Source organism: Drosophila pseudoobscura, chromosome X (genome assembly GCF_009870125.1).
Source record: "Drosophila pseudoobscura strain MV-25-SWS-2005 chromosome X, UCI_Dpse_MV25, whole genome shotgun sequence".
NCBI classification, from domain to species: domain Eukaryota; kingdom Metazoa; phylum Arthropoda; class Insecta; order Diptera; family Drosophilidae; genus Drosophila; species Drosophila pseudoobscura.
In genome coordinates, this window is record NC_046683.1 from 34,375,658 (window position 1) to 34,447,746 (window position 72,089).

Here is a 72,089-nt window from a genome sequence, read left to right on the forward strand (position 1 = left end):
AGTGGGATCAATAAGACGCTATAACGAGTTCGACGCTTCTATTATTGGCCAAATTTAGTGGGCGATGTAAAAGCTTTTATAAATAACGAAGGAAAGGAAAGAGGAGGAAAGGAGGAGAATGGGCAAAGCAAGGAGGAAGACCTGTTTCATTGCTTTGGAGTCCCGGAAGTGATAGTGTCAGATAACGGTGTTCAATTCAAGTCACACAAGTTCAATGATCTGTTAGCTAAATACCCAATTCGACATTCGTACACCGCCGCCTACGCTCCCCAAACCAATGCCTCAGAGCGGGTAAATCGCTCTGTACTCGCTGCTATCAAAGCGTATATTAAGCCCGATCAATCCAATTAGGATGAGCAGATTAGCTTCATTACTTGGGCGTTACGGTCCAGTGTGCATGCAGCCGTCAAAAGTAGCCCATATCGTGCTGCTTTTGGCCAAAACATGATTACCGGCGGTTCCACTAATCAACTCCTACGAAACCTCAGTATGTTGGAGGACCGAACTGTAGTCTTTGATCGCGACGATTCCTCCGAGCTAATTCGCAAGACCGCTGCAGAAGCAATGAAACAGCAGCATGTTCGAAACGAAAATATTGGAAGCAAGACGGGAAGTTGAGGAAAAGGAAGTTGAGGTTGAGGGTGGCACACTGGAAAAATTTGTAAGGGATATGGGGGGCCTATTCTTCTTCTTAGCCTTAAACTCCTTCCCCACCAAATGCTGCGGCCAAAATTTGGTGGAGCAAATGGTGTCAAATTGAGTTGGGGAAATGGTTATCTTAAACGAGGCTATCTCCCTGGCGTAAGAGAAGTTGAATTTCTCCACCTTTAAACCCTTTTAAATAAACGGCTTTTATTTTGCTTTGAATAAAAGCAATTACATCATTAGATGTGAGGTCAGGAGCCAGCCGTGAAACAAAAACTTGTCGTTTTGGTGGGACTCCCACCAGTGGTTTAGTCACCAGAGGCTTAGTACCTGTGGTGGCAATATCCGGAGGTCCGGAACGTCTATTTACTGGTGGGATAGGGATAGACGGGACAACTAGCGAACTTGCGGACACCACGGACGCTGCAGACGTACTTCTCCGAGGCAATGAATTCGGCTACCGAATCTGCATCGCCAGCAGCTGTCGTTGCCCTTGGAGTGGCAAACGAGATCCACTGCTGCACACTTGGAGTGGTCGGAGTCAGTTTTTCGGCGGCGCACGGCTGAGTGACGGTTTGCACTTGCAGATCCCGCGGAGTGACCTTTTTACGCCTCGGAGACTCCTTCAGCAGTTGCAGACTGCCAAATTGAGACTCCATGGCTAGGAGACGATCGTATTGCTTTTTAAAACCAACGGTCATTTTAGTTGCGGTGGTTCAATATACATGGAAGTGCTAAATAGGGAAGGGTTCTATATAAGTGCGGGTGCCATTTATTTTCCGTTCGAAAAGAAACAGCACATTCTCAGTTCTTATATTCACCAGCCCGACGCCTTCCATAGCTAGTAGGTCCGCCGCCTCGTTTCCCTCAATGCCATGGTGACTGGGAACCCAATAAATCCGCACTGACTTTGTCGTGCTTAGTGTGTCTACTGACTCACTGCTTACCAAGACACTTCTGGAACTGACTGCGCACGCCTGTATGGATATAATTGCCGCTTGGCTGTCCACGAATACATTGACCGCATCGTGTGTTCACTCTACAATCTGCGCGGCCTCTGCTGCTTTCTTGATGGCGAAAGCTTCCGCCTCGAATATGCTGCATCGGTCCGGTAGCTTATACGACAGCCATATCTCAGGTCTGTGCAGTATTAGCCCGCTCCTACTCTTCGGTCCATCTTGGAATCGTCCGTATATATGTTGAGATGCTCAACTTGGTCCCTTCCCTTTTTCCAGTCTTCGGGTCCAAGAGGTGAGATAGTTTTGGATGTCAAGGCAAGTTTGGGGGGTCATATAATCAGTAGATCCGGTCATGTCTGTGCCGATTCTTGTGGCGACATGTTTCCTGATCATTCTGATTTTACCCTTTCCACTACATTGGGTTTCCATGCCAGCTCTCTGTCCAGCACTGTGCGTAGGTATTCGACCTGTGCTTTTGGGGTCAGTCTAGTTTGGTAAATTTTCGGGGGGTCCATACCGGTACCTTGTACCTCTAGGTAAAGAGGATGAGATCCGTCTTGTCCACGTTGATACTGAGTCCTACCTCTTCCGCCCACTCACATATCTCCCTGAGTGTACGTTCCATTAAGGAGCTGAGGGTCGATGGATATACACCTGTAATAAGTTTGCTTATGTCATCTGCATAAGCTGTTATTTTTGGGGCCTTCCTTTCAAATCTCTTGATGAGGTCTTCGACCACCAGATTCACCAGACCACCAGACAGGATTCCACCCTGAGGTGTGCCTCCGTGTGCCCCTTTTACCATGGAAGCGGTGCCCCACTCCGATTGCACCCGTCTACAACTTAGAAGGTTCTTGATCCAAAGGTTGATTGCTGGGTGTATGTTATTCGCTTCTAGGCGACTTGTTATTGCGGTTGTAGACACGTTATTGAATGCTCCGGAGATGTCAGCAAATGCTCTCAGTGCATACTTTTATACATACCATCGCTCTCGATGGTGGCTACTAATAAGTATAGTGCCGTCTCCACTGATTTCCCTTTGGTGTAGTCATGCTGTGGAGGGGGCAGTGGTTAGCCCAAAAGGCATACGAGTGAATTCGTAATGACCATGCTTCGTGGAGAAAGCTGTTTTTGGGATCGAGCTAGGTTCCATGGGAATTTGATGGAATCCCTTAGCTAAATCGATTGTTGTAAAATATTGGCACCTACCTAGTTTATCTAGTATTTCGTCCATTCTGGGTGTAGGAAATTTGTCCTTGATTGTCACCTTGTTTAGACTTCTATAATCTACTACCATACGATATTTCTGCTTTCCTGAAGCATCTATGTTCTTTGGTATCATAGCAATGGGTGCACAATAGGGAGAATTCGACTTACGAATGATTCCCTGTCTATTCATATCTTTATTTGTTGGGTCACTTCCTGATCGTGTATTTGAGCATACTTATATGGTCGACGATATACAGGATCTTCGTGGTGGGTTTTAATTTCGTGCTTTATAGTACTAGTGAAGGTCAAAATGTCACCTTCTTCTACTGCACGTCCTTAAATTCATAGAGAACTTTCTTTAGTTTCTCCTTTTCTTCGTCATTTAGATTTTCCAACCTTAACTGGTTACATTCCCTTAATTCATTCTCTAATGCGGAAGCGAAGTATAGCTCTCCTTCAGGAGATGGGTCAAGGCACTTGGGTGTTACGGTCCAGTGTGCATGCAGCCGTCAAAAGTAGCCCATATCGTGCTGCTTTTGGCCAAAACATGATTACCGGCGGTTCCACTAATCAACTCCTACGAAACCTCAGTATGTTGGAGGACCGAACTGTAGTCTTTGATCGCGACGATTCCTCCGAGCTAATTCGCAAGACCGCAGCAGAAGCAATGAAACAGCAGCATGTTCGAAACGAAAATATTGGAAGCAAGACGGGAAGTTGAGGAAAAGGAAGTTGAGGTTGAGGGTGGCACACTGGAAAAATTTGTAAGGGATATGGGGGGCCTATTCTTCTTCTTAGCCTTAAACTCCTTCCCCACCAAATGCTGCGGCCAAAATTTGGTGGAGCAAATGGTGTCAAATTGAGTTGGGGAAATGGTTATCTTAAACGAGGCTATCTCCCTGGCGTAAGAGAAGTTGAATTTCTCCACCTTTAAACCCTTTTAAATAAACGGCTTTTATTTTGCTTTGAATAAAAGCAATTACATCATTAGATGTGAGGTCAGGAGCCAGCCGTGAAACAAAAACTTGTCGTTTTGGTGGGACTCCCACCAGTGGTTTAGTCACCAGAGGCTTAGTACCTGTGGTGGCAATATCCGGAGGTCCGGAACGTCTATTTACTGGTGGGATAGGGATAGACGGGACAACTAGCGAACTTGCGGACACCACGGACGCTGCAGACGTACTTCTCCGAGGCAATGAATTCGGCTACCGAATCTGCATCGCCAGCAGCTGTCGTTGCCCTTGGAGTGGCAAACGAGATCCACTGCTGCACACTTGGAGTGGTCGGAGTCAGTTTTTCGGCGGCGCACGGCTGAGTGACGGTTTGCACTTGCAGATCCCGCGGAGTGACCTTTTTACGCCTCGGAGACTCCTTCAGCAGTTGCAGACTGCCAAATTGAGACTCCATGGCTAGGAGACGATCGTATTGCTTTTTAAAACCAACGGTCAATTTAGTTGCGGTGGTTCAATATACATGGAAGTGCTAAATAGGGAAGGGTTCTATATAAGTGCGGGTGCCATTTATTTTCCGTTCGAAAAGAAACAGCACATTCTCAGTTCTTATATTCACCAGCCCGACGCCTTCCATAGCTAGTAGGTCCGCCGCCTCGTTTCCCTCAATGCCATGGTGACTGGGAACCCAATAGATCCGCACTGACTTTGTCGTGCTTAGTGTGTCTAGTGACTCACTGCTTACAAAGACACTTCTGGAACTGTCTGCGGACGCCTGTATGGATATAATTGCCGCTTGGCTGTCCACGAATAGATTGACCGCATCGTGTGTTCACTCTACAATCTGCGCGACCTCTGCTGCTTTCTTGATGGCGAAAGCTTCCGCCTCGAATATGCTGCATCGGTCCGGTAGCTTATACGACAGCCATATCTCAGGTCTGTGCAGTATTAGCCCGCTCCTACTCTTCGGTCCATCTTGGAATCGTCCGTATATATGTTGAGATGCTCAACTTGGTCCCTTCCCTTTTTCCAGTCTTCGGGTCCAAGAGGTGAGATAGTTTTGGATGTCAAGGCAAGTTTGGGGGGTCATATAATCAGTAGATCGGGTCATGTCTGTGCCAATTCTTGTGGCGACATGTTTCCTGATCATTCTGATTTTACCCTTTCCACTACATTGGGTTTCCATGCCAGCTCTCTGTCCAGCACTGTGCGTAGGTATTCGACCTGTGCTTTTGGGGTCAGTCTAGTTTGGTCAATTTTCGGGGGGTCCATACCGGCACCTTGTACCTCTAGGTAAAGAGGATGAGATCCGTCTTGTCCACGTTGATACTGAGTCCTACCTCTTCCGCCCACTCACGTATCTCCCTGAGTGTACGTTCCATTAAGGAGCTGAGGGTCGATGGATATACACCTGTAATAAGTTTGCTTATGTCATCTGCATAAGCTGTTATTTTTGGGGCCTTCCTTTCAAATCTCTTGATGAGGTCTTCGACCACCAGATTCACCAGACCACCAGACAGGATTCCACCCTGAGGTGTGCCTCCGTGTGCCCCTTTTACCATGGAAGCGGTGCCCCACTCCGATTGCACCCGTCTACAACTTAGAAGGTTCTTGATCCAAAGGTTGATTTCTGGGTGTATGTTATTCGCTTCTAGGCGACTTGTTATTGCGGTTGTGGCCACGTTATTGAATGCTCCGGAGATGTCAGCAAATGCTTGTGTGTGTTCTTGCAAATTCGTCAAGTTTTGTCCCTTTCCCACTCCATGATGTGGGAAGTGAAGAAGAGAATCAAAGAGGAACGAGAGCTCTCGTTCCAAGTGAAGTTCATGATAGGGTGAGGCATTCCCAAAACTGTTGATCTGACTCTCTCTTGCTTATCTGTTTACACGAACTTCCGACCTCTAGTGCCTCACCTTAAATTAATATGCCTTAAATTTTTGCACTTATTGGAAATCATTTTGTGCATCTCGTTTGCGGTTTCAGTTCGGTTTTGTCGTATGTCTCTCTCTCTCTCTCTTTATGGGAATCGTATGCGACGGCACAACATGGCACTTTCCAAGTGGAAAGAAAAACGACGAGACGACTCATTCGGAAAGTCTTGGTCTGGATCAGTATCGTCGCTATGACCCCAAGTCTGTTGGCGAACAACTGAACCTTCATTTGGAGAAGAACAGCATCTTCTATAAGCTGGGTTCCTATGGTCTCATCACCTTCTCCGACTACATTTTCCTGCTGACAGTGCTCTCAATTTCCCGACGCCACTTTGAGATTGCCTTCCGCATGTATGACCTGAATGGCGACGGTGATGTAGACTGTGAGGAATTCGAGATGGTGGCCACTCTGGTGAGATCGCAGGCGAGCATGCGTACCCGACATCGTGATCATGCCAATACGGGCAATACCTTTAAGGGCGTGAATTCCGCTTTGATCACGTACTTCTTTGGCCCTAATATGGATGAGAAGTTGACGATTGAAAAGTTCTTGGACTTCCAAGAGCAGCTACAGCGTGAGATCCTCTCTCTGGAGTTCGAGAGAAAAGAACCCAATGATGATGGCAACATCACGGAAGCTGATTTCGCTGAGCTCCTTTTGGCCTATGCGGATTATCCCTTGAAGAAGAAACAAAAGAAATTGAAGCGTCGCTTCCGTGATCATGGCACGGGCATATCCAAGCAGGATTATCTGGACTTCTTCCACTTTTTGAACAACATCAATGACGTGGACACTGCCCTGACCTTCTACCACATTGCGGGCAACTCCATTGATCAGCAAACGCTGCAGCATGTAGCCAAGACAGTGGCTTTGGTCAATCTATCGGATCACGTGGTGGATGTTGTCTTCATCATCTTCGATGAGAACAACGACAACCAGCTGAGCAACAAGGAATTCATTTCGGTGATGAAGAATCGCGTTCAACGCGGCCTGGAGAAGCCCAAGGATACGGGTTTCCTCAAAATGATGCGTTCGGTGTTCAAGTGTGCCAAGGAGACCAAGCCCGTTCTCTTGGACATATAGTAATGGGTTCGCGGGGGTCCTTTGTGGACTCTTCTTCTACTTGTGCCCCAATCTTAGTCATTTCTCCTACGCTTATGGGTCTCTGCCTAATTTATGTTTTTTGTTTTTAATTATTCTCTACTGAAATCGATTTTAGCTTTATCCCTATCCTTGGGGGTTCTTTGACGATGATGATTATATCTCTTGTACAGTTCAAAAAAAATGCTCTCAGTGCATACTTTTATACATACCATCGCTCTCGATGGTGGCTACTAACAAGTGTAGTGCCGTCTCCACTGATTTCTCTTTGGTTTAGTCATGCTGGTTTGTTGACATCAGTCCCCCTACCTCATTCCTGATGTGCAAATCCAACAGCTTTTCTAATGCTTTTAGTTTGAAAGAGGTAAGGCTTATCGGTCTGTAATCTTTGGAGCTCACGAGGTTCTCCATTGGATATAGCCCATACTTAGGCATGCTGAGTATATTGCAGAGAGCCATGGATTGATAAACTCTTTGGTCACCTGAATCATGTCTTTGGCATCAGCGACTTTGGTGCAGCCAGAGAAATCCCCCTCCATTAGTGCTTCATTACTGCGCTCCGTCCACTGTCCGTTAACTAGTTCTAATTGACTCTGTACTGTGGGCTGCTTTGAGAGCAGATTCCGGAGCCTAGCGGTTTCCGGCACTGTCTGGATGTTGGAGAAGATGTTCCTCCAAGAGTTCCTTTGTGCCTTACGTATTTCCTTCTTATAGCTCCTAAGTGGGATTTTGTATTCCTCATTGACGATCCCTTCGATCGCTGGCTTGGTGATCTTAAACAATTCCTTTGGAGAGAAAGATCTCAGTTTCACCAGAGTGGCTTGACCACTTTCTTTGTTCTTGAGGGGTTGCACGTTACGTGGTAGGCGTCCAGTAATTCCTTGAATAGGGTTTCTAGGGACTTCTCTATATCCTCCGAGTTTTTCACTGAGCCCGGATTCGCGAGCTTCGAAGTTGTCTTTTTAAACTTTACCCAGCTTCTATTCCGGAGGTTTCTATAGACTGTAACCTTCGAAGAATGTTTGAATTCGCACTTGAACTGAATGTACTTATGGTCTGAGAAGGATGGTCTATCGAGGACCCTCCAGGTAGATACCGTAGTACTGTTTCCCGTTGCAAGTGTTAGGTCTAGCACGTTGGATGAGGTCGGACCTACGAAGGTGTGCTCCTCCCCAACGTTTGCTATATATAGATTAGTTGCTAGTATAATGTCTAAGAGTGACTCACCTCTGTCATTGATGTCGGTGCTTCCCCACACATTGTGGTGGGCATTGGCGTCCGTTCCGATGACGAGTTGCTAGTTTTTGGTGCCGGCTTCTGTCACCAGGCTCCTGAGTTCGTCGGGTGGTGCGGGTCTGTCGTGAGCCATGTAGCAGGAAGCCACCAGAAGGCGCTTTTCCTCACTATCCAGCATCACAACCGTCAGGTCATCCGTGCTGTAATGAGGCATAAGATAAGCTTAGATTCCTTTCCGTACGAGTACGGCGGCTCTGTTCCTTTTTACCGATGTTGAATACAACAGATTGTGATTTGAGGACTTTAGTCTGGACACTGAGTTGCCTGTCCACGACCTCCAGCTTGGCCCCCTCACTTCCAGTTGGCAGACCGTACGCGTCAGCCAACTTAGGGTTGGATCGTTGTTTCAACTCATTCATCTGCGCAAACAAGACGCGCATGCACCAGCTTCCACTGTGCTGCTGTCATCCTGCCGTTCTCATCGCTACTGTCAATTAGTGCCACGATCTTTGAGCTTGGCTTCTTGGTCGAATTCGGTGGATGGGTTGCACTCTTGTGCCCGCGTTGCCGCTTGCTCACCGGAGTGTCCTTGATGCCACTCTCAGTCGAGCGTTGTCTTTTGGTAACCATCATCTAATCCACCTTATTGGCGAATTCGGCGTTCGACGCCCTCATTTGTGGCATTTGGGCTTAGTGTAGCCGGCCCTCCTCTACTCGCTGCTCGGCCCAGGCTAGATGGAATTCCTCCTCCTGGCAGATGTCTGTCTTACCTTGAAGCCGAAGTTTAATCTTGAGGGCCGCTTTGCATTCATCCCCTCTTTGGAACTCTTCGGCCCATCCCTACGCAGGGAGCTGGTGCCTGGTTCCGGCGAGCGGGGAAGGCTCTCTTCCTCCGTTCTGCTTAATGATGCCCCTGCAAAGCCCGAGATGTGACCGTTGGCGACACGCAGAGAGGATTGCTCTTCCCCATGCCCGTCGGTGGTAGCAGTCACGCTTTCTACCGACGTTTTTTGGCCCGAAAGGAAATACCGGTTGATATTTTACGGGGGGACTGCAAATTTTTGTTTTTGTACCCAATTTAGTTATTCTGATGGAGATTTGGATCGCCAATGGCTTGCTTTCTTGCAGAATGTGCAAAAAATGCTCGTTCTCTCCCTGTGTTTTCTAATGCACATGTCATGGCTTTTGGCTCTCTTCTTGATGCTGGTGGCTTCTTTGCTCTAAGAACTGAAGCATCGTGTTTAGTCAAAATGTCCTTTGAGCTTCCCAATGATTGCTCGTACAAGACGTTATTTGTAACATCCAGTTTGTTTCTGATAATGGCATGTAGATATATTGATTCTATATCCCATTAGTGATGCGAGGGATTCTATGGTTTTAATCTCTTTTAACTCTTTTAAAGAGTTGTGATTGTCATTAATTGTTTGATGATTGAGGAAGCGGTTCATTACCGTATTTGAAAAATCTCTGGGTTTTTTGTATGCGTCAACTAGTACTTCCCAAGCGGCTTCATAATTTTCTTCCTTTAGATCGTTATGTCGGATCAATCTTTCGCTTCGCCGATAACGCCGGTTCTAAGATACCACATCATTTTCACCGTGATGTGTGTCCCTCCGCCTCTTAAAGTTGTTTCAGATTGCGTTTTATGGACTTTATTAAGGTATTTTGTCGGCGACAATTGAAAGCAATTCAGTCTTCGGGGACTGCTGGCACATATCGCTTTCCTTAGGAACTACTGGATTTTCGTCATGATTATACCCGATACTCAAAATGAGTATTATTTAAGTATAAATATTCTTGATCAGCATCAATAGCCGAGTCAAAGACTATAAGAGCTAGAGCAACGACATTTTATATCCGGACTTCTGTGATATGTCACTGGTACAAAAATACTTCAAAACTTCGCCCCGCCCACTTCCGCCCCCACAAAGTACGAAAATCTGTGGCATCTACAATATGAAACATACAAGAAAACTGAAAAGGCAGAATAGTAGAGGATTTCTATATGTTATAGAGTGTAAAGTCTGAATCAGATCGTACAATTTGTATAGCTAGAATCAAGAAAACAATTTCATTCTTTCTCGCTCTTTCTCTTTCTAACACACAGGTTTCATGGTCGGTTTTGCCAATTGGAAAATTTGACTTTTCCTATAAGCTATAAGAGCCAGAGTAACCAAATTTGGTATCCACGATTCTGTTAGATCTCACTGTAAAACGTATATCTCAAAATTTGGCCCCACCCCCTTCCGCTCATACAAAAGACGAAAATCTGTTGCATCCACAATATTGCAGAATCATAGACAATGACCGTATCTATCAGATTGCTGAATCTGGATCAGATCGGATAATTTTTATAGCCAAAAGGAACAAATCAATTTGCACTGGCTACGCAGCGCCCGACGTCACGCGCAGACTGATTTTCTGTCTCTCTCGCTCGCACTCTTTGTCGTGTCGTTTAATATGACCGGCGTCTGCCGGAGGAGAGCCATACTGACTAAGTATCGGGTATAAATGTTGAGTTGCGGTGTCCGCAGCAACTCACATCGTTCCCCTTCGTTTTGTTTTACAATTAAAAATTTTTTTTATTTGCAATTTTCATTATACAAATTAAAAATAAAGTCTTTTTATTTATTCAAAGAAATGTTGTGATAGAAAAACGTTTATAATGTTCCAGGATAACTCTGGAAAAAAGATAAGCTGTATTTTTTGCATACACCCACGTCACATTTTTCGTATTTGATTGTCTTAAACTCATAACTATTATTTGTGATCTCCTTACCGTTACAGCTATCTAGTTGATAGGGAGCAAGAAATCGACCACGTATCAAAGATGATCCAGCAGACGGATAATACTGATGAGAAAATCCCTGATATTTTAGAAGTGGAAAATAGATCCGATGTGACCATTGAGTTTCGAAACGTATGGAAAAATGTATCTGATAAATTTGTGGTGAAGAGCTTCTCACTTAAAGTCTATCAAGGCGAAGTTGTAGCGCTTCTGGGTCGTAATGCGTCCGGAAAATCCACAATTATGAAGATGGCGTCCGGAATGTTATCGCCGTCTTTTGGCAAAATCTTTATGTCCGGCTTAGATGTAGCAAATATTTCAACCCAACCCCTTAAAAAGGTTGGCTTGGCTTTCCACCGCATTGAAATGTATTCAGGGCTCAACGTGTTCGAGCATCTTATGTTTTTCTGTAAGCTGCGGGGTCTGAAGCACAATGAAGCGAAAGATGAAGTATTATTATATCTGCATTCCATGAAAATGGAGGATATAGAAAAAACACCAGTCACGCAACTGAGCAGCGGCCAAAAACGCATTTTGAAAACTTTGTGTTCATTTGTCGGAAGAACTCAAGTTGTTCTGCTCGACGAACCACTTGATGGAGTGGATGAACATAAGACAAAGTTGTTCTTCAATTTTGTTCAGAAGCAGAAGAAGAATCGGACCATTTTTCTGACAACCAATCACCCAACAGTGGCTAGCAATCTTGCCGATCGTATAGCAATTTTATCTAATGGTAGACTGCATTACTGCGGAATAGAAAAAATGTTTTTCAAGAATTTCAATGACTCTTATCGCTTGGTAAATATCCTATCATATTGTCTTTGAAAACTCCTTAAAACAATCCCAAGCATAAAAAAATCGTTCGTTCTCTTTCGTAGTGATCAGACGCGTTTTTGTTTTAAATAAACAGCCGGTGTTTTTCTAAAAAAACTTTAATTAACTTCCTAACCAGCCTACAATCTGGAAACCTATTCTATTCCGCGAGTGCATGCCTTTTGATTTGTGTTAAAACTTTATTTATTTAACTTTTATTTAACTTTTTATTTTTCGGCGTCGGCTTGTCGTGTTTGTGTTGTGCAGTGAGTGAGTACACATTACATTGCATCACAGTCCGCTCTCGTCTTGTAGCTTTTGTTGTATTATCACTCTCTCCCTATCACCTAAACTTAAATAGCTGTTCTTTCTCTCTCGCTCTCTTAACTTTCTGTTCAGTAGCTCTCTCTCTCTCTCATTAGCTTCTGCTGGAACTGTTCTCCTCTCCTCCCATTAGCTTTTGTCTGGCACACTGGTTTGATAGCCATTTGTTTTGAAATATTATTTGATCTTAATTTTGTTCAAATTTTGTATTATGGAGTTTTTTGTTGTGTGTGCCAAAAAATCATGCAATAAGCAGGTCACCCACGATCAGCCGACTATCCCCTGCTGGCTCTGCGACAGCGTAGTGCACGCAAAATGCGCTGGATTTTCTGGCCTTGCGAGTGATGTCATTTCAAAGCGTAATGGTTTGCACTACAGTTGCGAGGCATTCCGTGCGGTGGAGAAGGACATGGTAGCTTTTATGAGGCAGACGCGGAGTGGCTTTAAGGAGCTGACCGTTGGTTTTAAAAACCAATACGATCGGCTCCTAGCCATGGAGGCTCAGCTTAGCGGTTTAAAACTGCTGAATGAGTCTCCGAGGCGCAAAAAGGTCACTCCGCGGGATCTGCAAGTGCAAACCGTCACTCAGCCGTGCGCCGCCGAAAAACTGACTCCGACCACTCCAAGTGTGCAGCAGTTGATCTTGTTTGCCACCCCAAAAGCAACGACAGCTGCTGGCGATGCAGATTCGGTTGCCGAATTCATCGCTTCGGAGAATGTGCAGCCAAGTACGTCTGCAGCGTCCGTGTCCGTGGTGTCCGCAAGCTCACTAGTTTTCCCGTCCATCCCGATCCCACCAGTAAATAGACATTCCGGACCTTCGGATATTGCCACCACAGGTACTATGCCTGTGGTGACTAAACCACTGGTGGAAGTCCCACCACAACAACAACTTTTTGTCTCACGGCTGGCCCCTGATCTCACATCTAATGATGTAATTGCTTTTATTCAAAGCAAAATAAAAGCCGTTTATTTAAAAGGGTTTAAAGGTGGAGAAATTCAACTTCTCTTACGCCAGGGAGATAGCCTCGTTTAAGATAACCATTTCCCCAACTCAATTTGACACCATTTGCTCCACCAAATTTTGGCCGCAGCATTTGGTGGGGAAGGAGTTTAAGGCTAAGAAGAAGAATAGGCCCCCCATATCCCTTACAAATTTTTCCAGTGTGCCACCCTCAACCTCAACTTCCTTTTCCTCAACTTCCCGTCTTGCTTCCAATATTTTCGTTTCGAACATGCTGCTGTTTCATTGCTTCTGCAGCGGTCTTGCGAATTAGCTCGGAGGAATCGTCGCGATCAAAGACTACAGTTCGGTCCTCCAACATACTGAGGTTTCGTAGGAGTTGATTAGTGGAACCGCCGGTAATCATGTTTTGGCCAAAAGCAGCACGATATGGGCTACTTTTGACGGCTGCATGCACACTGGACCGTAACACCCAAGTGCCTTGACCCATCTCCTGAAGGAGAGCTATACTTCGCTTCCGCATTAGAGAATGAATTAAGGGAATGTAACCAGCTAAGGTTGGAAAATCTAAATGACGAAGAAAAGGAGAAACTAAAGAAAGTTCTCTATGAATTTAAGGACGTGCAGTAGAAGAAGGTGACATTTTGACCTTCACTAGTACTATAAAGCACGAAATTAAAACCCACCACGAAGATCCTGTATATCGTCGACCATATAAGTATGCTCAAATACACGATCAGGAAGTGACCCACTAGGTAGGTGCCAATATTTTACAACAATCGATTTAGCTAAGGGATTCCATCAAATTCCCATGGAACCTAGCTCGATCCCAAAAACAGCTTTCTCCACGAAGCATGGTCATTACGAATTCACTCGTATGCCTTTTGGGCTAACCACTGCCCCCTCCACAGCATGACTACACCAAAGGGAAATCAGTGGAGACGGCACTATACTTATTAGTAGCCACCATCGAGAGCGATGGTATGTATAAAAGTATGCACTGAGAGCATTTGCTGACATCTCCGGAGCATTCAATAACGTGTCTACAACCGCAATAACAAGTCGCCTAGAAGCGAATAACATACACCCAGAAATCAACCTTTGGATCAAGAACCTTCTAAGTTGTAGACGGGTGCAATCGGAGTGGGGCACCGCTTCCATGGTAAAAGGGGCACACGGAGGCACACCTCAGGGTGGAATCCTGTCTGGTGGTCTGGTGAATCTGGTGGTCGAAGACCTCATCAAGAGATTTGAAAGGAAGGCCCCAAAAATAACAGCTTATGCAGATGACATAAGCAAACTTATTACAGGTGTATATCCATCGACCCTCAGCTCCTTAATGGAACGTACACTCAGGGAGATACGTGAGTGGGCGGAAGAGGTAGGACTCAGTATCAACGTGGACAAGACGGATCTCATCCTCTTTACCTAGAGGTACAAGGTGCCGGTATGGACCCCCCGAAAATTGACCAAACTAGACTGACCCCAAAAGCACAGGTCGAATACCTACGCACAGTGCTGGACAGAGAGCTGGCATGGAAACCCAATGTAGTGGAAAGGGTAAAATCAGAATGATCAGGAAACATGTCGCCACAAGAATTGGCACAGACATGACCCGATCTACTGATTATATGACCCCCCAAACTTGCCTTGACATCCAAAACTATCTCACCTCTTGGACCCGAAGACTGGAAAAAGGGAAGGGACCAAGTTGAGCATCTCAACATATATACGGACGATTCCAAGATGGACCGAACAGTAGGAGCGGGCTAATACTGCACAGACCTGAGATATGGCTGTCGTATAAGCTACCGGACCGATGCAGCATATTCGAGGCGGAAGCTTTCGCCATCAAGAAAGCAGCAGAGGTCGCGCAGATTGTAGAGTGAACACACGATGCGGTCAATCTATTCGTGGACAGCCAAGCGGCAATTATATCCATACAGGCGTCCGCAGTCAGTTCCAGAAGTGTCTTTGTAAGCAGTGAGTCACTAGACACACTAAGCACGACAAAGTCAGTGCGGATCTATTGGGTTCCCAGTCACCATGGCATTGAGGGAAACGAGGCGGCGGACCTACTAGCTATGGAAGGCGTCGGGCTGGTGAATATAAGAACTGAGAATGTGCTGTTTCTTTTCGAACGGAAAATAAATGGCACCCGCACTTATATAGAACCCTTCCCTATTTAGCACTTCCATGTATATTGAACCACCGCAACTAAATTGACCGTTGGTTTTAAAAAGCAATACGATCGTCTCCTAGCCATGGAGTCTCAATTTGGCAGTCTGCAACTGCTGAAGGAGTCTCCGAGGCGTAAAAAGGTCACTCCGCGGGATCTGCAAGTGCAAACCGTCACTCAGCCGTGCGCCGCCGAAAAACTGACTCCGACCACTCCAAGTGTGCAGCAGTTGATCTTGTTTGCCACCCCAAAAGCAACGACAGCTGCTGGCGATGCAGATTCGGTTGCCGAATTCATCGCTTCGGAGAATGTGCAGCCAAGTACGTCTGCAGCGTCCGTGTCCGTGGTGTCCGCAAGCTCACTAGTTTTCCCGTCCATCCCGATCCCACCAGTAAATAGACATTCCGGACCTCCGGATATTGCCACCACAGGTACTATGCCTGTGGTGACTAAACCACTGGTGGAAGTCCCACCACAACAACAACTTTTTGTCTCACGGCTGGCCCCTGATCTCACATCGCATGATGTAATTGCTTTTATTCAAAGCAGAATAAAAGCCGTGGGTTTAAAGGTGGAGAAATTTAACTTCTCTTATGCCAGGGAGATAGCCTCTTTTAAGATAAGCCTCTCCCCAACTCAGTTTGACACCATTTGCTCTGCGAAATTTTGGTCGGAGCATTTGGTGGTGAAGGAGTCTAAGGCAAAGAAGAAGAATAGTGTTCGCAAATAATATGCTCGACGGATTTGATTTTAGTGGACTGTATTTATTTTGTTCTTGTCTAGTTCGATGTTTTTTTGGTACTGAAAAATACCGTCGCAGCGGCGATAAGAAGATGTGTGTACACAAATTTTCTTCTCTTCCATTCTCTTCTTGTTCTATTTTGGCGATTGCTTCTTCGCTTATCGATGGACTTGTTATGCGTACCCAACATCCCCCTGAAACAAAGTTTCGGAACGGCGTATACAAGCGCCCGATCACTCGTCTAGCGCCGCTCTTTCCGGAAGATGTGGCAATCAAACGAAATTGATGAGCCACCCACACAGCGAACAACAAAATTGTCACCTACACTAACATCAACGTTAGTGGTGCTGTTGCTCATGCTTCCATTAGCATGGTCACAGTCAATAAATGTGACACAATTCGCAAACAAGCCTGGAATATTTTATGAGAAACTTGGAACATCAAGAATAGCAACGTCTGAGTGGACCATGATCGTATACTATGACTAGGACCCATATTGGAAGGATATGCAACTAATGTCTGCCGGAATTTAAGAGTTACGATACATGTGCCCTGAACTAAAAAATGTTCCGGCATGTAACTCCATAGTTCAACACTTTCAACATGTGTATAACGAGCTACAAGCAGGAAGCGTTTTAATGAAAAACTCTCGAAAACGCAGATCGCCGCTGGACATCATAGGAAATATAGCAAGCAGTCTGTTTGGTGTTCTCGACGCAAAATACGCAGAAGAGATGACTCAAGTGATTGAGAAAGTGAAAACCGATGAAGACTTTCTACTACATCTGCTCCAAAACCAAACATCAATTGTCGACGCGACAATAAACGTAGTCAGAAAAGACAAATTAACAACTGATAATCGCCTAAAAACTTTGGAACAGCATTTGGCTACTATCAACCGAGAAAGAGGGTCGTATCACAGCGATCATCTGACTCAAGCGTATTTAGGACTATTAGCACAATTAACGCTGCTCACAACAACTCTCCAACGAATGCAGTCCGACATATCTGATGTCCTAATCGGTATTCAACATCGGAGAATAAGCCCCACTCTGGTGTCTCCCGAGCAACTAATAGACCAACTAGACCAGATACGGGAGCATTTGCCACAAGATCAAATGCTGCCGGTCACAACGAAGGAGGTGATTCAACTATACAGAATCATGCGAGCCGAAGGAACCCCTACTGCAAAGCACGTCATCTTCAAGCTGACGCTACCGCTGGTCTCAACAGCTCAGCTCGAAGTCTTCAGCATCATCCCAATTCCGTTTTGGGATTCAACAAGCTGGAGTCTATTTGACCTCAGGACCACCATAGTAACAGTTAACATCCACCGAGACCAGTTCATGGGCACCACCCAAGAGGAATTCCGACGTTGTCTTAAAGTACACAACGAGGAGTTCATCTGCTTTGACCATCAGACGATCTTCAATGTGGACAATCGCTGTGAGTTTCAACTGTTTAACAATAAAACAGAAACACTGTGTCAGGTAACACACACAAAGGCTGACACGGTGTGGCTAAAAACTCAGCATCCAAACAAATGGATCTTCGCAACGCATTCTACAACTAAACTTCAAGCAGTATGCAACGGAGTTCCGTCAACCATAACACTGGAAGGAACTGGGCTACTCTCCATGGCCCCTGGTTGCACTGCTCGCAATCCTAAATTAAGCATCAATACCTTCAGCACCACAATCAGCGAAGTAAAATCGACGTACACTCGATTTGGTGACGTGAACCCACCGGAGACATCACCCTCGCCACCAATGTGGCAACTGAAGAACCAGACATCAGACTTCCTTCAAGAGCTTGATGATCTACGCCAGCAACTATCAGCCATCAATCAGAACGAGCTGCCACACCATCTCACCACCGTGCAGCACCATCAACTCGTTGCTTATGCAGCCCTAGCAATATCAATTCTACTGATCATTGCCATCATTTTCCGGAAGAAGTATCAACTATGGAAACCAAGGCCATCAAATCCCGATCCAGCCACGTCATCACCCCCTATACCCCTAGCACGCCGGTTTACCGTCGACTTGAACGATGGTTGAACACAGTTTCAACGGCCGGGAGAATGTTCAGTTGCAGAAGTATGTTTAAGCAATAGCGTATAAGACCCGTCGGCATGACACAGTGTTCCATTTGTTTTGCAATATAATACCTCACGACAAACACACTAGCCACTGCAGTGAGTTCTGTTGACAATGCACTAGCCACTGCAGTGAGTTCTGCTGACAATGCACTCTTTCCGCAGAGTGCAAAGACAGCGGAGGCATTTGCTGACCATCAAAATGTCGCAATTGCCCACCAGACACCAAAATTATCCATAATACACAAACATATATTTTACAGACTCAGCACTTTTGTACCTATAAATAAGAATCATTTTTGTAAATAAAATCAGTATCAGAAACAGTACCACAACTGCCTGTCACTCATCTTCCATCGCAATCAACAGAGGCTGTCGCTGTGTCTTCAGATCCTCACTTGCGCACCGTAGGATACCCTCTCCGCAGTCCAACTGGTTCAAGTTCTAGTTGCGACGCCCAAACTGTAGACGGTTTATGTACCGTATGCAACCCAGCTTCCTACACACATACACAGATTAACACTGTTATATGTGTATGTACCTTTCTCACCCTTAGTTGCAATCTCTTTAACCGTGTACAAATACACACAACGAAACACTTACTCTGGTACTCGGGAGTGCTTCTCTTTGCTTAAAGCGTAGCTTAAGAGAACTTGCGAGTCGTTGTTGGTGTTGTCCGAGCGGAGAGCAGAAACTGTGCTGATGTGATCGGTGAGTTGAGGCCTTGTGTCTAGCGATGATGTGCAGCAACCGAACGATCGTTGTCTTTCTTGGTCTCTGCTTTGAACGGAAGAGAGGCTGCTGTCTAACCGTCGGCTTGCGTTGCCCTTTGTGTGCTGCAGTGAGGCTACTGTCCAGGCGCAGAGCTATCGTCCGATCTTCTTTGTCCCTGCTTCGTGCGAGAGATAGCGGCCGCTGGATAAACCGTTGGTTTGCGTTGTGTTTGCCGTTTACAGTTGCAGCCGGTAAAATATGATTTTATCTGTACATTTAACTGAACGCGGAACGAGGTAGAATCATATGCGGATAGTACGAATTAAACGCGGTTCCCCTCATGGGCCACAAAAATGTTGTAAAATCCTCGATACGAGATTTCAATGTTGAGCAGAAAATGCTCTGGGCAATCTTTGCTTTTAATAATGTACTCTACACAATGTAGAAAATTCGAGATTTATTCACTTGGACTTCAATCAACTTAAGCTTTAATCGTAATCGCGTATAGGGTACAATTTAATGGTTAGAGGGCTTTCACTCTCTTTGTAGTTTTAACCCTTAGAAAACCGTCTACAGCCATTCCTTGCTGTGATGTGTGCTGTCTTTGTCGAAAGCAAGCCAAACATTCGTGCGTGATTTTGCGTACGAGGTTACGTGCGCCAAATATCCAGAACCTTTGCCGAACAATTACGAAAAGTGCAGAAACACCAGGGAGGAGGTTGACCCGGTGCTCGTGTTCCAAGATCAGTTTCGTGATGCGATGAGTCTTTGGCAGCAAAACTGGATGTTTCGCCTATGCTGGCAATTGAGAGTGATGCAATCGTCCGCCGACCCTGAGTAGACTGTCTTTGTCAATGATTGGTGACAATTTCACAAGCTGCGATCGGCTCCGTAATGGCTTCTTGACAAGTAGCAATTGGTAGTCATCTTGAAAACACGTTTGCTCGTAACGCAAATACAGAATCCGTGCAGTCCTGAGCTCATGAAATGTTAGAGATTGGGAGCTCCTGTCCCGAGATGGATGTTTTGTGCGTTGGATGAAGCGAAGGACATAGCCAACAGTGTGCATCAGGAGGAGACTCCGGCTATTAGTTCTTCCAGCGGATTATCCAATTGTGAATCGGCCAATGTACACAAACAATTGGTTTTGACTTCGTTTTGTATGCTAGTTTCTTAAAGAGTAACGTAAAACTTCGAGTTGTTCAACTTAGGAATAATTGATCGTTGTCATGTAGCCATGAAGGACCAGTCCACCACAGCCGAAAGTCGATGAGTTCGGCAGCAACGAGTCAGCTGGGTTTGTTTTGGAGTCCACATGACGCCAAGCATGGCATAGAATGGAATCCAGAATTTCCGAGGTTGAATGTGAATATTGCTGGTGAATATTGTGATGGACCTATTTCAGGCTGAGGTAAGCTCAGTCACGTCCAGGGGTCAATCCACAAGAAATTTGTAGAAATGGATGGAGCTTCAAGGGAGAGTGGCTTCGGGGGTGGCTTATCGTAGAGTAGATGGATCGGGGCTTGGTCGGGCGTTGCTAGCGTTGTGTATCGAATGGTGTATGTGGACGTGGAGTGGGGTGGAGTCGGTGCCTCGGCTACGTTGAAATGACTTACGCGGTGGATATTATTGGGATAATTGGATACTTTATTATAAATACTTTTAACACTTTCTTAAACTCTTAGATGAATACTACGTCGATGTTCTGGGCCGGGTTCTGCGTAAGTTGCCTTTTTGGTTTCGGTTGGCATCTATTTATACGCCTGTTGCTGCTGTGTCAGCGGATTCAAAAGTGCACTTCCGCGTCGGGGTGCACTTCGCCGTTTTGGCGATCGTGGGTTGACCTGGTTCTGTCTCTTCGCGTTTTTGGCGAGCTGGCGGGTTAGCCGTTGGGTGCTTGTCGTAGGCTTCCGCGGTGTCATCTTTTTGTAGTCGATGAACCCGGAAGACTGCGCCTGGCCGGTTGCTTAGTCTGGAGTGGGGGAAGTCCGCGTGACCTGGTGTGTTTGGTCAGCGTTATGAAGACGGCGCGTGTCAATCGGTGGCTATGTGTGGAGGAGGGTGTTCGTGTAGTAAATAATGCATGCGTTCAATTTACGTTGGGCGAGGTGCTGCAGTTTAGTGGCAGGTTTTATGTTTTATTGGGCGTTGGGAGAGGCGTTGTAGCGAACCATTTTGGGTTCGTTACAATATGATAGCCACGATATAACAATTGTAGAGTCGCACCATGCAAATACAGTTGTATCTCTATGTCGTAATCCAGCCTTAATTGATCGTATGAATTGGCTCAGAAGAAGTGCTCCGCAAAGCTCCAGGCGTGGCAAGGATTACTGCTTGAGTGGAGTCACCCTTGTCTTTGCAGCCACTAAAGATACGGACACAGAGCCGACGTTGTGTATTACTCTACTGTAAACTACAACAGCGTATGCCTTGATAGAAGCATCGGAGAATCCGTGCAACTCGATGTTGTCTGCGTCGTTGACAACCAAACGTGGTACTTGAAACTGCTGCAATGTGTCGAGGTCAGCTCGCCACTTCAGCCAATTGTCCGCCAGTTTTGTTGGAAGTGGATCATCCTAATCCAGATTGAGTAACCATAGTCGCTGAAAAAGAATCTTGAACTGAACCACGACGGGTGCCAAGAGTCCAAGTGGATCGAATATCCGTGAAACATCGGACAAGACTTGTCTTTTTGTGCAGTTACGATTTGCAGATAGACCGACATTGTATGTTAGCGTTTCCTTTCCAGGATGCCAGTAGAGTCCCAGAATCTTTACTGGTGACCATTGAGTTGGTTGTGTGTAGGCGTCGGTCGTCTGGCGTCGTCCTCTGTTATGCATTTGGTATTGGATACCCATTTCCCGAGCTCTAGCTTGGCGCAAGTTCGTTCCGGTTCCGCAGTAGCTCATCCTCACTGTTTGATCCAGTAAGAACATCGTCAACGTAGAAATCTTCCAGTAGGATTTTCGCAGCATTCGGAAATTCGTGTTGTTGATCCGAAGCCACTTGTTGCAACACCATTTTCGGGGCAACTGGGCTCATTAAAAACCGACGTGCGACCACGTTGATATCATCGACCGATATTTCTCGTCCTTCTCAGTACTTAAGTAAATGCACTGGAATGTAAACCCCCGCAAAGGGTAAGTGCACCCTATCTAGAAATACATACTTACAAGGAGCCGGTGCGTTCCGTCCCATACAATAAGACTGCCACTGCTAGCTATAAAATTCAGTATCAGAAACAGTTGCCTGTAATAAAAAAAAAGTAATAAGTACAAACAGACAGAATACATACACAAAAGGAACAAGAAGCTGCCGCTACAATGGCAATGGATGTGCAGCAAGAGATTGGTGAGAAAATATCGAGGTGCATTCGGAACTTTAAAAAAGATTCCCAAGAACGAAAGCAAACGGCCTCTTATTGTCAAGCCAAAATATCAGCACTCAAAAATTCGTGGAATCGCTTCAACAAAAACGACTCCAAGCTTCGCGATACAGACAAAACGGATGAATACGTAAAATTCTGTGAAGACTTACGTACAACATGTAAACAATACATTACGATTTTTACCGAATGCATTGACATGCTATCGCAGACATCTAGCGTTCGTGGGGAACGTCAAATCGTCCCTAAAGAAAATCATTAGGAACCTTCAGTAGGTCCTAAAGAAAGCGATCTGATCCAGCAGTCCCCGAAGTCTTACAGCAAATTGTTTTCACTACAAAACGTTTCGCCGACAAAACGTCATAGTAGAGTCCGTAAAACGCAGGCTGAAACAACTTTCAGAGGCGGAAGGACGCACATCAAGTGATTTGATAAAATCACTACGGATCAAAATCACTTAAATCACTCAAGCACACGGAATCCATTTCACCATTCATGAGAAATACGAGGACCCAGTGGAAGGAGGATATGACATGGAAGCTAACACTGGAAAGTAAGGTACAAAGAGCATGGGCAAAAGCAGCCACACTAAACACGGACAACGTACATCTTCCACGCACCTAGTTATTTGACATGTTCTCATGTATGGTTTATGAAATCAGCATACCAACGGTAAAATAGATGTGGTATCTTAAAGCAACCGTTTCCGACGAGGTTTTCCAAACTTATACCAGCTGGCCAAAGTGGTACACTCAGTTCCTGCGATTCAAGTTAGTGTTGAGAGATCATTTTCGGCACTCAAAATGATCCTCACTGATCAGAGATGCAACCTCGCGGACGAATCTTTGTCAAAATTACTTTTTGTAAAATTAAATAATACTTATTAATTAAACCTTTCTCCGATAACAAAACCAAAAATAACAAAAAAATTTTAATGTATTTTCAAAAATAAAATTTTAGCGCAGGGTGTAGCTTTGTGGTCCTTTGACAAGGATATGCAATAATATTGGCGAACATTCTAACACAGAAGCCGTAAATTCCGGTAGAGTTTTATTTTAAGCAAAAAAAAAAATTAAAATCATTGATAATCATTATTTTTGAGTTTTTTATTTTTTTTGATCAAGAATAATGATTAATCCTAAGTTTTATCAAATTACTCAAAAATAATGATTATCTGTGAAGAAAATCGTAAAAAATCTAAAGTTTACAAATCATTGCGGCAATGCAGAGATTGTACAAAAATAAAGATTTTGGTGTAAATAGTGTTTTTCTAGTTCCATTAAAAATAAGAGATTTTTTTATTAAAAAAAAAAAAATAATGATTATTTACGGTCCCTGAATTTCCTTCCATATTTCCTTCCAACGTGTGTAACCTTTCAGTTACTTACTGACCACTAGAATGGTCTTATTAAACTGGGGTAGTGACCCCACATTCATCATTAAAAACCGCAAGGAGGTCCTGGACCTCACGCTTGCCGCTCATGAGATACAGAGTAACATTGTATCCTGTAGGGTCCTAGAAGAACACTCCTTCTCGGACCACAGGCACGTGGAAACTGTTTTCCCCTTCTCAGTACCGAAGCCAGTTCGATTCCGGAACATCATTCGGACAAACTGGACTCGGTACTCTGTTTACCTTTGTCGTATTCTCCCTGAGCCCCCACTTGAGGAGGAGTTTTGCAGGGAGGCCACGACTCGTCTTCTTAAGAAGGCGCTCGAAAAAAGCCTGCCCCTCTGGCAAGAACAGAGGCCGGAGGAAACCTAAATGGTGGAATCCGAAACTGGGGGAACTCCAGAAAGCCTCCCGGAGACTCTTCAATAAAGCTAAGGCTGAAAACGTTGAGCAAAACTGGGCCGAGTATAAGGCCAGTCTGTCAACCTACAACAAAGAACTTAGGAAACCCAAACGCGCCTCTTGGCGTAAGTTCTGTAGGGAAATCGAGAACAACTCAGAAGCTTCGCGCCTGCGCAGAGTTCTCTCAAAGACAACACCCATCCTGGCCTACTTGAAGAACGCCGACTAGTCGGGGACTACGTCCAGCGATTAGTCGCTAAATCTTCTCCTAAATAATCACTTCCCTGTCTGCGATGAAAACAGACCCAACTACTTCGCGCCTTCTTCTATCGTCTCAAATGCCATCCTGAGCCTGCTAAGCCGGGAGAACATTTCCTGGGCGATCAGAAGCTTTAAACCATAAAAGTCCGCGGGTCCAGACGGCAGTTTCCCTGCCCAACTGATTCACGCGGGACTGAAAGCCATTTACTGGCTCAAAATAATTTACGGGAGGGAATCTTCTCCCACGGGTGCATCTCTGACACCTGGCTTCAGACCAAAGTCGTATTCATACCCAAGTCAGGCATTCCTCGCACACTGCCCCAAAAGCTTTCAGACTCATTAGTCTATCGACTTTTCATCTGAAGGCGATGGAACGGCTCCTGGGGCTGCATCTCACGGCGTGTATTCCGCCCAGTCTTATCTCGGACTCCCAGCATGCCTATCGGAAGGGAAGATAAACCGAAACGGCCCTACACTCGATCACATCGATCATCGATCATTGATAGCCTTCCTCGACATAGAAGGCGCCTTTAATAACATCCTTCCGACAGCCATAACGGGCGCACTGACGGACATGGCGGTTGACTCCCGGACGGTGATCCTAATCGATCAGATGCTACAATGCAGGACGATTGAGGCATCACTGGGGATGTCTACGTCCGCCAGATTTGTCAGCAAGAACACTGCAGGGCGAAGTCCTCTCTCCCCTCCTATGGAAGTGAACAAACTGCTGCGGGAGTTAGAGGCGGTTGGTTGCCGTGTGGTGGCATATGCGGACGATGTTGCAATAGCATTCTCCGGTAAATTTCCGTCGACGTTGCGTAAGTGCATGACAAGTACTTTCACGAAGATTTCGAGATAGGCAGACAAATTAGGGCGAGGAGTCAAACCGTCTAAAACGGAACTGGGGCTTTTCACTAAGAAGTACAAAGTTCCGGTACTGAATCCCCCACAACTCTGTTGGGAAGCGCTAGCCTTTAGCAACAATGCCAAGTATCTTGGACTAATCCTCGCCAGAAAGCTCGATTGGAAGCTGAGCATAGAGGATAGAGTATAGAAGGCAACAGTGGCCCTTTATACATACAGGAAAGCAATCGGACTAAAATGGGGAATGACCCCGTATATAGTTCGGTGGCTATCACTGACCAGTCATGATCTATGAAGTGGTAGGTGGAGTAGGAGGAGTGGTGGCCAGCCCTAGACAAAATAACCTGTTTTAACAGACCCCGTAGAGTTCAGCGCATGGCGGAGCTATGCATAACTGGCCAGCTACGCACTACTCAAGGGGAAGCCCTGGATACCGTGCTGAACCTCCTCCCTGTAGATCTCATGGGTAAGAAGGTGGCAACACTTTCTGCCCTTAGAATAAGAGAAGCCAAACTGTAGAAAGCATCCGAGTTTGGGCACTCGGGAAACCTAATGGGACTCCCGCAATTACCAGAGAGGACATATTACTGTATCCCTAGCGATCACCTCTCGACGCCCTTCCAGGTATCAATCCCACCTAGGGAGGACTGGGAGATGGGCGAACCAGGACCTGCAAATGCGGTTCACTTCTACACTGATGGCTCAAAGCTAGACGGCCGCGTGGGAGGCGGACTCTACTGCAGCGAGCTGAACATCAGTCATTGCTTCAGGCTCCCGGATCACTGTAGTGTGTTCCAAGCGGAGGTTGAAGCCATCAATGTGGCCATTTCTATCGTCTCCAAACTACGTCTAGAAACGCACATAGTGTGCGTCTCTCGGCCAGCCAGGCAGCTATTAAAGCCTTAGGCTCAATATCGTCGAATTCAACGACTGCAAATGACTGCCGCAGGTCTCTGCATGAGATTGAAGAGCATTCCTTATATGGGTCCCCGGCCACAGGGACATCGAGGGGAACGACGCCGCCGACGAGCTGGCCAAGCAGGGTACTATGATTCCTCTCCTATCGGAGAGGGAGCAAGTAGCGATGCCTTTGGCTACCTGCAGGCTCCTCACGCACGAATTGTTTGAGCAAAATGCCAATAGGAGGTGGCTCCAAACATCTTCCTGCAAAGTCTCAAGATTGATATGGTCATATCGATCGAAGAAGCTCTCAGCCGAGCTGTATAGACTCAGCAGAGCACAGTGCTCTGCAGTTACTCGAGCCATTACGGGACACTGGCAGATCGGCACTCATGCCTCTAGACTGTCAATCCCTCATAACGACTTCTGCAGAAGTTGTCGCGACGAGGAAGAGGAGGAATCGGTCCCACACTTCTTCTGCCACTGCCCGGCCCTTGGAAATCGTCGTCTTTGTATTCACGGAGCCGCTTTCCTCACGGAAATTTCGGACCTGTCCGAAACCACACCAGCGACCTTGTCCAAATTCATCCAAGCCTCCGAATGGGACTGCCTTTAACATGCAGTAGTATGCTTTCACGGTTCAGGCAACGAAAAGGGGCACATGCCCATGCGGCAACACAATGGACCTCTTATAGGTCCAAGTGAGCTTGGAGGGGCGGGGGTTTCTTTATCTCTCCCTCCCGGCTACCGCCTTAACCTAACCTAACCTAACCTCCAACGTTTCCCTGTATTCACTGGGGTATTTATTTATTTATTTATTTATTTAATTAACAATTATCTGTTAATAATGGTACTTAGTTACTAAAGGCGGAAAAAGATAAGTTAAAAGTTAGCTAAATTTAAATGATTATAAATATTGCATGCAATTAGTTTAAGAGACAGTTCAGGGGATAGGGTTTGACAGAGGGAGTTATAATTATGGCATAAAACCCTAAAAGGTTCATGATCAGCATAATTAGATCTGCATATGGGTAGACGGATAGGCCTAAAAGTACGGGTAGGTCTAGATGGAACGGCCAAGTCAATCTGACCCAAGAGAGTTTGGGAGTCAACAGTCCCAAGAAGGAGCTTGTGCACGAACATTACGCCATTGCATATTCTGCGATGGTGCAACGACGGCAGGTCAATAAGATTTAGCCTAGACCGGTAGGGTGGCAAGATTCTACCTGAGTCCCAGTTAAAGTTCCGAAGGGCAAAAATTAAAAATTGCTTTTGCACGGATTCAATAACAGCCTGCTGTTCTTTATACTGCGGGCTCCACACACAAGAACAATACTCCAATATAGGACGTACTAACGAGATGTACAGTTGTTTTGTAACGTACGGATCGTCAAACTCCTTGGACCAACGCTTGATGAACGCTAAAACACCCTTAGCTTTATTTACAGTTGCAGCTATATGGGCGTTAAAACACATCTTATGATCAAAAAGGACTCCGAGGTCATTTGAACTCGAAATTCGTTCAAGGACATGATTTCCTAGAACATATGGGACAAAATGAGGAGCGCGACGATAAAATGTCATAAGTTTGCATTTGGAAAGGTTCAGAAAAAGAAGATTAATTGAACACCACAATAGTAGTTCACTTAGATCAAGTTGAAGGCGTGTGTGCAAATACCAATCAGAGTAAGAAAGACAGATTTTGACATCATCAGCATACATTAGTGCAGTAGAGTATGTTATGACTTGAGGAAGGTCATTCACAAATAAAATGAACAGAAGCGGGCCCAGATGACTTCCCTGTGGCACACCTGAAGTAACATTTACAGTATTTGACAACACGTTAGAAAACAAAACACGTTGAGTGCGGTTAGAGAGATAGGACAAAATCCAATCTAGAAGATTCGTTGGGAACCCTAATAAAGAGAGCTTGTGAATAAGCAGAGCATGGTTCACAGAATCGAATGCCTTGCTGAAGTCAGTAAAAACTACATCCGTCTGCGAACCAATTTGAAAACCACGGTGGATTAGGTTAGAAAACTCAAGAAGGTTAGTCGATGTTGAACGATGTCTGAAAAAACCGTGTTGCGACGGAGATATCAGGCTGCAACAAAGATGTTGCAGTTGCCGGGTGACCAGGAACTCAAGAAGCTTAGGGATGGCGGAAAGCTTTGCGATACCACGATAGTTTTCAATGTTTGATCTTGAACCTTTTTTGTGAAGCGGAATGATATAGGACTCATTCCAAATTACTGGGAGACAAGACTGTTCCAAAGAGAGGTTGAAGAGAAAGGTCAAGGGTTTGCAAAGGGACTGGGCACAGTGTTTTAAGATGCAACTTGGTACCTTATCTGGACCCGCAGAAAACGATATGTCCATAGATGACAAACCTTCCAGAACAACGCTTTCCTCGAAAAAGGGCAGAAAAATGCTGTTAGCTTGAGGTAGCTGGTACGGATACGGAGTGGATGCGTTGTAAATATGAGACGAGTACGTTGTTTGGAAAAAGTTAGCGAATAAATTTGCAATACCAACAGCAGAAGCTTCTGTTTTGTTCTGGTAATGAAGGGACGGAGGAAAAACGTTTGACTTGCGCTTAGAGTTAACGAACGAATATAATTTTTTAGGATCACTACGAAAGTTTCTACTACATTGTGAAAGGTAATGATTATAACACTGACTATTGACGGCAAGGAACAGAGAGCGAGCGGAGGAGTATAGAGCTAAAGCCAACGTGGAGCCCGACTTCTGGTACTTTTTATAGAGCCGGGATTTATTATTTTTTAAGTATGATAAATACTTGGAGAACCAAGGAGGCTTGGACGATACAGGTACAGTGATATCAGGAACAAACGTATTTAGGGCGGAGTAAATAGAACTATAAAACGAGTCAACAGTTGCATCTATGTTCGGTAATGAATAAAGAAACGACCAATCAACACGCGAGAGATGTAGATCTAAATCGATAAAGTTTGTTTTGCGAAAACACTTTATGTGACAAGGAGCCATGGAACTGTCAACACATCCAGATTGTGTACACTCCAGTGATATCAACAAAGTTGGATGGTAAGGATCTTCAGGGAGAGATATTGGACTTGCTCTAGATACCGTAGCAAGAGAACCATCGTTAACAAAAACGAGGTCAAGAAGTCTGTCCCTCATGTTTTTAACGGCATTAATTTGGACAAGGGAACTATCCGTTAGCCCATTGATAAAGTCATTATGGCAATTGGGAAACAATAGGTTAGCGTCATCACAAGGCAGCCAAGAAAGAAATGGGAGGTTAAAGTCCCCCATGACAATAATTCGATCATGGCACCCTAATGCAGAAACAACAATATTAATTGCTGAGAGGTGGTGTAAGTAAAGCTCAGCATCAGACCTGGGAGGAATGTAAGAGCAGGTTAAATAGAAAAATGCGGAGCCAACACGAACTTTGACTGCAACAAATTCAATTCCGTGAATGTTATTAAATGGGAATAACTCAGATGAGAAAACAGATTTAACTGCAATCAGAACCCCACCTGCAAAAGATGGGCGGTCCAGTCTATAAATAGTGTAACTATCAATGAAAATTTCATGATCATTGACAGAGGAGTTAAGCCAGGTTTCGGTAAACGCGATGGCATCGAAATCAAAGGACGCGCTATTAGTATGAATTTGACGCAATTTTCCCAGCAAACTGCGAACGTTCTGATAGTGCATGGAAAAATAGTACTTCAGTTTTTTGGAGCATGTTCAGTTATTCTAGGATTCGAGTTCGAATCTTTGAGAAGGAACTCATGCACAATTGTATGCTCAGGCCATATTGACGGTTTTAGAGAACTGGATAGTAAAGAATCAGGGAGAAGAATTTTAAATGATGATATGTTGCGCTTATGTTTAAATGTAAATTTAGTCACAACTATATCAACAGGCGAGGTGTTAAGTTTAGAGGAGAGATGTTGTTTAACATCCTCTGTTGTAGCCTCAGGAATAAGACGAGAAACAAATATTGCTTTCCGAGGGACCACTGCTCTAAGTTGAAGTCCCGAGCGAGATCGAGATGGTGGAGCCACTCCTAAAAGAGATCTCGGTCCAAGGGCAGGGGAATTGGCAGCAATGGTTGTAGCAGGAATTGGAGCAGAAATTGGAGCAGGAATTGGAGCAGGAATTGGAACAGGAATTGGAGCAGGAATTGGAGCAGGAGTTGGCAAGACGTCGTCAGCAACCAGCACACCCGCACTAGGAGCACTCACCGCGTCAGAAATGACGGCCACATTGCTCGGTGTAAAGAACTCCGGAGCCACCGTTGGCGGATTTACAGACAACGGCGTGGCATGACTACACGGAAATGCTGCCGATGGATTAAGGTGGGAGGCAGGCGTACCAATCGGATTAGATTGCAAGAGATTGGTATCATTATGCGGAATTTTCCGTCTAGGCGATTCGCTCAAGAGTTTGAGCCCAAGAAACTGAGATTCAAGGGCAAGAAAATTCTCGTTGAGAGCAACAAATTGTTTCCGGACATCCAGAAACCCAGTTCGAGTCTGTCTCATAAACGTGCGCATTTCGGCCTCAATCTCCCGACAAGCCAGACATGACCAAGACAGGCCCATGCGTTTCGAGATAAGATCATTCAACCGGCCAAAATTTCCACCACCAGCACATTTTATGTGGGCAAAATTGTCGCACAGCCAGCAGCTAAGAAATGAATCACCAATGATAACACCACCGAATTCACATTTCTTTGCACTACAAACGATTGCCATTATTGACAGCAGTAGAATCACTGTGCACGAATAATAAAAGAGCGGAGTTAGATCGCAGGTAAAGTAGGAGAGCAGACAGCAGAGCGAGCCAGACAATCAGCTGCAGCAGCAATAATTCAAAACAGATGATCCAACGAAGTGCAGAAAACGAGCAGTAAACTCACCAAAGCAGAGACACAAAAGAAAAGTCCACAGAGAGGGAGAGTATAAGCAATCCAGAGAGAGTGAGAGCAACAATGCGAGCAGCCCGCTTATGCTCACGAGAGAGTGTGGGCGATGCAAACGCTGATGCGCGAGAACAGTGCACACCGAAGAAGCGATAACGAAAAGCAGACTGAGCAAAAAAACAATAACAAATTGCCTGCACGAGTCCGATGCGTTACGATTGCAATATTGAATTTATATTAAACACTTGTTTACTAACAAAACACTGGTGGTTAACACAAAGTAGAATCAAATTAAAGAGATGCGATAATATATCAAAACAAAGTCACAACAATGTTGTATGATATTTAGGCAAAGGGCGGAGAATGCGGGAGCAAGAAAAAAACACAACCGGCTTAAGCAAGAGCTAGAAGCGTCCATTATCCCAAAAAATATAATATAAAGTGCCCATAAACTTAAATGCTTAAGTGCTCGCTTCTTTCTTTTATTCTCCTGAGTCATGAAAAGTTTATTATTTTCCTCCAAGTCTGCAAGTTTTCTTTCGCGTTGTTTCAGACATTATTGCATTTATCTTCTAAAGTATAAAGTTTACCACACACACCTCTCATTTTCCCAATCAATTCTTTCCCCTTTTTTATCATTTGAAAATGCTGGTCCATGTTATAATAAACAATTAAGTCCCAGGTTTCAACGTCCCCCATCGGAACCAAATATATCGAAGAGGAACTGTTAATTTTTTAATTGACCACTTCGCCTTTGCTATGGCAGCTATGTTTGCATTCGATACTTGGCAACATAACACAAGCAAAAACATTGCTGCCATTAGTCCCAGCTTGTACACTTGAGGTCAACTTCGAGTACTTCTGGTCCCTTTTGGAGTCATTCCTGAGTCTTGCCCTTCTGACTCAATTCCAGTCAATGGACAAAATTGAGTTATAGGTCGTTTTATAAACCCATATTGATGTTTTATAGTTACTACTCGGACTGTATCGTCCCCACCTTTATATATTTCGTTATTTTTCCCAAGGGACATCTATCTGGGTGACAGATTTCATCTTTTTCTTCTTTCCATTTAATCCAGAATTCTGTTTTCACATCCTCTGAAATTGTCTCAGTCTGGCCAAATATTGGCATTCCAATAAAAAAATGACCTGGTGATAATACATCCAGATCGTCAACATCATTTTTATCTTGGCTTGAATTTAGTACCGCTTCAATTTGACATAATAGAGTTGCCATTTCCTCATAGGTTAAATTATTGTTACATATTCCTCTTTTCAAGTGATATTTCACTGATTTTAGCCCAGCTTCCCATCCAGATGCTCTCACAAAGTTCGCTATCCTCCTGGGACATAGTTTGGACATCTCTGAGATGTCGTGTAGAAAGGCTGAGCCCAGGTGCTGTAGCCTTCTTCTGCTGAGAGCTGAGCAGGAGCAGAACAGATGTTCCACTGTCTCCTCCTCTTCCTCGTCTCTACAACTGCGACAAAAATCGTTATGTGGGGCCCCCAGCCTGTTAGCGTGGGTACCTATTAGCCAGTGTCCCGTGAGGCAACGTATGACTACGCTGCACCTTTTTCTGCTTAACTTGAGGAGCTCGGAGGTGCGTTTCATGTCCATGGTCGGCCATGTTTTCCCAGTTGTGCGATATCGTGGCACTGTTTGCCACATATCGTTTGTTAGTCGCTTGTATTGCTCCCTTATAATGAGCTTACAGGTGGCCATTGGCATACAGATAACCTCCTTGTCTTGGAGAAGGGGGATTGTAGTGCCAGATCTGGCCAGCTCGTCCGCTATACAGTTGCCCTCGATGTCACGGCTTGGTTGCCGTAACGGCAGCCGCTTGTAGGCAGTCTAGAGCCTCCCTGATTGCTATGACTTCCGCTTGAAAGACACTGCAATGATCTGGGAGTCTGAAGGAATGCATTATGTTTAGCTGTTCAGAGTAGATTCCCCCTCCGACTCTGTCGTCCAGCTTTGATCCATCTGTGAAGATGTTTATGGCCCCATCTGGGCCTGGGAGTCCCTCGAGCCATTCGTCTCTGTGAGGGATGATTGTGTCGAAGGGAGTGACTGTGTACTCTCTTGGAACTTGGTAGTCTGTTTTTGAGGGGACGGTACTGCTAATCTTTAATATGGCTGAGTGACCTATGCACTGCGTCACCCATTGATCTGAGTCTCTTAGACGTATTGCTGCCGCTTCTGCCCGTTCCTTTCCTGCAAGGTCAAGGCTCTGTAGGCATAGGATGGCATTTAGCGCATCATTTGGGGTGGTGCGAAGAGCTCCGCTGATACATAGGGCGGCAGTCCGCTGGACTTTGCCCAGTTGCTTGGTGTTCGCCCTTTTCGATAGGGCCGGCCACCACACCGTAACTCCGTAGAGTAGTATTGGTCTAACTATAGCTTGATATATCCATTGGACTATGCTTGGGATCATACCCCATCTTAGCCCAATAGCTTTTTTGCATGTGTAGAGTGCAGTCATTGCCTTTTTCACTCTGTATTTGACATTCAGGTTCCAGCTAAGCTTCTTGTCAATTACCAACCCTAAGTAACTGGCACTGTCGCTAAAGGAGAGCCTGCATCCTTGTAGTATTGGAGGGTTGAGGGGCGGGACCTTGTATTTATTTGTGAATAATACGAGTTCCGTTGTTGAGGGATTTACTCCCAGACCGCGCGATTCTGTCCAATCCGACAGTTGCGCTAGCTTTGTGGTCATTAAGTCGCACAGTGTTTGGGGGCATTTCCCCGAGAAGATAATCGCAAGGTCGTCCGCATAGGCCACGACTTTGCAGCCCCCCCCTCTAGGTCACATAGAATCTTGTTGACTGCTATATTCCACAGAAGAGGAGACAGGACACCACCTTGCGGGGTGCCTCTGTTGACATACCTTGACTGGGCGGACGATCCCATCGATGATGTCACCGTCCTGCATGTGAGCAATTGATCAATGAGCACTTCCAATCCTCTGTTGGGAGGCGGGGGTTGCATCTTTGCAACATTTTTAGGATGCGTTCCTGCTCCTTCGTGGAGGCGGGTACCGAGACTCTCGCCCTTGGTCTACTGGGCACTTCGCTCCAGTCTACAGCGACGAGCTTCGCCCCTGGGTAGACTTCCCCGACATGCGCTACCGCTGCTTTGTACAGCTGTACGGAGCGCTCGTCTTCACAGGCTACAATTTTTATGCAGCCCTGGGGTCTAGGCTGCTTTTCTAGCAGCTCGAAGCAGCGGTCGGCCAGTGCCGCTTCCACCCACTTCCACTGGTTCCTAGAGACTCGGGAGTCCGCGCTGCCTTTATCCAGGGCGCCAATCAGCGTCCTTTCTCTGGCAATCTGCGCGAATGATGTGTTAGGCAGTACTCTGGAGCGCTTCGGTGTTGGCCCCGGAGTCTCTTGCGAGCGCTGCCTTTTTGGCTGAGGGGCTTGCTTCTTCGGTGCTTCCGTGCCAAAGTTCGGCAGCACCTTCGAGGCCCACTCAACCTACTTTATCCATTTGTCCGTCGGGCTGGACATCTGGCTTGCGTTCTGCCGACGGAGTATATTTCCAGCACTCCTTCTATCGGCATAAGTAAAAGATTTCATCACCAGCCACTTTACCAGCAGGCAGAGCAGCCGCAGGATTGCATAGCCACTCTGCCAAGGTATCGGTTTTGGGAGCCAATTCACCACCCACCCCGACACCGGGATCGGACCCCTTTGGGCTTTCCCTAGCATCTTCCGCCGCGCAGGTTTTCGCTGCTAATTTGCGGGTCGGGCCAGGCCTTTGGGCCTCTGCCTTCCCCTGTTTGGGATTGCTCCCTGTTGGCATTTGGGGAGTGCCAGACTCATTTTGTTTGTTTTTAAAATCTTTCATTCTGTTCCCACGAGCTGCAGAGAAGGGGTACGGTCCGTCCGGGCAGAGATCCACGTTGCCCGGATAAGGCATACTTAGAACAGGGGGCTGCCAAGTCCATGAGGTCTCCGTTAACGACTGGGCTAGTTTTATATACCGGGCCCCCAGCCAGGCTGACTCTCGGCACGGGTCGAATAACACTCTTAGTCCGGCCCGGTGTGAGCTGAATGTGGGGGTTGGGATGTGGGTAGGTAGTGTGTAGGGATAGGGGAGTGTGTGAGCTACTTATACGAGGCGGCACCACAAGCGCATCGTCAGTGTTGCTACTTCGTGAACACCCGCTGGCTGTCCGGGGCTGCTTATTTTCGGTACTCTCCCTAGGGATGTCCGCTTATTCGCAGCTGACCTACCTATATGACCTGTATATAGGTAGGTCGTTCGCTATCCGCAACCTGCGACCCGTCCGGTGGCCTCAGCTAGGCCCCCTTTGAGACACCTCACGAGCTCATCAGACCAGAAGGCCGATCTACCGCGCGAACGCCCAACCAAATACACACGCATAATTATATATATGTACTGTTGGCAGCCCTTTAATGATTATCGATCTATCGCTTGGCTTCGTCAAGGTTATGAGAGGAAGATATATCGATAGCTAAGTAAGAGTTCGACTGCGGGAGCGAGTAGACGTGCAGAGAAGAACGTGTTAAGAAAAAGAAACTTATTGTAACCATTTATTAAAATAAAGACAATTCAACGACGTGTTGTTTATATTTGATGGAGTTTCTGGAGCGGATTCTTACTCACTTGTAGGGAGCTCACCAAGGATCCCTACAATTTGGGGGCTCGTCCGGGATAGAACCACAAGTGAATGTGTATTCGTGTACAAGTTGCCATTACCATTAAGTTTTGCGAAAAAATTTAAATTACGACCAACGAAGCAACGAAGATGAAAGCAGATGCCGAGAAGCGGCAGTGAGAAACGAAAATAAAGAGGAAAGAGGATGAAAAACGACACTATTCGTTTTCGTCAAAGTGCAGAGAGCAGAGGTAGCTAACGACGAAGAGCTACAGAGCTACAAAACGACGAGGCTACAAAACGACGCAGACCCGAAAACGACGAGGAAAGAGGACGCAAAACGACACTATTCGTTTTCGTCAAAGTGCAGAGAGCAAAGGTAGTACAGAGCTACAAAACGACGAGGCTACAAAATAAACGCAGACCCGAAAATAAAGTGGAAAGAGGACGCAAAACGACATTATTCGTTTTCGTCAAAAGAGCAAGGCAAACGGGAAAGAGTGAAAAGCCAATGGCGAAAGTACACAGCAAAGAGGACTGAAGAGACGTTCAGATTGCGAACGTGCAGAAAAGAGGAAAGCAGCAAACGACGAAGCAACAACAGTGGCACTTCGCACGGCCACGTGCAGCTTGTATACCCTGCGAACGAAGACGACGCAAAGAAGGAATCTACAAAGCAAGGGAGACTTGAACGACATTATTCGTTTTCGTCCACATTGCGAGTGTAGAGGAAAGCAGCAAACGACGAAACAACAACAGTGGCACTTCGCACGGCCCCGTGCGGCTTGTATACCCTGCGAACGACAACGACGTGAAGAAGACAAAGAAGAAGAACGCATCGTTTGTCTGCGTGTATTGGAAAATACGATTCTCACACCTGATGTCTGTATACGCAAGTATTGAATATACGGAACAGATTTATGGTGTTAAAATTTTAGGAAGCGGATTCAACGTAAACTATATTTTAGTTAATAGTGTAATATGCTACCCGAAGAAATTTTAGACCTAACCGTAGCAGAGTTGAGAGAAAAATTGAAAGAGCTACATCTGCAGCATTCAGGTGTTAAATTAATTTTACGGGAGAGACTATATTCGTTTTTTAGACTAGATCAAGACGAAAACGAAAAATCTATATACGATGAAACGATCAATATAACTGGGGACGAACAGACAGAAGACGCGCCAATTTTAAATTCGGTAAGCGAAGCAGCAGTTGGTAGTTCAGTAAACATGGCGTTCACATTAAGAGACATCGAAGATTCCCTTTCAGCATTTACGGGCAATGGTTCTCCGGATGTTGATGACTGGCTACGTGATTTTGAACTTAATGCCTTAACAGTGAATTGGAATGATTTGCAAAAGTTTATTTATGGCAGGACATTAGTGAAAGGTGCAGCGAAAATATTTTTGCGCAGTCAATCTGGCATTAATGATTCGAATTCTCTGAAGGAATCACTAAAAAGTGAATTTAGTGAGAAGTTAACGGCAAAGCAAGTTCATAAGCTATTAGAAAATAGAAAGAAGACCCATAAGGAGACTGTTTGTAGGGGAGCGGATTGAGGTTCAATTTCCAACGGCGAGGTGTATGTTCCAGTTTGTTCTCTGGGTATTCGCGCGGTATGTCGACCGGTTGCAGCGGGGGTGAAAACGTGACTACTACTTATGGTGCTTTTTCTGCCGTGAGCGCCGTGTGGATCGTGGATTGTGGATCCGAGCGCCCCTCCGAGCGCGCGAGAGCGAGCCGGGCCCGAGGCGCGCAGAGCCGGCACAGTGCGCGGAAACTGTATACTGCTGGCCTGAACATCCTCCCCCCCCCTTGCAGGATTGCAAAGTATCATGGGGTGGCCTATGGCTGGGTGCACGCCCCCGACACGATCCATCCAAAAACGGTGTTCTGGGCCACCGGCAGGCCGTCCTCACGCGCAAGGAACCCGGGCTAGATCACCTTCGGGTAGACATCTGCTCCCAAGATGAGCGAGATTGTAGCCGGTCGATGGAACTGTTCATCGGCAAGCCTCAGGTCACCGAAACGCGCCCGGACGGAATCGCTCAGCTGTCGGGTAGGCGTGCGGATGCGCCAACGGGGCTGGACCTTGAGCATCGTCTCCAACTGGAAGTCGCCCATTTTGGCGCGGATCACCGCCGTACACACTTTCTCGTCCCCCACACAAGTGGTGGGCAACTTGAAGACGCTGGCCAAGGATTCGTCAATACAGCTCACCGGCGTGCATAGGTCGATGAGCGCCGCCGTCTCGAAGTTTTTGGAACCCGTATCCAAGACCACCAGCGCCGTCGGGAGGATGATGAGGCTTCGATGTTGTAGAAGTGAGTCGACGGATGGTGCCGGGGAACTTGCCACGGGGCGGCTCACGGGGAGACGAGGGCGGCGGTCGGCGTGGGCCGACGTGGATGGGGACGATGCAGCCGAGGCTGAGCGGGCTGGACGCCGAGGTCGGCGTTTGACGTGGGGCACTGTAGATGGCGACGATGTTCGTGAGGCCGAGCGGGCTGGACTCCGAGGACGGCGTCTGACGTGGGGCGCTGTAGGTGGCGACGATGCTCCGGAGGCCGAGCGGACTGGACGACGAGACGAGGGTATGTGAAGTAGAGTGTGGTGGTTTTTGCCACACACCCGGCACAGCCCGCCACTGCGACAATCCTGGCCGGAGTGTTGGTGGGCCAGGCAGTTCCCGCAATATTTGTTAACGAGGACAGCTCGGAGTCTTTTCTCAGGGCTCAGGCGAAGGAAATGGATGAACTCCTCGGCAGACCCGGCAACGGTACGAGTTGATCCCTCGATCACGACGGCTCTCCGTGGTGCGGCTGGCGCGGATCCGTGGGGCCATGTCTGGATGAGGATGGAACTAGGATGGAATAGAGAAGTCGAAGAAGTATTAGTGCGGAGCTGTGAATGGGACAAGTGCACATTAACGTTATTGTTGGATGGAACTACGGGGTTCTCCTGGCAGGAGAGCGACATTTACAACCGGTCTCTTGAGAGTACCGCGGGCAGTAAGGATATCCACCATACGGACCCTGTCGTCGGCACCGGGATACACGGAAGTTATCCTTCCGAGCCGCCATTCGTTGGACGGCAGGTTATCCTCTTTGATGAACACCATATCGCCAACCTGCAGATTTGGCGTCGGCGTCTGCCACTTATTCCGCTTGTGGAGCTCCTTGAGGTATTCCTCCTTCCCCCTTTGACAGAACTGTTGGTTGAGGGCCTTCAAATGCTGCCACCGATTGATGAGTGAATTAAGGTTCCCCTTTATTTCGGGCTCAGCCGTACTCATTAAGGGTCCCCCAATAAGGAAGTGCCCGGGAGTGAGGGCTAGCAGCTCCGTCGGATCATCGGACATCGGTGAGAGTGGCCTGGAATTGAGGCACGCTTCAATCTTCGCGAGCAGCGTAGTAAGCTCCTCAAACGTATACCTCCGAGTGGACGTGGCCTTGTAGAAGAGAGTTTTGAAACTCTTCACTCCGGCTTCCCATAGACCTCCCATATGTGGAGCTCCTGATGGAATGAAGCGCCACGAAAACCGCTGATGGCTATACGCATCAGTGACCGAGTCCTTAAACGCGTCTAGGAAGTCACTGGAAAGCAGGGTTGCTGCACCAACGAAAGTTCTTCCAGTATCTGAATGGATACGCTGTGGACATCTGCGCCTTGCGACGAACCGAGCGAAAGCGGCGAAAAATTTTTCGGTGGTGAGGTCGGACGTGGGTTCTAAATGTATCGCCTTTGTGGAAAAGCACACGAATACGCACACATACCCCTTCGTGATCAGACATGCTCTCCCTGTATAGTTCCGTATTTCGAAAGGACCCGCGTAATCAATCCCTGTATGCGTAAACGGTCTGGAAAAGGACGACCGCTCAGTTGGAAGATCTACCATCATTTGGGTTTGCAACCTCCTTTTGTGAATAACGCAGACCTTGCAGGAATTCACAACCCCCTTCATAAGCCTTTGAACCTTTGGAATCCAATACTTTGATCGAATGAGGCGCACCATCAATTGGTTGCCGCCATGAAGAGTTATCCGGTGTGTAAATTGCGCGAGAAGGCGAGACAATCGACAATTATATGGGAGAATGATTGGATGTCGTTCGTCGTATCTTAGCACTTCAGAGCCTGCGACACGGCCCACGGATCAACCCATGGCGGTCTATGAAAGGGTTCATGTTCATTAACTTGACCTTGACGTTGGCCGCTTACCGCTTAGGCAGCGGTACTCCTCGGGGTATTCTCTACGCTGCGTCTCTAGGATAAGAGTTTTTTCAGCTTCGGTAATTTCGCCGCTCGTAAGATGGCCCTTTTGCGCGGTGGCTAACTTCCGGCAGCGCTTGGTAAAGCGCAGGATATATGCACGGACTCGTAGAGCTCTCTCCAGATTGGAGAATCGTTCAAGGAAGTCTTCGGCTGGGTTGAGTGCGAAATGGGCTTTTACAGTTCGCTGCTCTAAGGTCATAACGGGGGAGTTATTAACTGGTGCCGGCCATTGATCTCGGCCCATCTGCAGCCAAGTTGGTCCGTGCCACCAGAGTTGGTTATCCACCAACTCCTGTAACGGCACGCCTCTGCTGGCTAAATCCGCGGGGTTCTGTTAGGATGGAACGTGGCACCAATTCTCAATATCGGTCGCTTGAGATATCCTAGTCACTCGGTTGGCCACGAACGTGGTCCAGTGACACGCGGGCTTTGCCAGCCAGGAGAGGACTATGGTGGAATCGGTCCAGCGATAGCAGCTCGTACTTGCTGTTGACATATTCGGCAGGATAGCCGCCGCCATTTCGGACAAAAGCACTGCCCCGCAAAGCTCTAACCGGGGGAGCGACACGGTTTTCACGGGTGCGACTCGCGTTTTCGCTGTGAGAAGCTGCACCTCTACCAAACGGTCAACCTCAATGCGCACGTAGATGGCGGCACCGTAAGCCCTCTCGGATGCATCGCAGAACACATGATGTTCGACTTTTACCGCTGGCCGGGAGCCGACCCATCTTGGAATATGGATTTGGTCGAGAGCGGAGTAGCTCCGCAGGAAACTTTGCCAGCGCTGGCGCATCTCGCTTGGAAGCTCATCGTCCCATCCCAGGTCCTGCAACCAGATTTCTTGCATGAAGATCTTGGACCGAACAATGAATGGGGCCAACCACCCCGCGGGGTCGAACAGCCTTGCGATCTGGGACAGAACTGCTCGCTTGGTGTATGACGACTCAGGCGCTAAATCGGGAGGGACAAAAAAAAAAACTCGTCTGAAGTCGCTTTCCAGCGAATCGCGAGAGTCTTAGCCGTGCTCTCTTCCTCCATTTCCAGAAAATCGGTGTGGAGAAGATGAGCATTCGGAATTCCTGCCAGGATAGCTTTGTGGTTTGAAGTCCACTTCCGCAGCGGAAACCCTGCAGAGCTAAGTGCGGCCTGCAACTCGCGGATCGTTAGTCGAGCCTCCTCGGTAGAATTCGCTCCGGCTAGGACATCGTCGACATACATGAATGACCGGATAATGCGACTTGCTTTCGGAAATCTGGACGGGACGTCGCTTGCTATCTGTTGCAACACTCGGATGGCAAGAAAAGGAGCGCAATTGACTCCGAAGGTTACGGTCTTAAGTTCATAGTCGCGGATGTGTCCCTTCTTGTTTCGAAATAATATTCGCTGGAAAGGGTTGTGTTTCGGGTCAACCCAAATTTGGCGATACATTTTGTTAATGTCCGCGTTGAAAACGTACCGGAAATACCGCCACTTTAGGATCTGGAGGGTCAAGTCAGATTGGAGGACCGGTCCGGCGTGCAGAAGATCATTCAAACTCACACCGTTGGTCGACGGGCTGGATGCGTTAAATACCACGCGGATCTTCGTGGTAGTGCTCTCAGGCTTGAAGACAGCGTGGTGCGGAAGGTAGTAGGTTGAGGACCCATGAGTCGGAGGAACTTCTGTCATGTGTTCAAGCTCTAGGTATTCTTGGATCACGGTGTCGTACTGCTCTTGTAGGGGACTGTTTCTTTTCAAGCGATTTTCGTTTCTTAGGAACTGGGCCAGCGCGGTTGCCCTTGAATACCCCAGATCTGATCAGAGATGATCTGGGTCGCGAAACGGTAACGTGACGACGTATTTCCCGCTTGGCGTTCTTGGCGTAGTTCGGAGGAAATTTCTTTCGCAGTACGAATCCGACTCGCTTTCTATTTTGGGAGGAATGTCCTCCACCTCCCAAAACTTTGTGAGGAGTTTGTTTAACGAAGTCTCTAGCTCGGTGGAAATTTGCGTGGAGAATGATGCGACCCTGCGGTGTACCGTGTTTGGCACTGGGCCTGTAAGAACGCATCCGAAAATGGTTTCCTGTCCGAGGAGAGATCCACAGATGCTCGTCTGTGAGCCGCTCAATAGGATGGATGGAAGGATGTCGGCACCAATCAGGACATCTATTTGTGAGCTTTCGTAAAATGTCGGGTCTGCTCATGGTAGGTTCGGCAAGTCTCGCAACGAGTGTTGCGGGATCGGATGGGAGGGAAGGCTGCCTGATAGTTCCGGCAGGACATAGGCTGTGGCGTCCAAGTGTAAGCCCGGCTTAGTCGGGGAGCGGATGGAAAAATGGCAGAGCTTCTTGGACTGAGCGGATATTGTCTGATTGAGGCCCGAGACCTGTGCCTGGGCGAGTCGGAATGGCAACTTAATGATCTGAAAGAGACGTTCCGTAATGAACGTCGCCTCGGAGCCCGGGTCGATTAGAGCGCGGGCGCGAAAATTTGTCCCCAAGTGACAAATATTAATAATAGCCGTGCCCAGGAGTACCGCCCTTTTGCCATAGGCGAAATAGTTCTGAACGCTAGGCTGAGCTTCGGCAGGAGTCGGAATTGTACGGAATTGGGCACGGATTGGCTGGAAACTGGAGTGCCACGGTGCAGCAGCGTATGATGCCGGTCTCCACACGTGTTGCAGTTGTGGGCACTTTGACATTCACGAATCTGGTGACCTTTTGCGAAACAGTTTAAGAAAAGCTTTTTTTGCTTAATATAGCTAGAGCGAGCATCAGGTCTCATCTGAAGGAATTGAGGGCATACCCGGATCGGATGGTTCTCTTTGGAGCAAAGATCACACGTTTTCCGCTTCGGATCCACAATTGTTCCGAACGAGTGAACCCGCCTTGCATCAGGGCTCCCTTGGGAACGGAATGGGTTGGGATTGCCCTTTGAACTCTCTGACATGGGTAGAATCGCCCTGGAGTGGGCCTGAGTCTCCATGCCTGGATGGACGTCCTCGGTCACCTCGAGAGAAAGGTACCGCTCCGCCAGGAACTTGTCCATAGCGTGCCAGGTGGGAATTTCGGACTTGTGTGTCACGGACTGCTCCCAAAGCTCCAAAGTCGCTTTCAGCAACTTCGCGGATATGAGGTACACTAACACTCCGTCAGCGAAAATGCTGTCTGTGGAGACCTTGGAGAGGTTGAGTGTCGTAAGGCACTTGTGGACGGCCCTCTGAAGCTCTTTTAGCGCTGCAGCTGACTCGGTGCGGATTTGGGGCAGACTGAAAAGGATCTTCAGCTGGGCTTTGAGTATCAGCCTCTTGTTCTGGAAACGCTCACGGAGGGCGCTCCATGCGGACGCAAACCCTTCGTTCGTGAGTGGAGCCTGTGCCACTATATCGTGGGCCTCACCGCTTGTTTTTTTGTTGAGGTGAAACAGTTTTTCTACTGGAGCCAACCTCGGGTTCTCTATATATATGGCGGTAAACAGGTCTCGGAACGTGGGCCACTGCTGGTAGTACCCATTGAAAACTTCAGTGTCACATGGAGGAAGTCGGCACTTGAATGGCCAGTTGAGGCGTTTGAGGGACAGTCGGGGGTTCAAGCTGATCGTTCAGTTCGGCAAGGCATTGCGCGTAGACCGCGTAGCAGTCATCGTACATCCCCTGGACGTCAGCTACCCCCTCTGGATCTACTTCCGTTATCGCCTCCACACAGGCCTCGAACTCCGCGTCCACCTTCGCCCACAGGCTTCGTAGTTGATCTCGATGGACCAATTCCAAAAACCGTTCTAAGTCCCCAACTTCAATTATTGTTGCCACAATAAATTGATCACCTTTTGATTTGATGCAACCTGATATAATCCATCGGAATTTTGTATTTTGACCTAGTAGACTAGTAGTGACCTAGTTACTAGTCCCTTTTTTTATATATTGATACCCACATCTATCCCAATTATTACATCTACCCTACTTGGTTTGTTAATGTGCGGGTCTGCCAACACATAATCTTCCCACTTAGTTTTGTGAATATTGAAAGACTTTAATGATAGGCTTTCATCAGTTTCGGAAGAATAATTGCTTCAATATTTAGAAGACCTTTATTATAATCATTTTTACCGATAACGTAACTTTGTACTTTAAAGTGCAAGAGTCTGTAGATGACACTCCACTTACCTCGGTGTTCGCTCTTTTTCGTACTAAGTTTAATATTTGCGCTGCTTCCTCTGAAATTATGATAAATTGCGACCCACAATCAATTAGAGCTCTAAGGTTTTGATAGCCACCATTCCTTGCCCTTACTTTTATAAGTGCTGTGGCTAAAAACGCTTGTTTTTTGTTAAGCAAGTGTTCAAATTTTCCCTCTTTTCGTAAGGAATATGAAGCATCGTATGATGAGGTTTTTTACAAATCCCACATAAAATTTCAGAAAAGCATTTTGTAACGTGCAACCACGATGTAGGCGAGATGGTCCTCTCAGCTTGAAGCGGCACGCTGTCAGTTTTCCGGCTACTGGCTCGTCGGCCACGAGTGTGGTGTTCTTGTATATTTGCTCCTAAGCTGAGGCCTACCCTATTATTATTTTACATTTAATGCGTGTCAATAAGCCATTTGAAACCGGACGGAAAGCACAACACCTAAAACGAAAGACAATAACTGCGCTGGTGAACGGACAACGAAAAGAATTCCTCAGCTGTTCATGAGCAGTGATGTTCGCCCACCCTACCTTGGTCTTGTTGTGCCCGATAACCCATGATTTGTTACAAGACTCCTTATATAATGCGAGACCTACAGGGGCTTGCTGCAGGAGATCAAACACTATTGCTTCTACTCACACATTATAACGTTTATTCATTGCTTATGACTAAAATTTGTGATCCCCTGTAATTTAATGTGCTCATTAGCTTCTCCCTTCCCCGAGTATTGGCTACGACTTAATTTTAAATAAGTTGAGTAAAGTACTGTAAATAAATAAGAAGTTTAGGCTAGATATGAGAGAGAACAGATGATTTGAATAGGAGTGAAAGCAAAAGAAATGTAAGAAAATTTTATGTGAGCATTCGCTGGGCATCGCGATCCACCAAAAGAGAAGGTGTAATGTACGAGAGGCGTAGGGAAAAGAATCAAGAGGTGAACTTTTTGATGCCCTCTCTTTTCATCCCACTAATTGGGTGCGCTCCCGTGGCGAACTTTTAGAGCATTCGCCACACAAAAAGGTGGAAGATATTTTATTTATTCAATTAAAACGACTTACAGGAACCTCCATCGACGAAGCGCTTCCGATTTGGGCCCCTGAAAAGTTTGAAAAAAAAAGAAGAAGACACACAATTCGCACACACAAAAAAATGAGATGACGACCGAGTGGCTCAGGCAGATGGAGATAACTTTAACGGTGATTGTCTATCTCTTTTCTTCCCGTCCCTCACGCCGCCTTACATTCCTCTGCGCTCAGTTTTGCATTCCTCAATGCAGATCAGCGGCGCTTATCGGGCACCGGTATGTGGGGGCTCGCCCGCAGCGGCAAAGTTAGGTGGAGAGAGATAGAAAGGGATAGAGAGCTAAAGAAGCCTAAATGAAGAGGGAGAATAAAATAACCCGGGTATTGATGCTTAGTGCATATGACTATGATCCGTTATTTGTTTCTTATATTTGCTATATTTTTTTTTGTTATTTTGAACTGGGCTGGCCTTCTGTGAGAAATTTCTAATTCGATCTGCCACTATTTGCCGCCACTGCAGAACACTTTTTTTTTCCTTTGCCTCCTCCCCTGCGCACGGGGTATGGACGCATACGCGGAGCGATGAACAAGCCGACGCGGCTGCTGTCTGCCGGGCACTAGTTGGCCTCTCCTCTCTGGCTCGCCGAACTGCTCCAAGGCGACGACCCAAAGCTCCGGCGAATTTCTACGAATTTCAGCTGGTGATCGTGGAAGACGAGCCTCCTCCAATTTAAAACCTAGGGAAATTTGCACCCACAGAACACCTTTATACACTTTCGCTAGGCTGTCTTTTTTTCTCAACTTACCCAAACGGGTGACCCGTCGAAAGGGTGTATCGAAGAGGTTTCACTAATCACCGCCTCACTGCCTGGGCTACTTTTCACTTGTTATTGAATTTAGATGGTTTTTCTCTTTTTTTTTCTTTGAATATTCAAATACGGCTGCCACTATAGAGGACACTTGGTGAACAAAATCCAATGCTGTCGACCAGGCTTGGAATGCCGCAATGGCGTCCAATGCCATCTATTTATGGCCTTTCATCTTGTCCGACTTCGACTTCGAACTCGCTCTCCTTTCGACGAGGAAGTCTGACCTGGCTCTGACCCACTCTCTGATCCCAGGCCCTCTTTGCCGACTATTAAAGAGAATTTGTCTTGCCTCTCGTTAGACGGTGCCTAATTTTCGGCAGACCTCAAAAACCCTAGGCCTCCTCACAGCAGCTACAGGTTGCAGCTTGTGCAAAGGCTCTGTTTTTTAATAAACTGGCCTCTATCTATCGGACTCATTCCCTTAAACTTATAGCAGCGAAGTATGGTATATCCTGCCATTTTACATAGCGGACAATTTTCTTTTATTTTACCATATTGCACTACTTTTTTCAACGGTTTCCACTCTTTATCCTGCGACGTGTAAAGAGAAGTGTAACGTTGTTCTAAAAATTCCATTACATCTGGCAATGCTTGGATCTCTTTTGTCCTTTTTATATGACGTTCATATAATTTTAAGGTATCTTTGTTGAATTTTTTCAACACAATGTGCGCGAAAATCACATCAACTTCTTCTGTTAAATGTGACTTTAATTTAATTAAATGTATTGACTCATTTATAGAATCAGAGAACCATTTAATATGTTTCGTTGAATCGTTATCTAGCATTGATAAGTCTAGTAATCGATTCAGCTGATCCGAAAAAATGTTTCGCTTCATACCGCTTGGTCAGCAATTCCCAAGCGGCATTATATGCAATTCTCCAGCGGCCCACCTAAAAGGTGAGCTGCCTTACTCCGTGTCTCACCCTTTATCGCGATTTTCAAATAATTGAATTTTAGAGAAGTACTCAGACTATCTCTGTTATGAATTAATTCACAAAATATTTGTGAAAAGCCGTCCCACTCTTTTTCTTCGCCCGAGAATGTGGGTACTTCCACTTCCGGAAGATCAGGAAAATCGATATCTTCTTTTTTTATCGTTGCCCTTTTAGTATCCATGATGTTTCTCTCAGCTACGGTTTGAATCCTAGCTTCTAGGTTGCTTAACATGCTTTGAATATCAAAGTCCAACTTGACGATCTGCTCGTTGAAGCTGTCGTTTGTTTCATAGCTATGATTAAACTCCTCAATTTTTGAGCTCAGTTTATTACTGAGGAACTCAATTTTTTCCTTTCTCATTCTACACTCTCCCATTTTATCCTGATCAAACCACTGCATGGTTTGCTCTAAATATGTCCTCAGGTTTTCCACTATTATGTCGATTTCCTCAGATTTTGGGCTCTATGTCTTCCTTCAAAGTTCCAGTCTCCACTGATTGTAACTTTGTTTTTTCTACCTTCCCTTTCGTTTGGGTTTCATTATTTTTTGACTCTACATACTTTTTATGGAGATCCTCTATATTTTTAATCATTTTTTCGTACTGCTGTCTCTTATAGTAGTCATGATCGACTACTCCATATGCTAACAGTGCAGAATTATTGCCTGTAACTTTGTTTTTAAGGTCTCTTAACCTTTGGATTACATCGCTGGTCAAATGACCAGCTTTAATTTTTTTTGGGAGTCTCACACCCGCATCCCAGTTAAGGCCCATCAGAGCAAAGAGTAAAAAGTTGTTCTGTACTGATTCTATACGGTCCTAGTGTACTTTGTACTGAGGGCACCATACACAGGACCCGTATTCTAAGATGGGACGAACAAGCGAGGTATAGAGAGTCTATGTTATATAGGGGTCGTCAAATTCCTTTGACCACCTCTTTATAAACACAAGCACGCCCACGGCCTATTTTACCATGGTAGAAATGTGTTCGGAAAACTTTAACTTGGGGTCTAACATAACACCCAGATCATCCATCGGGGTAATTCTCTCAAGAGTACCACCAAATAGGGTATAGGGAGCAGACAAGGGGCTAGACCGTTGAAATGTCATAACTTTGCATTTCGAGGCATTAAGGTGTAACAGGTTTGCACAAAACCATGACTGAAAGTTACTGAGATCGGATTGCAAGCGAGAATGAAATGAAATGTCCTTATACTGGACACACCGTTTAACATCATCCGCATACAAAGGTAATCGAGAGTATGTTAATACCGAAGGCAAGTCATTAATAAAGAGTGTGTAGAGTAAGAGTAAGCCTAGATGGCTGCCGTGTGGTACTCCCGAAGAAACCTTCACTGCTGAAGAGAGGGAGTTTTTGAAGACGACTCTTGAGACCTGGAACAAAGTTAGCTAGAAATCCATTTCAGGAGGTTGGGAGGAAACCCTAAAAGGTCAAGCTTATGCGCTAAAAGGGAATGTTTACAGAGTCGAATGCTTTACTAAAGTCGGTGTAAATAACATCCGTCTGTAGGTTCCTTGAAAGCCTTTCAAAATGAAAGAGGTAAACTCTAACAAGCTCGTGGTGGTTTATCGCCGCATTATAAATCCATGCTGAGTTGGAGATATAAGTGACTTGCAGAGATGTTGCAAGTGCAGAGCTAATACCTTTTTAAACATTTTGAGAATAGCGGATAACTTTCGTATACCTCTATAATTGCTTGCGTCAGACTTGCTACCTTTTTTATGGAGAGGAATTCTAAATGTTTCTTTCCAGATCGGGGGGAAGCAAATATACATGTGCTGTTATCTATTAAAAATACAGCCTGTCCAGTTCGTATTTTTAAAAATTATTAATTGAAACTTCCGTTTCATTTACTTTTTATACCCGATACTCAAAATGAGCATTGCGTCATATTAGACTTATGGTGAAAATGGATGTGCGTAACGTATAGAATCGTTTCCGACCACATAAAGTGTATATATTCTTGATCAGCACCAATAGCCGAGTCGAATGAGCTATGTCTGTCTGTCCGTCCGTCCCTCTGTTCGTCCGTCCGTCTGTCCGTCCCTTTTAGCGCCTAGTGCTCAAAGACAATAAGAGCTAAAGCAACGATGTTTTGGATCCAGATTTCAGTGATATGTCACTGTTACGAGAATATTTCAAAACTTCACCCCGCCCACTTTCGCCCCCACAAAGGACGAAAATCTGTGGCATCCACAAATTTAAAGATACCAGAAAACCAAAAACGCAGAATCTAAGAGAATGACCATATCTCTTAGACTGCAGAATCTGAATTGAATCGTATTATTATTACAGCCAGAATAAAGAAAACAATTTCATTTTGTCTCGTAGTGTCTCTTTCTAACATACGCGTATCATAGCCGGCTTTGCTTAGCGTAAAACATTAGCGCCTAGATCTCAGAGATTATAAAAGCTGGGGCAACCAAACTTTTCATCCACACTCCCGTGATATCGGACCTTGACGAGACTATTAAAGCTAGAGTAATAGTTAGATGTAAATGTTAGATCTCACTATAAAACGTATATCTCAAAATTTCGCCCCACCCCCTTCCGCCCACACTGTGGGCATCCACAATATTGAAGATACGAGAAAACTAAAAACGCACAATCATAGAGAATTACAAGTATCTATGAGATTGCTTAATCTGGTTCAGATCGGATCATTTTTATAGCCATTATAGCCATTTTTATACCATTTTCAGTAGCTACGCAGCGGCCGACGACATGTTCAGACACTGAAGACAGACATTGTCGCACAATGTAGCCATTCTGACCGGGTTAATCGGGTATAAATATAGAGTTGCGGTCGCCGCAGCAACTCACAATGTTCCCCCTCGTTTATATACTCTGTTCCATTCTACAAGAGGGAAATCAGAAACAACGGAGAGTCTCGAAGGACCAAAATGTTAAGACCTTAAAAGAAAATTCTAGACATTTTCGAGTTGAGTTGTAAATTCAAACTTAATTTTATTCTTTAAATCAGAGCTTTATACATATGTGATTTGACAATGGGGTAAACGGTACAATTTTGTATTCTATAATTATCGTTAGACCTACGCAAAAGAAAACATTTTACTGCGGGTGTCTACTTGAGTGCATGCTTACATTAGTGTTATTTTAAGAATGCATTGGTTAAGTGTTTTGTAGTGAACCCATGTATATATGTACATATGTAATACTCCGTTATATATATAAACTCATATATAAGCACGTTTCCCCAAAACACAAGCAGACCCCAAACGCACTCATACTGAGGCTAAGGGTCACTTTCAATAATCCACTTAATGCTGATCATGCATTAGCATAGACCCAGGCAGAGACCGCTCGCACTAATAATATTGCAGTTGTACTCTCTTCATAAGATGCATGGGAGAACTTTCGCTCTCCGATAAACATTAGAACAATTGTACCCTAGGCTAAGACTCAAAAATATTCCAATAAACATTCACTGATCAGAACTCGAACACAACGGACCTTCTTCTTCGCTCTATACTTTTTACATGGCTGACTGAGAGCCAAAAGCTCGAGGCACAAAAGTGCTAAAAAAAATGTGAAAAGTGAAAAACAAACAGGAGAAAAACAAAATAATAAAACTGAGGCACTGGACAAAAAGGAGGATTCAAATACTGAGTGAGTTGAGGACGAGTGGGCTCAAAAAGAAACAGTGGAATAAAAGTAAGAAAGAAGAGAAAAAGCCCAACTTGTAAAATTCCTAGCCACCAACGAACCACCACGTTGGGAGACGACCAGCGAGATATATGAAAAAATAGATCATATAAACTCTTGGCAATAAGACTAAAAACAACAGAAAAAGAGCTCCACCCCCTCTCACTCAAGTATCTAATCAATATTCGACAAAACTAAAACTTCTCCTCCACCTAAAAAATAACTATCAAAATTTAAAAAGAAGTGCCCGGCCGATTGCGGAGGCTCTACAACGCTCTACAACGTCGGCTGCTTTGGAACGTGGCAAAGCCCTGAGAGAACCGACTGCGCTGCAAAGAGCGCCCAACATAAAGCCTGTGCGACGACCAGGCCAGGAATAAAGTGCGAGAGGTGTAGGACCGCCCCTTGCGCCAACGCAGGAATAGAGTGAGAATGGCATATGGGCCGCCTCTTGAACCTCCGCGGGAAACGCCATAAAGACAGCACGACAGCAGCATATAATAATATTTAGTTTTAGTTATATATATAAAAAAAATGTACCATTGAGAAATATTTGCATTGCCCGATGAGAAGTTTGGCCCATAAAGCCATACGCCAATTAGGTAGGAACAAAATGTTATCCAAATCAACTTAATAATTTACTCAAAAAAAAATTAAATTTATTTTGACAATAGAAGAAAAACCCAATTAAGTAATCATGGGTAAACAGAGTCTAAAATTGAAAATCCAACGGACAATTTCCTTAATAAAGTTGAAATTGTTGATCGTACCGAGGACATGGGACGTCTATGGAAGTTATTAATAATAATCATTTTAATTTCGGTAATGCTTGTTCTTAAACTTTATGCAATGCATAAAAAGCATCTTAAGAAAAGATACACCAAAAATATATAAATGAAAATTTGTTTTTAAAGAAAATAAATGCTAATAAATAGTAATAAGGTATATCCGAATATCTTGGAATAAAAGAGATAGTAAACAAAATTTCAAACAATAGAACCGAACTTGACAAATTATACAAATGCTTAAATAAATGCCTATCACAACGCGTACCATAGTAAAACATACTGAAATCCTCATTACAAAGTACAACGAAATATATATAATATATATAATATAACTCTTCATCTAAATAATCAAAAAAGGCTAACATCTTTGCATACAGTTCAAATTAGAGATTTAATAGCACGTCTAAAAAGTAATCTTTTTAACATTCATAAAATACATAACTTACAACTTATATTGCCAAACGATTACACCGAACTAGCTGTTTTTGACCAATCACTCTTGCCACAAACTAACTATATAAAAGACCAAACCTTATCAGAAGTAGAATCAGAACAAGAATTAGAATCAGGATCTGTCAAAATAGAACAAAAACTTAGAACCATGGCCGATGAATCAGCCGCCCAAAGGGCGTATATAAAAGAAATTTCGCATGCAGTGCCAGAATTTGATGGAAAAACTCCAATTACACAGATTCATAATGGCAATAAAATTGGTTGATATAATAAAAGGCTCATATGAAGCTGTTAATGTGTGTGTGTGTGTAGGAAGCTGGGTTGCATACGGTACATAAACCGTCCACAGTTTGGTCGTCGCAACTACTTAGAACTTGAACCAGTTGGACTGCGGAGTGGGTATCCTACGGTCCGCAAGGGAGGGTCTGAAGACACGGCGACAGCCTCTGATGATTGCGATGGAAGATGAGTGACAGGCAGTTATGGTACTGTTTCTGATACTGATTTTATTGATAAAACTGATTCTTATTTATAGGTAATAAAAGGTACAAAAGTGCTGAGTCTGTAAAATATATGTTTTGTGTATTATAAATAATTTTAGTGTCTGGTGGGCAATTGCGATATTTTGATGGTCAGCAACTGCCCCGCTGTCTTCGCCCTCTGCGGAGAGAGTGCATTGTCAGCAGAACTCACTGCATTGGCCAGTGTGTTGTCGTGAGGTATTATATTACATGTTAAATAGAACACTGTGTCACGGTGAAAAACTAAACTATTACTTAAGCATATTTCTGCAACTGAACAATCTCCCGGCCGTTGGAACTGTGTTCAACCATCGTTCAAGTCGACGGCAAACCGGCGTGTAAGGGGTATAGGGGGTGATGACACGGCTGGATCGGGATTTGATGGCCTTCCATAGTTGATACTTCTTCCGGAAAATGTAGGCAATGATCAATAGAATTGATATTGCTAAGCCTGCATAGGCAGGGAGTTGATGGTGCTGCAAGGTGGTGAGATGGTGTGGCAGCTCGTGACGATTGATGGCTGATAGTTGCTGGAAGATCATCAAGTTCTTGTAGATAGTCTGATGTCTGATTCTTCAGTTGCCACATTGGTGGCGAGGGTGATGTCTCCGGTGGGCTCACGTCACCAGTGTAGGTCGATTTTACTTCGCTGATTGAGGTACTGAAGGTGCTGATGCTTACTTCAGTATTGCGAGCAGTGCATCCAGGGAACATGGAGAGTAGACCTTCTAGTGTTCTGGTTGGCGGAACTCCGTTGCATACTGCTTGAAGTTTAGTTGTGGAATGAGTTGCGAAGATTCATTTATTTGGATGCTGAGTTTTTAGCCACACCATGTCAGCCTTTGTGTGTGTTACCTGACACAGTGTTTCTGTTTTATTGTTAAACAGTTGAAACTCACAGCGATTGTCCACATTGAAGATCGTCTGATGGTCAAAGCAGATGAACTCCTCGTTGTGTACTTTAAGATAACTCTTCTTGGGTAGTGCCCATGAACTGGTCTCGGTGGATGTTCACAGTTACTATGGTGGTTTTGAGGTCAAATAGACTTCAGCTTGTACGATCCCAAAACGGAATTGGGATGATGCTAAAGACTTCAATGCAGTCGGGGTTCCTTCGGCTCGCATGATTCTGTATAGTTTAATCACTTCTTTCGTTGTGACCGGCAGCATTTGATCTTGTGGCAAATGATCCCGTACCTGGTCTGGTTGGTCTCTTAATTGCTCGGGAGACATCAGCGAGGGGCTTATTCTCCGATGATGAATCCCAATTAGGACATCAGATATGTCGGACTGCATTCGTTGGAGAGTTGTTGCGAGCAGCGTTAATTGTGCTATTAGTCAAAAGTACGCTTGAGTCAGATGATCGCTGTGATACGACCCTCTTTCTCGGTTGATAGTAGCCATATGCTGTTCAAAAATTTTTAGGCGATTATCAGTTGTTACTTTGTCTTTTCTGACTACGTTTATTGTCGCGTCGACAATTGATGTTTGGTTTTGGAGCAGATGTAGTAGAAAGTCTTCATTGGTTTTAACTTTCTCAATTACTTGAGTCATCTCTTCTGCGTATTTTGCGTCGAGAACACCAAAAAGACTGCTTGCTACATTTCCTATGATGTCCAGCGGCGATCTGCGTTTTCGAGAGTTTTTCATTAAAACGCTTCCTACTTGTAGCTCGTTATACACATGTTGAAAGTGTTGAACTATGGAGTTATATGCCGGAACATTCTTTAGTTCAGGGCACATGTATCGTAACTCTGAAATTCCAGCAGACATTAGTTGCATATCCTTCCAATATGGGTCCAAGTCATAGAATACGATCATGGTCCACGCAGACGTTGCTATTCTTGATGTTCCAAGTTTCTCATAGAATATTCCAGGCTTGTTTGCGAATTGTGTCACATTTATTGACTGTGTCAATGCTAATGGAAGCATGAGCAACAGCACCACTAATGTTGATGTTAATGTAGGTGACAATTTTGTTGTTCGCTGTGTGGGTGGCTCATTACTCTCCGTGGTGTCACTGATCACGTTTGATTGCCACATCTTCTGGAAGCGGCGCTAGACGAGTGATCGGGTGCTTGTATACGCCAGATGCTGTCTTAACGTCAACCACTCGTACGTGGTTGTCCTGTCCAGGATATGTCTTACTGATGCGACCCATTGGCCACTTCATTACAGGAAGGTTGTCTTCCTTAACCAAAACTAATAATCCTTCAGGTACGTTTGGTGAAGCGGTCTTCCATTTATGCTTTAGGCGCGATACCAATTCCCAGCGCTTGACCAATGTTCTTCCTTGAAGATCAGTATTGACGTCAGGAGGCGTTGTCAATGGTTCACCAAACAAGAAGTGTCCTGGGGTGAGCGCTGTTGTATCAGTGGGATCATTTGACATTGGAGTGATGGGTCGAGAATTGAGAATTGCTTCAATTTCGATTATCACTGTGTTTAGTTCTTCAAATGTCAATGAGGCTGTGTTGGTGGTTGTTATCAACAGCTTTTTTGCTGATTTTACCGCCGCTTCCCAGAGGCCGCCAAACGATGGAGCCCTGGGAGGAATGAATTTAAAATCCACTTGCTTTTTGTTGCAATGATTCGTGATCAGAGCACTTGCCTTTGATCTGAATATAGAGTCTTCTAATTCTTTAAGCTGATTGTGTGCACCCACAAAGTTCGTTGTATTGTCGCAATGAATAGTTTGGCACTTCCCACGTCTGCTTAAGAATCGACGCAGAGCGGCCAAGAATGCATCTGTGGTCAAGTCGCTTACCAGCTCCAGGTGTACTGCCTTTGTGGAAAAGCAGCGATGTATGCCTTATCTGGTCTTTTGCCTCGGATCTTATGGTGGATCGCGATTGGTCCACAGTAGTCGACGCCTGCGTTAAGAAACGGGCGTGCTTGTGCGACTCGTTGTGCTGGGAGATTGCCCATGATATGGTGCATCAGCTTTGATCTAGCCTTGGTGCATCTAACTCAGCTGTGGATGATGCTTCTAGCCATTGTCTTGTCATTGATAATCCAATATTGTTGTCTTGCGATTGCCCTTAATGCTTGAGCACCACAATGCATGTTCTCCTCATGTAGCTCCCGCAAAATCATTTTGACGATTGGGTCATTGTAAGGCAGCAAAACTAGGTGTTTTTCGTTGTATGGAAGTAGAGCTTCTTCAAGTCTACCACCAACTCGGATGAGCTCATCGTCTCCTAAGAACGGAGATAACGATATGATCGAGCTCTTTCTATCCACAGTCTTATATCGTTGGAACTGTTTTAACTCTGATGTACACACCACTTGTTGTATGGTTCGCAGGATTATAGTGCGGGCGTGAATCAGTTCTTCTGCGCAGAGCGTCGTGGTGTTCGGTCTGTTGGGTGTGTAGCAGAAGCGTAACATATATGCCACAATGCGTTGCAGTTTTTGAAACGAGTTGCTATGTCTTCAAGTATATAATTCGTCCCCAAGTGCGCTAGGTGTGATTGGCAAGCTTACATGTTTAGCTTTTCTCTCAAGATTGCTGGGTTCTATGTTGGGTGCCTTCGTCCAGTTGTCTCGAGATCCGTGCAGAAATAATGGTCCATATAACCACAGATTGTGATCTGCCAGTCTGCTTGTTGCGATTCCTCTCGACAGGACATCGGCTGCGTTGTTGGCCGATGACACGTGACGCCATTGTGACTGGTTTGTTAATGCCTGGATTTTGGCTATTCGATTTGCCACAAAGGTATGGTATGTTGATGACGATGCGTTTATCCAGGATAACACAACTGTGGAATCACTCCAAAACCATCCTGAAACCGTGTTAATGCCCATGTGCAGATCCTGTCGGACTTACTGACACTTGGTTGTTTTTGTATGTAGCGCATACATATACTGCTGCGCCATATGCACGTTCTGATGCATCTACAAAAGTATGGAGCTCTTGAGTAACTGGAATTTTACCATCGTAGATATGCCGGGGAATTTGCATTTTGTTCAATGTTTGTAAGTCGTCCCGGTATTCTTTCCATTCGATTTGGTGTTGTAATGGTAATTCGTCATCCCAATCCAGTTTGAGCTCCCAAAGTTGTTGCATGAAGATTTTTGCCTTTACTACCACCGGTGCAAAGAGTCCTAGTGGGTCAAAGATTTGGGCCAGCTCGGAACATACCACCCGTTTGGTGATGCGTGTAGCCTGGCTTTTCTGTGTTCGTCCACACAATGTATCCTTCTTCGGCATCCAGATGAGACCCAGAGTTTTCACGCTGTAGTGCTCTAGTGTCTCTCCTAATTTTACATCGGTTACAATATCCTCTTTGGGGATTCCTTAGAGAAGTTGCTCATTGTTGGAGCACCACTTGCGCAATTTGAATCCGGACGGTAGCAATATCTTATTTAGTTCTTGTCGAACATGAATTGCCTCTGGAATCGTGTTTGCTCCAGTTAGACAGTCGTCAACATAGAAATCGGTTTTTAATGTTGTTGATCCTACTGGTAGTCTGTCTTTGTATTGTATTGCCAAACGATCCAGAAATTTCATTGCTAAGAACGGAGCAGCTGTTGTCCCATATGTTACTGTTTTCAGACGATAGTACCTGATCTCTTCGGATGGATTGTTTCTCCAGACTATCATCTGATGGAATTGATTCTCCGGATTCATCCACACTTGCCGGTACATCTTTTCTATGTCCGCTGTGAATACTTACTTATGAATTCGAAATCGTAGCAGAATGGACATTAGTTCGCTCTGAACGGTGGGTCCAGCCTGCAGAATGTCGTTCAAAGATTTCCCGCTTGTTGAAGCTTGTTCCCGAAGCTTTGTGGCGGTGCTCTCAGGTTTGAGTACACAATGATGTGGAATGAAGTAGTGCCTTTTGGGAACTTTTGATGCTGGCACAATCTTCATATGTCCTAGCCCTTCATACTCTTCCATGAAGTCCACATAACTCTTCCAAGTTTCTGTTGAGCTTCGCCGCTCCAACGTTAGGAATCTTTTTGTTGCGGTTGCCAACGACTCCCCCCAGGGCTGAAGGGTGTTCGGAAAATGGGAGCTTTACAAGAAAATGGCCGTCTGAAGCTGTCTGAAGAATTTCTATAAAATGAGCTTCGCATCGTGCTTTCACTGGAGTGCGTGGTTTGTCTTCCGTCTCTAGATTGTCCAGAGTCCAGAATCTTTCCATGAGCTCGTTTACTCCCGTTGCACAAATGGGTGAGGAATTGTGGGCAGATTTGACTTTTCCTGCCACAATCCATCCCAGTTTCGTGTTTTGTAGCAACGAGCCTCCTGTCCTTAGCTGCTGTTGATCTGGTAGCAGCAGCGAGTAGTAATGCTCGGCTCCGATTAGCATGTCGATTTTGCCTGGCTTATGGAATTTTGGATCTGGCAGTGAGATCCTGCTTGGTATGTTTAAGCTGGTTGGTCAGCTATTATCTGTGGTAATACGAAAGCTTCAATTCTTTGCGTAAAACCATTGTGAAGGGATTTCATGAGCACATTTACTCGTGCTCTGCTGGTCTTTGATTGACCTCCAATTCCTTCGATCCGTAATGTTGTGTCCTTTAGTTTGAGTGACAACATTAATGCCATTCGTTCGTGTTTGCTGCTGCACATGTCGTGCCTTTTGGCTCTCTCCTTGATGCTGGTGGCTTCTTATTGCTCTAAGAACTGAAGCATCGTATCAGCGCCGGACTGTCCTTTGAGCTTCCCAATGACTGCTCATACAAGGCCTTATTTGTAACATCCAGTTTGTTTCTGATAATGACAATCAATCTTGGATCCCATGTAGACATATTGATGCCCAATCCCTTTAGTGATGCATGGGAGTCTATGGTTGTTATGTACAACTCTTTAAATGACTTGGGATCGTCATTAATTATTTGATTATTGAGGAAGCGGTATTTCCCTAAGCAGTTTCATAATTTTCTTCTAATCAATCTTTCTGCCTCGCCGGTAACGGTGGTTTTAAGATACCACATCTTTTTCACCGTAGGCATGTTGGTCTCATGCACCATGCATGAGAACAGATCGAAGAACTGGGTTAATTTTAATAGATCCCCATCAAACTTTGGGATGCTGATGCGTGGTAGATGCACGTTATCCGTGTTTGGTGTGGCTGATTTTGCCAATGCTCTTTGGACCTTACTTTCCAGTGTTAGGTAGGATTCCATGTCATATCCTCCTTCCACTGGGTCCTCGTATTCTTCATGAATTGTGAAGTGGACTTCCTGCGCTTGAGTCCATAGTGATTTTATCAAATCACTTGATGTGCGTCCTTCCGCCTCTGAAAGTTGTTGCAGATTGCGTTTAACGGACTCTACTATGGCCTTTTGTCGGCGACATAGTGAAAGCAGTTTCCTGTAATCCTTCGAGGACTGCTGGATCAGACCGCTTTCTTTGGGACCTACTGGAGGATTCTTATGCTTTTCTTTAAAGACGATTTGACGTTCCCCACAAGCACTGGACGTCTGTGATAACTTATCCATGCATTCGGTAAAAATCGTAATGTATTGCTTACATGTTGTACGTAAGTCTTCACAGAATTTTACGTATTCATCCGTTTTGTCTGTATCGCGAAGTTTGGAGTCTTTTTTGTTGAAGCGATTCCACGCATTTTAGAGTGCTGATATTTTGGCTTGAAAATAAGAGGCCGTTTGCTTTCGTTCTTGGGAATCTTTTTTACAGTTTCGAATGCACCTCGATATTTCCTCACCAATCTCTTGCTGCACATCCATTGCCATTGCCACATCCAGTGTATCCAATCTATCTGTTTGTACTTATTACTTTTGACCCGTCTGGAGTGTTTTATTTGCTTTGCAGCTGGATACGCTCCGAATCGCAACCGTTGTCGGTCAGAAAGATAATAGTGCCGGTGATGTGTTGGATGGAGGGATTTGTGCTGTTTCCAATCTATGGAACGCACGGAACAACAAAAATTGATTACCTTGGTGGTAATGCTACCGTAAGTGTATGGCCTGGTGCCAAATTTTTATTGAAGATGTCCTGTTGACTGCTTCAATCTGATGTCCAGATCGAATCCTTTCACTGTAGCTTGTCTGACAGTTTGAAAGGATGACCAATGTCGGGGTCACCAAATGTTAATGTGTGTGTGTGTGTGTAGGAAGCTGGGTTGCATAAGGTACATAAACCGTCTACAGTTTGGTCGTCGCACCTAGAACTTCAACCAGTTGGACTGCGGATTGGGTATCCTACGGTGCACAAGGGAGGGTCTGAAGACACGGCGACAGCCTCTGATGATTGCGATGGAAGATGAGTGACAGGCAGTTATGGTACTGTTTCTGATACTGATTTTATTGATAAAACTGATTCTTTTTTATAGGTAATAAAAGGTACAAAAGTGCTGAGTCTGTAAAATATATGTTTTGTGTATTATGGATAATTTTAGTGTCTGGTGGGCAATTGCGATATTTTGATGGCCAGCAACTGCCCCGCTGTCTTCGCCCTCTGCGGAGAGAGTGCATTGTCAGCAGAACTCACTGCAGTGGCCAGTGTGTTGTCGTGAGGTATTATATTACATGTTAAATAGAACACTGTGTCACGGTACCATTGTGTTATGCCGACGGGTATTTTAAACTATTACTTAAGCATATTTCTGCAACTGAACAGAAGCCATAGCAATAGAGGCAATAAAGTCAAAAATAATTGGCTCAACCCTCTATAAAGTTCAAAACGAGACAACGATTAGTGCCGTAATAAAGAAATTGCAAGACACAATTGTCGGTGAAATATCCAACGTTGTAAAAGCAAAAATGGCAAATGTCTATAAAAAAAGCAAAACAGCCACTCAATTTACCAATGAAATTTACGAAAGTTACTCGAATCTTCGTATATCGATGAGGGATTGCCACCTGAGCATGCTGATAATTTCAGCACTGAGGAAGCAATTGGCATCATGACCAAAAATTTTGAGCATGGCAAGATGAAAACAATACTAGAGGCAGGTACATTCAGAACCATGAATGAAGCCGTTTCTAAGTATATACATTGCAGCACTGAGATGACGGGAAATGCAAGTTCCATTTTGTACTCCCAAAGAGGCATTTATAATAGAGGCTATTACCGCGGTAGAGGCAATGGTCGGTAATAATAATAATAGAAACAATTATTACCGAAATAATAGCCAGAATAATTACAACAACTACGGAAGAGGACGTGGAAATTATAGAGGAAACAACCGTCAAAACGGTAGTACCTTTAACAGTAACAACAATAAACAGACCAACAATGTCCGACAGGTTCAAACCATGCCGGAAAACTAGGAGGCATCCTTAAGAAAACAACAGCAGTAAAAACAACGGCTCACACGATAAATCTTAATTTCAATCTATTTGTTTCATTACAAAATGAAGAAACACGCAAAACATATACATTAGTCGATACTGGTGCAGACATATTTTTACTTAAGGAAAGTTCCGAAACATTTCGTAATATAGATTACAAAAATATCGCGAAAATATCAGGCATTGGTGAAGGAACCACCAATCCTAAAGGATTAGCATTCATAGAACTTTTTCAGGAAAATATGCTATCTCCCATAGTTTTCATATAGTAGACTCAGACTTTCCCATACCATGTGATGGAATAATAGGTATAGACTTCATGAAAAAATTCAATTACCAAATAGACTTAAAACAAGAAAATTATTTGCTCATACTGAGACCAATTAATCTTCATTATCCCATCAACATTCTAATTCAACACACTCTACATAACAACCTAATAATTTTACCAGCCGCCTCCGAAATTTTAAACAAATTAAATAAAAATTTTCCTCCACAGTTCAAAACTATTCTCCCAGAACTATGCACCAAATACAGGGACATATTCGAAACAGAAACCGAATCGATGTCAACTAATAATTGTTATAAACAAAAGATAAGAATGAAAGATGATGAACCGGTATATATAAAAAACTATAGAGTTCCCCACAGTCAAAAAGAGGAAGTAATAAAATAAGTAGACAAACTAATAAAAGACAAAATAGTAGAACCCTCAGTCACAGAATATAACAGTCCATTCTTAATCTTATCGAAAACAAATCATTACCAAATTCAGATAGTAAAAGATGGCGCCTAGTGATTGACTACCGCCAAATAAACAAAAAAGTATTATCAGACAAATTGCCACTGCCCAGAATATATATCTTTGATCAATTTGGTAGAGCCAAATATTTTTCATGTCTAGATCTGATGTCAGGCTTTCATCAAATAGAACTTGAAGAAAGTTCAAGAAATAGAACGTCCTTTTCAACGAGTCCTTTTCGCTTAACGCGAGTACCATATGGTTTAAAATTAGCGCCCAATTCTTTTCAAAGAATAATGACAATTGCATTTTCAGGTATCGAACCTTCTCATGCCTTCTTGTATATGGAGACCTAATTGTCATCGGTTGTTCCGAGAAACACATGATTAAAAACCTTACTAATGTTTTTGATTTTTGCAGGAAACACAACTTTAAATTGCTCCCTGAAACGAAGTAACCTTTCTAGGTCATAGGTGTACTGACAAAGGTATTTTACCAGACGACAAGTATTATGACGTCATAGAGAAATACCCAGTCCCAATGGACGCAGATAGCGCTAGACAATTCGTTGCTATTTGCAATTACTATAGACGTTTTATTAAAAAATTTTCCGACCATTTATGTCACATAACAAGATTATGTAAAAAGAATATTAACTTTGAATGGACAGATGAATGTCAGGATAATGCTTAATATTTAAAAACACAAACCAAAACATGTAACCAACCTTACTACAATATCTAGATTCTAACAAAGAATTTTGTATAACAACGGATGCAAGTAAACAAGCATGTGGAGCTATTCTAACACAAAACTATAACGGAACTCAGCTACCAGTAGCGTATGCATCAATATCTTTTAAAAAAGGCGAAAATAATAAAAACACAACAGAACATGAATTAGCGGCAATACGTTGGGCAATACATAATTTTCGACCATACATTTATGGCAAACACTTAACTGTCACAACTGACCATAGACTACTTACATATTTATTTTCAATGTTTAACCCCAACTCTAAGCTAACACGTATGAGACTAGATCTAGAGGAAGTTGATATTATTGTGGAGTATCTAAAGGGAAAGGATAATCATATAGCAAATGCATTATCAAGCATTATCAGACAACCCACAAAGTAATGAAAGTCTACAAAGTCTGAAGTGTCTACAAAGTTCACAAAAAACCTCCGCAGGTCCTAACAAAGAATTGCAAAAGCATTCGATCTATTCAGAGCCCAATATATACAACGACATACAAAATGATGCTGTTAAAAATGTAGTGACCTTACATTTAACTTCGACTAAATGTTTCCTCAAGCATGGAAAGAAGATAATTGTAAGAATTGAAGTTAGCGATCTCTATACCAATGGAACCTTCGACTTAGGTCAATTCTTCCAAAGAAAAAAAATAAATCTTTGAGAACATTTCAATAGATTCTTTTAAAAATATGGGCAATAAAATACTAAAGAATTTTAGAGTAGCGCTACTCAAGCTACTTAAGCCGGTGACCACAATAAAAGAAAATAAACAAAAAGAAGAGATATTGTCTACATTCCATGACGATCCAATACAAGGAGGTCATACAGGTATAACTAAAACATTAGCAAAGATAAGAAGGAAAAACATGACACGTCAAATTACAAATTATGTGAGAAAGTGTCCAAAATGTCCAAGACAATTAAACATAGCAAGACTATAACACAAACACCAAACATGTCTTTTGATAGAGTAATTGTGGATACGATCAGTCCACTTCCCAAATCAGAACAAAGAAATGAATATGCAGTCACCTTAATCTGTAACGTAGAAAAATACCTTGTTGCCATACCAATAAAGAACAAAAGTGCAAAAACATTAGCTAAAGCTATATTTGAAAATTTTATTCTAAAGTACGGTCCAATAAAGACGTTCATTACGGACATGGGAATTCAATAATTGAAGATTTATGTAAATACTTTAATGTTCAAAACATAACATCGACTGCACATCATCACCAAATCGTAGGAGCAGTGGAGAAAAGCCACAGAACATTCAATGAGTTCATACGCTCATACATCTCAAGAGCTACAATGCTTCGTATATTGTTTTAACACGACACCCTCTATGGCACATGATTATTGTCCATATGAGTTAATTTTACATTTTAATAGTATAGATAGAATAGACCCCCTATACAATATAGATGATTATGCTAAGGAAACAAAATTTTGATTAGAACAAGCCTATAAAAGAGCAAGGCTAAGTTCTCGCTCGTACTCTTTCGTAGATCAGAAGCGTTTTTGTTTTGCGCTCCGCATATTTTCTCTTTGTTTTACATAAACAACCGGTGTTTTCCTAAATAAACATTAAATACCTTCCTAATCCAACCTACTATCTGGAAATCTATTCTATTCCGTGAGTGAATGCCTTTTGATTTGTGTTTAATTATTATTTATTGAACTTCAAATTTTTCGTTGTGTTGTTGCCGTAAGTAAATTACATTGCATTACAGCTCTCGTCTTGTAGCTTTTGTTGTTTTATCACTCTCTCGCTATCACCTCAACTTTAATAACTGTTCGTTCTCTCTTGCTCTTTAAACTTTCTGAGCAATAGCGCTCTCTGCTTAGTACCTCTCGCTATAACCGCTCTCCACTCTGCTCTCTTTTTTACCAATTCCGCTTTGAGCGTTGTCTGTTACATTGGTCTGATACTAATTTGGTTAGTAAAGAAAATAAATAATAAAAATGGAATACGCTGTGGTCTGCGCCAAAAAAACCTGTAACAATCAGATCACCCACGATCAGCCAAATGTGCCCTGCTGACTCTGCGAAAGGTCACTCCGCGGGATCTGCAAGTGCCAACCGTCACTAAGCCGTGCGCCGCCGAAAACCTGATTCCGACCACTCCAAGTGTGCAGCAGCTGATTTCGTTTGCCACTCCAAGGACAACGAAAGCCGCTGGCGATGCAGATTCGGTAGCCAAATTCATCGCCTCGGAGAATGTGCAGCCAAGTACGTCTGCATCGTCCGTGTCCGTGGTGTCCGCAAGTTCGCTAGTTGTCCCGTCTAACCCGATCCCAACAGTAAATAGACGTTCCGGACCTCCGGATATTGCCTCCACAGGTACTAGGCCTGTGGTGACTAAACGACAAGTTTTTGTTTCACGGCTGGCCCCTGACCTCACATCTAATGATGTAATTGCTTTTATTCAAAGCAAAATAAAAGCCGTAGGATTAAAGGTGGAGAAATTCAACTTCTCTTATGCCAGGGAGATAGCCTCGTTTAAAATAATCATCTCCCCAACTCAATTTGACACCATTTGGTAGTGAAGGAGTTTAACGCTAAGAAGAAGAATAGGCCCCCATTATCCTTAAAAATCTTTTCAGTGTGCCACCCTCAACTTCCTCTTACTCAACTTCCCGTCTTGCTTCCACCTTTCCAAAAAACTAACTTCTCTTTTAGTAACTTATCAGATTGTTAGAGGCTTACGTAGTAAGCTCAGTACTCTTTTCCGGGATAGTGTTGCATTTGCTTCCCACGTTATTGTGTTTACTGAAACCTGGTTAAAGCCAGACATTCTTAGTTCCGAGGTTTTGGCAGGTCGGTACACAACTTTTAGAAAGGACCGTTCGTCTCGACGTGCAGGAGGGGCTCTGATTGCAGTGGACTCTATCTTCACGTCGGAACTCCCTCTCTTCAGCAGTGAAGGTTTCTTCGGGAGTACCACAGGGCAGCCATCTAGGCCCCTTACTCTACACACTCTTTATTAATGACTTCACAGTCCTGGTTCAACCGGAACTGGAGTTTCTGCGTGTAAAACTGATTCTTTCCGCTTTCGCTATATTCATTAATTGCTCGTATATTCCATCTTCTTCGGATATCTCTATTTATAAGCAGCATTTGTTCGCTTTAACTGCAGTTTCTTCTTCGCTATCAGATAAAGATCATATGATAGTTTTTGGTGACTTCAACTTGCCAGGAACTGTTTGGTCTTCGGTAAACGAGTCTAGTAACCTAGTGCCCATGCCCATGAACGTGTCCGTTTCTTTCGTAAAGCCGAGTTTACGAAGCTTAATAATCTTATTAGGGATTTTGATAGGTCCGCTTTGTACTTGTGCACTGATGTCATAAAAGGCACAAACATTTTTTACAATGCCCTTGGCATTTATACAAATTTAAAGAAGTTGGTTCTCCTACTTCTCACACTCGCTATGTAATAGCTCGGTCAAACTTTTCAGTTCTCTATGCTTAATGCTACCTAGAACTACCTATCTCGATGCAGGATACGTTGCTTAAACTATTCACCCTGTGCATTGATTCTTCTTGCTTCCTCCCATCTGGAAGGAATCGTTTATAATTCCTCTCCATAAAAGAGATAGCAAGTCTGAAGCAACAAATTATAGAGGTATAGCAAAGTTATCCGCTATTCCCAAAATGTTTGAAAAGGTTTTAACTCCGCACTTGCAATATCTCTGCAAGTCACTTATATCTCCAACTCAGCATGGATTTAAAGGGCGGCGATCAACCACCACGAACTTGTTAGAGATTACCTCTTTCATTATTAAAGGCTTTTAAGGTAACTTACAGACGGATGTTATTTACACCGACTTTAGTAAAGCATTCGACTCTGTAAACCATTCCCTTTTAGCGCATAAGCTTGACCTTTTAGGGTTTCCTCCCAACCTCCTGAAATGGATTTCTAGCTAACTTTGTTCCAGGTCTCAAGAGTCGTCTTCAAAAACTCCCTCTCTTCAGCAGTGAAGGTTTCTTTGGGAGTACCACACGGCAGCCATCTAGGCTTACTCTTACTCTACACACTCTTTATTAATGACTTGCCTTCGGTATTAACATACTCTCAAGTACCTTTGTATGCGGATGATGTTAAACGGTGTGTCCAGTATAAGGACATTTCATTTCATTCTCGCTTGCAATCCGATCTCAGTAACTTTCAGTCATTGTTTTGTGCAAACTTGTTACACCTTAATGCCTCGAAATGCAAAGTTATGACATTTCACCGTTCTAGCCCCTTGTTTGCTCCCTATTCTCTATTTGGTGGTTCTCTTGAGAGAATTACCCTGGTGGATGATCTTGGTGTTATGTTAGACCCCAAGTTAAAGTTTTCTGAACACATTTCTACCTTGGTAAATAAGGCCATGGGCGTGCTTGGGTTTATAAAGAGGTGGTCAAAGGAATTTGACTACCCTTATATAACATAGACTCTCTATACCTCGCTTGTTCGTCCGATCTTAGAATATGGGTCCTGTGTATGGTGCCCTCAGTACAAAGTACACTAGGACCGTATAGAATCAGTACAGAACAACTTTTTACTCTTTGCTCTGATGGGCCTTAACTGGGATGCGGGTGTGAGACTCACATCTTACTCTAGTAGACTGCTATTAGTAAACCTGCCATCCTTAGTTAACCGTAGAAAAATGCTTGATGTGATTTTTATGCAAAACTTGATCAGGGGTGACATAGACAGCCCTGATCTGTTGAGCCGCATAAACTTCACGATTCCTATTAGACTTACCAAAAATTGTATACCGTTATTCCTTCCACTTTGTAGGTCGAATTATTCCTTGCATGAACCGTTTAGGGTCTTATGCTCGTATTATAATTCCCTCTACCATATTATATCCACCACTAATTCTCTCCCTCTTGTTAAATTACGAATCCTCACTCACCATTCTAGTAATTAGTAATTGTAGTGGTATTCGTAAATGTATTTTGAATGCATGCCTAGCTCTCTTAGTAATTTTTGTGTTAATTATTAATTAATTAATTATTAATTAATTAATAATTATTAATATTATTCTAATAGCTATCTTTCCTGCATGCTCTTGTGACAGCCTTCTTCAGGTTTCAGACGGGACACTTGACGGTGCAGTAATTGCATCGCCTCTTGAAAGATGCAGTCATTGCCTGTCAACGTCCACGATCATTTTTAGAATCAAATAAAAAAAAAAAAATGAATTATGACAAAGTCTAAATTTGAAGATAAAAATAGGAGATAATAATATATAGGAGTTTTACTAAGAAATGAAACAGGTCATTACCTAGATTTCAAATATACTGGACCTTATACAGTAGACAGTATAAGAAATAACGATAACATAACAATATCAAATATTAAAGATGAAAAATAAAAAGTACATCTTTTATTACATAATCATTTTACTCTGTTGTATGGCCATACACAAGTAGTTTATCGGCTATTACTTAAAAAAAAAAATAAATAAAAATACAAAATGTATATCTAACATTTTATCAAACAAACTTTTGTTCTATAAATAAATTCATATATTACATGCATGTACATATGTAATACACTGCTATATACTCATATAACATATATAAACTCATATACAAGCGCGTATATAAACGCAGTGACATAAACAACTATTGTTTATGTTACACATTCCCTTTGAACGACAACATGATCTGCCTCTTGAGCGCAGATCAGCTAGCTGGCCAAACTATCAAGCATTTCCCCAAAACACAGGTACAAGAAACTCCCAAACGCACTCATACTGAAGCTAAGGGTCTCTTCCAATAAGACACTTAGCGCTGATCATGCATTTCCATAGACCCAGGCAGAGACCTCCCGCACTTATACAAGTGGAGCGGTACTCTCTTCGTAAGATGCATGGGAGAACTCTCGCTCTCCGATAAACATAACAATTGTACCCTAGGCTAAGATTTCAAAAGATTCCAATAAACACTTGAATAAGAACTCAAACTAAACAGTCGTACTCCCAGCATCATACAATACTTTCCCCGAACTGAAATTTGGGTTCGGCCAGCATAACTTCCCTATGTGGAACCCACCTCGGAAAAATCTCTGATGCTCTGAATGCCCATTCACCTCATGGTAACGTTGTACTGGTGATAATTAAGCCTTGGAATTTTCAATCCCTGGGTCCCAGCGCAAATGTCGCATACGTTGCCATTGCTGCCTATTGCTGCAGCTATAGTCACCTTTTTACTTTCACCTTTACCCTATTGCCATATTGACTCCTCTATATATATGTAACTGCCACACCACTGACCACGACGGTAACTTTTGGCAATCACATTAAACTTCTGACCGATCCATCTCTTCATCTCTTCATCAAACTGTTCGAGCCAAGTCCCTCCAAAAGATTTTTAATGAAATTCTTTAGCAATTTCTGAAACTCTGACAATAATACAAGTCATCATATATCTTCATATATCGATGCTATTGATTGCGCTTCTGGTAATGTACATTATCTAAGTAGCGCCAAATTCAATTTAATTAAAATATGCATGTCAAAATGACTAAAAATGAGTTAAGACTTATTATCTTCCTGCCAGACTCTCAAAAGTAGTTGCGATTAAATCATTAAAATATTATAGCCGGAAAAGCGAAAATTGTCAACTCGCCTAGCATAATCTTTCTTTCTCATTGATACACTCAGTTAAACCTTATTTATATATATGATAAATCTCGTGTTTTACTTTGCAGGTTTTTTTTGCTAAAGAACATTGCGATATTGGTAAATTGATTATATTCTTAGAATATTACGTTCCTGGTATCAAACTTGAATCAAAGCTGGGCAATTGTACAATATTCGCTGTAATGTATAGCAGCTTATCAAATCTAACTAGTTTGCTTGATGTTTTACAAAAACGTAAAGGGGACTTGAATATAAAAAGCTTTTATCTCAAGGATTGCTCTCTCGAAACAGTTTTCCATAATGCTCTAAGAACAGAACAAATCGATAACGTTGCTGCCAACATTGAAGAGTTCCATGGATTAGTTTATAGAATACGAGAAAACAGGGGATCTCGTTTTGAACTCAGTAAAAAAAAGATAAATCCTTTACGGCGTACGCACACTATTATTGTTCTGCATAAGTCTCTAATCAGAGACATCAGATTCTACTGCATGCCAATGCTGCAAATATTTTTCCCAACACTGTTAACCATCTGGGCTCTCAGTATTCCGTATCTGGGCCAGAAAATGACAATGAAACCCTTCCCCGTTAACCTCTTCGGTAAGGCCACTACTCTAGTGCAGCTTAAAGCTACGGGTAGGCCACTACTAGCCGCAGAAAGAAGGTACGTCAGCGAAGGCGCCATAGAACTGGAACCGGATAAAGATATTATGGAATATATGCGCAACTATTCTGCCGACCATTACTTGCTAACGGATATGAAGTTTACTGCTGCAGCCATATTTAAGGAAAATAACGTTGAGGCCCTGTTCAACAACAAATGGCTTAACAATGCTCCGAATAGTCTGGCACAAGTGATGAATGTCCTGGCTTTGTACGTTAATTAAACTATGCGATAGTCATTTTGTACTTTCCACGAGACAAAAGTAATTTGTAGGCCTGTATGAGTAAATCACTCATATTTAGAATTTCCAACATCTTTTTTAAAAATCAAAAACCGCGATTTGGTGAGTTTGCGCATTTTTATAATTTGCACTCGGCATTTGCAGCACCCATCCACAAAAAAAAAATTGTTTGTATGGTATGATCACACTTTTAGAAATTAATTTTTTAGTGGCATGTACATATTTGCCGAAAAAATTAGCTTCCTATCAATTTTTCGAAAAAATTTCAAAGATACTAGATAAAGGTAATAAATCAATCCCATTTTATAATACAATAAAAAAGACCGCCGTCACAAAATCGAGAATCTTGAATTTTAAAAAAGATTTTGGAGGCAAGTATGTTTCAAATTCTAAGTATGAAGAGTAATCTATTCGTCCAGCCCTACACCATAATTTTTATCTCGTGTAAAGTACATTCCAAAAGTAACATGTTGTCGCACAGTGTTCTAGTTAATCATTTATTTACTAAGCTTGTTCAACTTTTCAGTGCTTTTGTGGGTTCCGAATCAAGGATTTATGTGGAAATGGAGCCATTACCATACACTACAACTCATTCTGTACAGTTGCATCATAGCATAGACAGTAATGCTTTCATGTTTAATATTATCCTGTGCTTCTCTTTCGGCTTTATATGGACTCTACCTTTGCTATTTCTTACAATGTGGCGTGGAAATCGATACGGTCATATTGAGGTAATTGCCGGAATGCCGATTTGTAGACTAGGCATGGCATCTTTTATATATAATGTACTTAGCATAGTCATATGCTGCCTACCATTGAATCTAGCTATAATTGTTGTTCACCGTGACATTCTTATGAATATGGAGGTTTTCAGTAAGTAACTATCTAACATACAAAGATTAATTTTTCTCTAAATCTTTTCAATTGTATAGTGTTTTTTATCCACATATTACTAGCAGCTGCTTTCTGTGCCCAGTGCATGAATTGTTGTGTATCTTTTTGTTCGGCAGAGCCTCGTTCTGGTTATTTAATACTTTCAATATTTTTATCATTAGGCATAGTAATCTATGTCCGAGTTATTGAGTTACAGACCCTGCCAAAACTGGAAAAAACTGCTCTTCTGATTTGGGACTTACATCCCCATTTCGCACTAATTCACAACCTGATGCACTCTAATAAAATGTATGAAATAACAGGCCTGTGCAATGACCAGCAGACATATCAGACTAGTGTGCATTTGGAGCAATGTCAAAGAATGCCAAACTGTTGCGGTGAGTTTTTCTTTTAATAATTAAAAAATGTATTTTTCTTTTTTACAAATGATTAGACTGAATCAGTTTGCTCCCAGAAATATAAACACTAATCAAATTCAACCAAAGACAATACGAGTGTAATACTAAGATAAGTAACGCCCATGCAATTTTTACTGTCTGGCTTTAGACCAGGCTCCAGGCTCTCTTACGTTTTTTTAACAGCAACGAGAGTGCGCTCAAAACCCAGCCGCTCTCTGGTTCTATACATGAGGCTGAGATTTAAATATGTGTGCACAGGATTTTCATACATTTTAGGTTTTAGATTACATACATATGTAATTTTTTGAAGACGCTTGCCCAAAATTTAGGTCTTATATTTTATACGCTTTATATGCTAGTTTTATTTAATATAGAATATACGAATATTATGATCAAATGTACATATGTCAAAACACGCAAAGTTTTTTCATACATGACTTCACATTAGAATCATTTTCATCATGGTATTAAGCCTGCGTCGTGTCCAAAAGCTCAGATTGTTTAAGTACGCCTACTTGCATGTGCATAGTACATATGTGTGTTTGTACGTGTGTAAGTTAACCACCGTCACAGGACGTGTGCTGACCTAGCATATCAGCGAGGTCCACGACCAGAGTCACAGGTTTAACGGATGCAGCTGCAGTAATTCAACACCACCCACAAGGCGAAAGTCAGCAGTTTCCACGGGTGCCGAACAGCTGTCAGCGACGTTGAAGTTCTTGGAACGGCGGCGACGGTTCTGCAGTGACGGCAGCGCCGCGGCAGCACTGTCCGCGAAGCCGGCTGCAATCATAGCTTTTAATTTCATTAATAATTAGTCTTAAGTTTGAATCCAAATAAAGAGCGTATCGCTCGCCTTGATCACTTAATTCTCATTCATAATATTCGGTGAGCTACCGCTACCGAGTTCAATAACTATCATAACTCCAACGTTTGATATCAGTCAGCTAGTTAACGCTTCTGAGGAATTGTAGTTGTGAGTTGCTGCGGATACCGCAACTCTACATTTATACCCGATACTTAGTCAGTATGGCTCTCCTCCGGCAGACGCCGCTAATATTAAACGACACGACAAAGAGTGCGTGCGAGAGAGACAGAAAATCAGTCTGAGCGTGACGTCGGGCGCTGCGTAGCCAGTGCAAATTGATTTGTTAAAAAATAAATATATATATAAAAATTATCTGATCTGATCCAGATTCCGCAATCTGATAGATATGGCTATTATCTATGATTCTGCGTTTTTAGTTTTCTTGTATCCTCAATATTGTGTATGCAACAGATTTTCGTTCTTTGGGGGGGCGGATGGGGGTGGGGCGAAATTCTGAGATATACGTTTTATAGTGAGATCTAACAGAAGTGCGGATA

The 72,089-nt window shown here is 44.0% G+C and overlaps 2 protein-coding genes across 2 annotated transcripts; one reads left to right on the forward strand and one right to left on the reverse strand.

The window, feature by feature from the left end:
- The first annotated feature begins 5,767 nt into the window (after positions 1 to 5,767).
- LOC6903307 (calcium uptake protein 1 homolog, mitochondrial-like) lies at positions 5,768 to 6,967 on the forward strand. Its single transcript, XM_002132459.3, has one exon. It carries the CDS (start codon positions 5,783 to 5,785, stop codon positions 6,776 to 6,778), a length of 996 nt encoding a protein of 331 aa, XP_002132495.1. The 5' UTR covers positions 5,768 to 5,782; the 3' UTR covers positions 6,779 to 6,967.
- A 4,580-nt stretch (positions 6,968 to 11,547) lies between these two features.
- Positions 11,548 to 40,652, reverse strand: LOC117185138 (uncharacterized). Its single transcript, XM_033385085.1, has 2 exons — positions 40,044 to 40,652; positions 11,548 to 11,566 (listed from the first exon to the last, which is right to left on the reverse strand). The coding sequence occupies exons 1-2, from the start codon at positions 40,523 to 40,525 to the stop codon at positions 11,548 to 11,550; spliced, it is 501 nt and encodes a 166-aa protein (XP_033240976.1). The 5' UTR covers positions 40,526 to 40,652.
- Positions 40,653 to 72,089: the final 31,437 nt, after the last annotated feature.

What these genes read in the sequence shown, in the direction of transcription:
- LOC6903307 (XM_002132459.3), top strand. Translation starts at nt 5,783, where the DNA reads ATGGGAATCGTATGCGACGGCACAACATGGCACTTTCCAAGTGGAAAG.
- LOC117185138 (XM_033385085.1), bottom strand. Translation starts at nt 40,525, where the DNA reads ATGCAAGAAATCTGGTTGCAGGACCTGGGATGGGACGATGAGCTTCCA.